The sequence below is a fragment of the Capricornis sumatraensis genome, chromosome 15 (assembly GCF_032405125.1).
Source record: "Capricornis sumatraensis isolate serow.1 chromosome 15, serow.2, whole genome shotgun sequence".
NCBI classification, from domain to species: Eukaryota; Metazoa; Chordata; class Mammalia; order Artiodactyla; family Bovidae; genus Capricornis; species Capricornis sumatraensis.
In genome coordinates, this window is record NC_091083.1 from 18,232,864 (window position 1) to 18,304,952 (window position 72,089).

At 38.7% G+C, this 72,089-nt stretch overlaps 1 non-coding gene across 1 annotated transcript; it reads left to right on the forward strand.

Annotated features, from left to right (window-relative positions):
* The first annotated feature begins 24,553 nt into the window (after positions 1-24,553).
* On the forward strand, positions 24,554-24,625 carry TRNAS-GGA (transfer RNA serine (anticodon GGA)). The gene has a single exon. It is a non-coding gene; the product is annotated as a tRNA-Ser (tRNA).
* The last annotated feature ends 47,464 nt before the right edge of the window (positions 24,626-72,089 follow it).

Here is a 72,089-nt window from a genome sequence, read left to right on the forward strand (position 1 = left end):
CAGTCTTATGGGAAAAGGGACAAGACCACTCTGGCTGGCTACTCCCTGATGGAAAGAGGTGACGAATATTCCTTAGAATCTTTAGTCATTCCTTTTTGATCTACAACTATTTGAACCCAGTTCCAACTATTTGAAACCTCTTAGCACTTCGCTGTCTAATTCATAACTAAACTTTGGGTTTTTATTTCACTTGCCAACACGTATACTAAATTCCTGTGCTTTTTATTTGGACAAAATTAAGCAAATCAGTTGACCCTTCTGAGGCTACAGTGAAATTACTTCAGTTGGATAGGCAGACCTGTTGTAGGCAAACCCATGTTCAGAGGTTAGTATAGTGCCCAAGGGTCTTTCCAAGTGGTGAAGAAACTGCCTGCCAATGCAGGAGACATAAGAGACGTGGGCACGATCCTTGGGTCAGGAAGATTCCCTGGAGAAGGAAATGGCAATCCACTCCAGTATTCTTGCCTGGAGAATCCCCTGGACAGAGGAACCTGGTAGGCTATAATCCATAGGATCACAAAGAGTTAGACAAGACTGAAGCAACTTAGCATGCACACACGCATGCATAGTGCCCAAAGATTTAATGCAATTTGGCATCCGCTAGGTCTTTTTGCATTTATACATTCTCCTGCCTGGGAAGACACCTGGAAATGGCCTTTACCATACAATGTTTTAAAGGGGCCTAATTGAATCCTGCTTCTGGGAGCCACTGATCTGTAGCCAGCCAACTGGCAAGGCCTTATCCCAAGTTAAATTAATCTCTTAATATTCAAAAGTGACATTCCTTTGAAGGTATGAGTCCTTCTAGGTGAATGTAGATGAATGTAATTTTAATGTGTTCATCCAAATCAGGGGATGATTTCCCTAATGGAGGGCTTTAACTGCTTCAGAAAGTTTCTGATCAGGTAGGATTTGTTTCCACTCATCCTGAAAATACTTTGGCCACCTGAATAGAAGAGTTGACTCACTGGAAAAGACCCTGATGCTGGGAAAGTTTGAGGGCAGGAGGAGAAGGAGACAACAGAAGATGAGATGGTTGGATGGCATCACCAACTCAATGGACATGAGTTTGAGCAAATTCTGGGAGATAGTGAAGGACAGGGAAACCTGGTGTGCTGCAGTCCACAGGGTCACAAAGAGTCGGCCATGACTGAGCAACGGAACAACAAAAACACCCTGGAAAAGTGTCCGCACAAACATTAGCAGGTTATCTGAAATCTCTTGCAGGTCAAGGCATTTGAATAAAGTCTGTTTTTCAGTCCTCAGTAGGGCACGTTCCTCTGTGGTGACACCCCATCTGGGGAGGTCTGATATGGTCTTTGGGTTATTCTTAAGACCTTGTGGGAAACAGCTGGGTCTTCTTTTCTGGGATTTGCATGAGAGCTATCTGAGGCTTAAAGCATGTTCTTGTGGGACTCTGTTATCAAGCTGTTCTGGTGTAAAATTTCAGGGGGAGATCTGTCAGAACTTAATCAGTTCACTCTCCACTGTCAATTTTACTCAGGGCTCTTGTCAGGAATTTGGCATCTCATGTCCAAGGGAGTCCCTGGACCTCCTCAAAGTGTTCCTCTTTCTGCCACATTAGAGGCTCTATTCTTCTGTCTCACAGGGCAACCCGTTTTCCAATCTTCCTCCTCCTTACAGTAAGCATGTTGTTCCTTTCCCAATGGTGACTTACCTGCTTTCAAGTTACTTGCCTTCCAGGAAGCCAATGCCAAATAAATGACACTTGGCTTTGCATCTTCTTTTTTCTGCTGTTGCTCCCTGTTGAATACTTTAAAAGCAACATCTACCAATTGAGAAAAGGTCATTCCAAATGTACTGTCTAACTCTTTGCAACTTTCTCCTGATATCTGAGGTACTTGGCCTGAAAGTCAGATTCACCATTTTAATATTGTCAGGAACCTTGAGATCTGCATTAGTATGATGTGTGTAAGCTTGATAAATCCTTTCCAAAAATTCAGAAAGTTCTTCATTTGTTTTGCTCGATTTCTTCAATACTGTTCAGACTTTCTTGCTTTGGTTTCCCTTTTCAAAGTTCTGCCAAGATGCACCAATAAAAAGTGCTCTAATAAGGCCCTTCTTCCCTCACTGGGGGATTAAATGGGGATTTAATCCCAACCTTTCCAATTAAACAAATCTGAGAAACCCAACCAGTGATTTGTTGGTAGAAGGGAACTTGCCTTGGCCCGAAAGAGGCTCCTGACCCAAACTGGGTGCCCTGTCTGGTTTCAAATTACAATATTAGAGAGCTAACAGAGGATTTTCTAATTGATCTCTGTAAGGAGGGGAAGTCCAGAACCCAGGGTCAAAAACTGAGGCAGAATAAGAACAGAAGGTGGTAGAGGGGGTGGACATACTGGCATAAGCCCAGAGAGTCTGGGGCAGCTTGCTCAGCCAGAGTTTTTAAGATTTGAAGCCACATATTCTCACTTTCATTCCCTTCCTTTTCTTATCTCCCTGATAGTAGTACAAATGCTTGCATAATAACATATTATCACTCTTCCTTGCTTCTTCACAAAATAGCTAGAGTATTCAAAAGCCACCGTAAAACCATACATAGCAGGGAATCATCAAATCATTGTAAGGATGCCTTTTTTTTTGGTATCAAGCAACTGGGATTACAATGCAATTGAACAGAAACTTGATTACTGTTGTAACAATTTAAGATAATTACTAAAATTATGACTGATATCATTTACAAGATTATGTCAGAATTTTAGGAGTTCCATATAATTTATAGACTGTGTATTAATGACATTTACCATATGATAGCATCTAAGTTTTATCACCACTTATTTGACAAAGCCTCCCATAAAATTCAATATGACAAATGAGCCCAGTTAGTTTAATAGTCCCCTCTGTGATGGAGAAAAACAAATAATTTGAGGGGTTTCAGGGACCCTTCAGAGCCACCTTGTTACTATAAAATAGTTTCTTCCTCTTACCAATGAGCTCATAGATGTAATCAGATCACTCATCCAAAATGTGTGGCAGAAGGCTTCCTTGAGGGCTGGTTGAAACATTCCCTGTTTTTAAATATGTAAATTCAGACAAACACACAAATGACACGTACAAATGCTAGCATCATTTGGTTCACAGTTCAGTTCAGTTCAGTCACATCTGACTCTTTGCGACCCCATGAATCGCAGCATGCCAGGCCTCCCTGTCCATCACCATCTCCCAGAGTTCACTCAGACTCACGTCCATCGAGTCCGTGATGCCATCCAGCCACAAGTTGAGTAGAAGTCCAATAACACTTTGCTCTCTCCAACAAGGTACCCTATTCAAATACTAAACAAATTGGCTTATTCTCAAGAAAAAGCTCCAAATGGAGAGGAAATAAAGTTTCCAGCTATACACACTAGAGCAATTTACCCTACTGGATGGTAGCTCCCAGTGGGGATTCTTTGCTCCAAATGGCAAGCTCTGGGGCAATGGGTACTGCTTCTGGGAAGTTTGAAGGGAAGGTCCTTGGGACAAATAGTCCTGGAAGCTGCTAGGGCTTTGTGTGAAAATTCCTCAACTGGGGCCTGTTGGCCATGAGCAGCAAGACTCCTTGATGGCTTCCCAAAACCTGTTACTGAGTCCAAGCTCACACAACTCGCCACATGACAGGCCAATAATCAAGTGAGGAATTGTTGGGGCAAGAAATAGTGACTTTATTTGGAAAGCCAGAAAACTGATAAAATAGTAGGCTTGGACCCCAAAGAACCATTGCTTGAGTTAGAATTCAGGCTTTTTTATACTAAAAGGGGTGGGACTAAAGTCAAAGTTTTCCTGTTTCCCATCAGCCCCTGAAGGAGAGGTGTTAATTGCTTCCTCCTTGTAGACATTCACCGATGGGCCTGGTCAGGATGTTTCCTGTGAGCTAAGCAAAGGTATTTTAACTTAATGCTCATTACCTGGGAGACAGGGTTCCCAGAGAAGGCCATAACTCGTAAGAGAATAAAAATATTCTTCCCTGTTGCATAATATTACCTGTTGTTGTTGTTTTTTTTTTTAAGATGTTCTTTAGTGAGGAAGGCATGGCAACCCACTCCAGTATTCTTGCCTGGAGAATTCGCATAGACAGAGGAGCCTGGCAGGCTACAGTCCATTGAGTCGCGGAGAGTCAGACGTGACTGAGCATCCAAGCACAAAGCAGGGTGAGTACGTCCCCTCTATTTCAGCTTACTGAGGGTTTTTACCATGAATAGGTGTTGGATTTTGTCAATTGCTTTTTCTGAATCTCTTGATATGATCATGCGATTTTGTATTCTTTATCCCATTGATGTGATGGGTTAGTATTATTGTTTAACTAGCCTTGCATACCTGGAATAAGACTCATTTTGTCATAATAAATATATGATGCTCCTTATACATGGTGTTAAATTCTATTTGCTAATTTTTTTAAAGGATTTTTGCATCTGTGTTCTTGACAGATGCTGGTCTGTAGTTTTCTTTTATTGCAATGTCTTTGCCTTGTTCTGGTTAGAGTGATGCTGATCTCATGGAATGAGTTAGGGAGTATTCCTTCTGCTTCTCTTTTCTGAAAATTGGCATAATTTCTTTCTTAAATCACTGGTAAAAATTTACTTGTGAACCCATCTAGGACTGATGATCTCTGTTTTGGAAGGTTATTACACTTATTGGTTTATTTTCTATCATTGCTATTGTACTATTCAGATTGTTTTCTTCTTGGGTGAGTTTTGATAGATTTTGTCTTTCAAAGAATTGATGCATTTCATCTAGGTCATCAAATCTGTGGACATTGAATTGTTCATAGTATTCTTTTATTACCCTTTTAAAAAGTGTCAGCAGTATCTGTACTGATATACCCTGTTTTATTTTTGATAGCATTAATTAATGTCCTTTCCCTTTTTCTCTTAAGTAGCTTGGCTAGAGGCTTATCAATTTTATTGATGTTTTTAATAAGCAATGTTTGTTTCCATTGATTTTTTTTCTATCAATTTCCTTGATTCCTACTCTATTATTTCTTTGCTTCTTGCTTTGGATTTTCTAGCGAAAAAAATTTCTCTTTTTCTAGTTTCATGAGGCAGAAACTTAGATTATTTGTAGATAATATGCTCTAATATACACATCCAAGACTATAAATTTCCCTCTTAGCACTACTTTTACTGCATCTCACAAATTTTGGCAAGTTGTGTTTTTGCTTTCAGTTACTGCAAAATATTTTTGAATTTCTATAAAAAATTTTTTCATTATATATCATTTAGAAGTGTGATATTTAATCTCCAAGAATGTGGGTGGTTTTCAGTTATCTTTCTACTCTTGATTTCTAGCTTGAGTTCAGAGTGCTCTGAGAACAAACATTGTATGATCTCTAATATTTTACATTTTTTATGGTGCATTTTATGGCTCAGAATGTGGTCTATCTTGGTGAATGTTCCATGTGACTTGAGAAGAATGTGCAGTCATACCGCAGAGATATTGCACATTTGGTTCTGGACCATCACAACAAAGCAAAAATTGCAGAAGCAGTAAAGCATGTTGCATATATTTTTTACTTCCCAATACATTTAAAAGTTATATTTATACTACACTGTAGTCTATTAAAAGACGCTTACTCCTTGGAAGAAAAGTTATGACCAACCGAGATAGTATATTCAAAAGCAGAGACATTATTTTGCCGCTTACGTCCATCTAGTCAAGGCTATGGTTTTTCCTGTGGTCATGTACGGATGTGAGAGTTGGACTGTGAAGAAGGCTGAGTGCCGAAGAATTGATGCTTTTGAAGTGTGGTGTTGGAGAAGACTCTTGAGAGTCCCTTGGACTGCAAGGAGATCCAACCAGTCCATTCTGAAGGAGATCAACCCTGGGATTTCTTTGGAGGAAATGATGCTGAAGCTGAAACTGCAGTACTTTGGCCACCTCATGCGAAGAGTTGACTCATTGGAAAAGACTCTGATGCTGGGAGGGATTGGGGGCAGGAGGAGAAGGGGACGACAGTGGATGAGATGGCTGGATGGCATCACGGACTCGATGGACGTGAGTCTGAGTGAACTCCGGGAGATGGTGATGGACAGGGAGGCCTGGCGTGCTGCGATTCATGGGGTCGCAAAGAGTCAGACACGACTGAGCGACTGAACTGAACTGAACTGTAGTCTATTAAGTATGCCATAGCATTTGATCTTAAAAAAACAATGTACATACCTTAATTAAAAATACTTATTGCTAAAAAATGCTAACCATCATCTGAGCCTTCAGAAAGTAATAATCTTTATCATAATGACATTAAAGAGGACTGATCACAGATCACCATAACAGATGTAATAATAATGAAGTTTGAAATTTTGTGAGAATTACCAAAATATGACATAGAGACATGAAATGAGAAAATGCCATTGGAAAAATGGTATCATTTTTCCAAATTATTCAACACAGAATTGCCAAAAACCTTTAATTTATAATAAATGTGAAATGCAGTAATATGAAATACAATAAAACAAAGTATGCCTGCGTGTTCTGCTGTTTGGGATGATGTAGTCTATTGATGTCAGTAATATCCAGTTGATTGGTGTTGGTGTTGAGTTCAGGTACATACTTGCTGATTCTGTGCCTGCTAGATCTGTCCATTTCTGAGAGAACTGTAGTGAATCTCCAAAATGATAGCTGATTTACCTATTTCTCTTTGCTAGTCTATCAGTTTTTGCCTTCTGCGCACATTTTATTTTGGGGCACATAGACACTAAGGATTGTTATGTCTTCCTTAAGTATTGACCCCTTTATCATGATATAATGCCCCTTTTAATCCTTGATAACTTTTCTTATCTTGAAGTCTACTGTCTAGTTAAAATAGCTACATGTGCTTTTAAAAATTAATATTATTGTGGTATGTTTTTATTCACTTATTTTTAATCAAATGTGTTTTTTTTAAAAAAAGCATATATTTGTATCTTGTTTATTGATTGACACGGACATATCTGTCTTTTAATTCATAAATTTGGGCCATTGACATTTAAAGTAACTATATATTGGTATTATTGGGTTAATGTGTATAATATTTGTTACTGCTTTCTACTGATTGCTCTTGTGTTTTGTTTCTAATTTGTCTTCCACTTTTTTCTGTCTTTTTGTTTTCAGTTGAGCCTTTCATATGATTTTACTTTCTCTCCTTAGTATATAAGTTTCACTTTTTTTTTTTCTTTTACTTTTTTCAAAGATTACATAAAAGTCTGTATAATACAGTTTTGGCCAATTCAGGTCTACTTTCAAATAACTCTACACCATGTCATGAGTCGTATGAGTACCTTATATTGACAAAATAATGAAAATTCTGCCCAATTGTCTTTTGTGTCATTACTGTCCCTCATTTTACTGTATAAATATAACATACATTTTATATTTCTGATGCTTGCTCTATCACTTCAGTTTGTCTTTTTTGCTTTTTGTGTGTCTTGTAACTTTTTATCAATAGTTGGATATGATGCACTGGGTAAAGGAACTGCTGTAAATAGGGCCTCGGTAATGCTGTGGTGACGTGTGGACGGAGGGGACGTGTTCTGCGGCTTATTGTTAGGTCTCAGTCTGTTAGTGAACCGATACTTCTGGACTACGGACTTTAGTGGGGTTTCTCAGAGATTTCTCTCCCTTCTTAGGTAGAACAGGATGACTAGAGTGGGGTAGAGTTGGCCATCTCTTTTCTCCCACATGAAAGGCTGGAGGGGGCTGGGCTTGGGTGCTTCCCTTCCCCCCAGGCTCATTGCTGCTGCTGCTGCTAAGTCGCTTCAATCGTGTCTGACTCTGTGCAACCCCATAGACGGCAGCCCACCAGGCTCCCCCGTCCCTGGGATTCTCCAGGCAAGAACACTGGAGTGGGTTGCCATTTCCTTCTCCAATGCATGAAAGTGAAAAGTGAAAGTGAAGTCGCTCAGTGGTGTCCGACTCTTAGCGACCCCATGGACTGCAGCCCACCAGGCTCCTCCGTCCATGGGATTTTCCAGGCTCATTAGGCTCCGATAATCACTCAGCAGGTAGGCTCTGGTTAACTAATTTCCCCTGACAGCAGGCCTTGTTGAGAAGGACACATTCTGTAATCCAAAGTTGTTCTTTTCTACCCACTCCCATAGAAGAATGAGGAAATTTTTGTCCAATATTTATTGTGAGAACCTGGTTAAGCTCCTAGAGGTAAATCTCACAGTATTTCAGGGGTGCCCCTATGACTGGGTCCTCCTGGATTATTTTTTAACTCTCAGACTTGTCCACACTAAACCTCCAGTAATTTTTCAGTTACCATTAAGGTTTTCCTACACTAGCCTGGTCCCCACAGTAGTTTTTGCTTATTAACCACTACTTGATAAGCCAAAATCACTTGTCTGTCTCTCTAATACTGGGAGCCATGGTTTGCCTGTACTCTTCCCCATCTAATGGATTCAAGAAGGGATGTTGATTTTTCAGCCAGTTCAGCTTTTTACTTGTTAGTGGGACACAATGGTGACTTTCAAGCTCCTTACTTGCAAAATTAGAAACTAGGCCATGTCTTTTCTTTGCTCCTTCCTTCTTCTAGAATGCAGATATGATGTCTTGATCATGAGTAGTTAACCAAGACCATGATACAAAAACCATATAGAAGATGGGGGTGATATAACAGATAGAAATAAACTTGGTTCCCAATGCCATGGAGGCCATTCTAGCCTGCATTTCCTGATTCCAGATTTCTAGAACATGAGAAAAAAAAAAAAACTTTATTTGCATTCAGCTACTGATTATCTCCAGGTTTTGCATCACTCAGAACTGAACCATATCTTAAATGTTACATCAATGAGGAAGAAAGTCTATATTTCAAATCTTGATTTCTAGGAGATGTTGCTGATATGAACATGATATATAAAGTTATCACAACTAGAATATGGCTTCAGGAGGAGAAAAAGACATCTTATGGTAATTTCTGAAGTCCTGGCAGGACTTTGAGGATTTTATTACTGTTTAGTTTACAGGGAAAATAAAATTCCTGCTGATATCATGATAGGGGAAGTTGGAAAGACTTCTTTTGAAGCTGTCTTCCAGATGCAGAAAGTGAATCACACTTCTCTGTTCATTAAACAAGTTGTATTAACTTCCTAAAAGACCAGAAAATTAATACAGAATGGAGGAAACTACCTCCCAGTGAAAAGACACTTAATTAATAGACATTTAAAAGTAACTTTCCTAGCTTTAGTTTTTTAATTTAGAGCTTTTCTGAACTGCCATTACACCATCTTAACAAGAATGTACAGAAAATCAATAAACTCAAAAGTTCAATGTAGTGTAGTATGATTAAACTTGAAAATATTGTGCAATATGGTATTATCATGAGTTAATCCTACCAGATTTTTTTCTTGTTACTAGAATCCCTTTTAATGCATCATAGTCCTCAGAAAGTGTACCTTTTATTTTAAAGTTAAGTCATTTCTGTAGAGTGAAGAGTGATCCCTTGAGAGTCCTTTTTTTTAAAGCAAAATGACTGTCAGGTAAAGTTTCTAGATAACCTCTGAAAATTCAGAACTCATCTACATTAAATTCTCAGTGTGCAAAATCAAGAATTAGTGAAAGCATAAAACAAAAATATGGTGGGGTTCTTTTCAGATTAGCAAACAGGTTATACAATGCTAGTGCAATTTTGAAGTATAGCAATGTGTACATTTCCCATTTCTTTGAAAAAAAAAAGAGAGATGATCTTAAATTTGGGGTGAAGGGTTTTTTTTTAATTTTGTGAATTTGGGAACTGTCAAATTTAACTGGCTTCTAATCATGTTCTGAGTTTTAACTCATGAATGACTCTTCAAATAACTGGACATACAAATATTCTCAGTTCTAAGCCATTTTCTTCTTGTTTCTCATTATGAACATAACCCCCTTATAAAATATTGAGAAAAATTTTAACTACTCTATTTAAAATGCTCAACTTTGTTTTTGCAAATTAGCCCAGCTGCTCATAGTCCATGGTATCTCAAGTGTATTCAGGGCTCCTCCATATTACGCCCCTGGGTATGAGGTGGGCAGAGAACATGGAGTTTCCTAGACTCACCTAGTAGGATGAATCAGGAACTAAATTAGCTGTTTTCCCCTTTTGGGACTGACAGCAGAGAAGCCAGGAGGGCAAAATACATAATGCATGGTAGACAGTTGCCTCAGGACATGGTCATCATTGGAGTCTTTAAGCCAGGCGAGCAGAAACATCTGGAAGCTCGGTTCTAGCAAAGGAAACCAGAAGATTAAGTGTGCTTAATACAAAGTGTGCAGCTCTTCAGAATCATGACCTTTGCTGGAAGCATTCAGAAGCATGACTCATGTGTTTGAGGCTGGGTTAGTTTTCCAGGGCCTGGAAAGTGGAAAGAACAGGAGAGCCAAGGTATAGGAGACAGGAGTGTTTAGGCAGCTCTCAGGCAGGTGGTCTGTAACCAGGACAAGGACAGTTCCTCCTTTGAACTCAAGTTGAAGAAATCTGCTCCAGAAACCCCAGTATCACAGTGGAGCTTCACTTTGGCTGGAAAGTAGAGAAGAACATATATGGAAACTGAATCATGAGATGTAGGAATAAATACAGATATTATTTAAAAACAATAAAATAATATAAAACAATATAAACAATGTAAAACAATAAATATAACTCAGGAAGTGGATTTAAAAACAATATAAAGAAAGAAAAGGTAGAAAAAGAGAAGGAAGAGGGCAGAGTCAGAGGAGAGAAAACAGAAGTAGAAGGAGAAATGTTGTATGATCTTCTATTCTGTGCAAGGAACTGTTGTAGGCATTTTACCTGTATTCACTCATTGAATCCCCACAGGCCCTTTCTAGCAGATTGAGCAGATGCCTCTGAAAAGATATATCAGGTCCTAACCCCCAGAACCTGTGAATGTTACCCTATTTGGGGGAAAAAAGGAAGGTTTTTGCAGATGTAATTAAGCATCTTACTATGAGGTCTTCCTGGATGATCCAGTGGGCCCTATGTCCAATGATTTGTGTCCTTTCAATAGACATACAGAGGAGGCGCTGTAACAGTGGAGACAGAGATTGGAGTGGAGTGATACAGACAGCCATCAAGGATGCCAGTAACCCCTAGAAATTGAAGGTATTAAGGAATAGAAGCTCCCTTAGAGTGTCTGGAGGAAGTTCTGACACCTGAATTTTAGCTTCTGGCCTTCAGAACTGTTAGCATAAGTTTCTGTTGTTTGACGCCACCAAGTCTACGGTGATTTCTTATAAAGTCATAGGAAAGCCAACACACCCATGAAGTAGAAGCCATCATTATTCACATTCTACAGATGAGGAAGCTAAGCCTCAAGAAGGTTGAGAGAGACATACAAGGTTGTCTTGTTATCAGTGGCAGGGCAAGGATTGAAATCCAAGCCTTCTACCTTCACAGTCCATACCCTCACCCCTACATAACATCATTGATTCAATTGCTTAGTATATAATTATATATGTATCAGGAGGCTGAAGTTGCTCTCCAGAAAGCTCAGATAATGGTGCAGGCTGCAACTTTTAAGTTACCAATGACTTTAGCTGTGTGTACTGGGGAGATAGGAGATGAGAAATGTAGGAGTGAACCCAACAGCTCCAATAATATAACATCCTTGCACTATGGGAGACCTGGATTCGATCCCTGGGTAGGGAAGATCCCCTGGAGAAAGGAATGGCAACCCACTCCAGTATTCTTGTCTGGAGAATTCCATGGACTGGTGGGCTACAGTCCATGGGATCACAAAGAGTAGGACATGACTGAGCGGCTAACACTTGTAAAAAAGGAGCTCTTATATTATCTGATTTGGCTAACATAGTCCACAAAGATTATACCAGTGAGCATGAATTTAGGAATGTAATATAAGGTTGCTGCTAAGTCACTTCAGTCGTGTGAGACCCCATAGACGGCAGCCCACCAGGCTCCCCCGTCCCTGGGATTCTCCAGGCAGGAACACTGGAGTGGGTTGCCATTTCCGTCTCCAATACATGAAAGTGAAAAGTGAAAGTGAAGTCGCTCAGTCGTGTCCAACTCTTCACGACCCCATGGACTGTGGCCTACCAGGCTCCTCTGTCCATGGGATTTTCCAGGCGAGAGTACTGGAGTGGGGTGCCATTGCCTTATAAGGTTAGAAAATGATAAAAAAAAAAAAAATAAAGCTATGAGAAAGTTTTTAAAATACCATAAAATAATGTAGTTACAGAGATTTATCATTTCCTTTGTCAAAAATAAAGTGTGTCTGAGCATCACTGAATTGACTCAGGAAGGGATGAAAATAATGTGTTATTTCATTTCCAAAATAGAAGTCAAATTTAGAAATGTGGCATTTCAGTAGAATCTGGACTTGTATTTATGTGACACTGAGAGCACAGACTTCTAGCTGTGTATCCAGTATTCAGGTGCTGTGGACAAAACTGCAGAGTGAGGTCGTGAAATTCACATGGAACTTAGACTTTATCCAGGGGTTCCCTGGCACCTTGAGATTTTTATTCCTCCTTTAATCTCTCCCCCAAGACGTCCTGAGCCATCTAACTTAATCCCTAATCTCTTGAAATTCTGAGGGTTGGGGAGTGGTTCCTGGTAAACACTTAACAATCAGACTTTCCTCAAAAATGTCCAGATTATAACATTTGCCAGTGTCTGTGATGTCCACATTCAGACCAGCTGTGGACACTGCAAAGGAGCTGTATTGTCCAGCTTCAGTGATATATTTGAGTGTTAGTAAGGTCTGTCTAGCCAAGGCTCTGGTTTTTCCAGTAGTCATGTATGAATGTGAGAGTTGGACTATAAAGAAAGCCAAGTGCAGAAGAATTGATGCTTTTGAACTGTGGTGTTGGAGAAGACTCTTGAGAGTCCCTTGGACTGCAAGGAGATCCAATCAGTCCATCCTAAAGGAAATCAGTCCTGGGTGTTCATTGGAAGGAGTGATGTTGAAGCTGAAACTCCAATATTTTGGCCACCTGATGTGAAGAGCTGACTCATTTGAAAAGATTCTGATGCTGGGAAAGATTGAGGGCAGAAGCAGAAAGGGACGACAGAGGATGAGATGGTTGGATGGCATCACCCACTTGATGGACATGAGTTTGGATAAACTCCAGGAGTTGGTGATGGACAGGGAGGCCTGGCATGCTGCAGTCACAAGAGTCGGACACGACTGAGTGACTGAACTGAACTGAACTGAATGTGAATGGCAACCCCAGACATGGTGCCATTCATCATATTAAAATATTATAAAATAAAAAATTAGCATCGTATGTCATTTCTATTGTCCTTACTGTTATATATAACTGAGTCTCTGTGGCATAAGTGATAACAATATCTCTGATGTCAGAGAGCATAAGTCTGGAGCAATTCTACACCAAATTAAGTAGCTGATCACTTATATTTCAGCCCAAATTCTTGTTTTCCATGATCTAATTTCAACTACACTCATCTTGTGTCACTGAGTGCAAGCGAGTGCATGTTGTCTTGTCCAACTCTTTTGTGACCTTATGGACTGTAGTCTGCCAGTCTCATATGTCCAGGGAATTTTCCAGGCAAAAATACTGGAATGGGTTGGCATTTCCTACTCCAGGGGAGCTTCCTGACCCAGGGATCAAACACTCGTCTCTGTGTCTCCTGTATTGGCAGGCATGTTCTTTACCAAGTCGCCTGAAAAGCCACATGTCATTGAGACAGTATTAGTTTTTTATAAAAATAAATTAGTAATTCTTAAGATGTGTGTGTACATTTCTGTAATCACAAAGACTATTACAAAATATAAGCATACTTCCGACTTCTGTGAAAATAATCCTGTCTTATTGTATTTCATATAACAGAAGAACACACTATATTAGACATGGCATAATAGGCATATTAGCTTGAAATCCATTTCAGGTAAAATTTCTATTTTACCAAGCTTGGTTGGATATCGAAATTGCTACAGGGTAGTCAAACATCATCAAAAGAAGAGTTTATTTCTAATGCATACACAGGGGAGACTATTGTTTATTGAGTCTTTTCTTGTTTGTTTACATAAAGCAGATGTTTAATGCACATTCTTTTTACAAACAATAACACCTCTCTACCTCTCTTTGGCTCTTTACACAAAGAGGAGCATATTGTGGACTTAAAAACTATGTACCCTAGGAGTAAAAATATATTTGTGCCTGTGTGGATTTAATTTTCTCACTTGTATTTGCGTGAGGTATGAGAGAGTCTTGATGAGATTTAATATGATCTAAAATGTGCTCTTGGTACGTCTACTTTTATAATGAGCCCATTATTTGAATTCATTCTTATAAAGCAGGCTTTTCACATTTGACCCTAGGTTGTGAGCTTTTTGAGGCCAGGAATACATACTATTTCCCTTTGTATCCAAGCACATCTAGACATTTAGTAGATGTTCTTAAATATGTGTTGAATAAGCAAGATTGCAATGAGTCTGACCTTGGGCCCAAATGTCAAAGTTATTTAGTAGAAAACTGAAATATCTGATAGGACTATAAGGTAAAAATCAAAGAACATTGGTAGAGGCAAGAAAAATAAGGGAACGTAGCAGTGAGCTTTGAATAGAAAATCTCGAAGCCAAAGTGGCACCAAGTGGAACAGATATTAGAAGATGCAACTCCCAGTTAGAGAAGTCATGTGAACCAGGAGGAGGCCGTAGGAGACGTTGAGACTTCTCCCTACCAGTTTCTTGAAGATTTGACCTTACTCCAGGGCTGGCTTCTCGTAATTCTGTTTCTCCTCAGACCTGCTAGTCACATTCTTACGTGCTCGGAGAATTTTATCCTCAGTCTTGTGGATCCCCGTGTCTCTGCCTCCCTCGTTTATGTCCTCTTACTCATATTTTCCTGACTCATAACACCCTAAGACCACAAACTCACACAAATGATTAGTCAAGTGAAAATGGAAGTATCAATGTAATCACTAGCCTGTGAAACAACAGATTCTCTTCCCATAGCTAGTACTTTTATTCAAAAGAAAAGATGGAAGGAGGAAGGAAAGAGGGAAATAAAGAAGAGAAATATGTTTATTTCCTCCTACTAAACAACAGTTCGGGTAAAAATGTAGATGTAAAGAATTTTTAGCAACTTATAGTGAGAACACTTAAAAGTTTAAATAAAGAAATGATGTAGGAAAAGAAAGCCTTCAGCTTGTTTTCTGCTCAATGACCAGAGATTTGTAAACACATTAATTAAACAGAATTTTCATTGTATCATATGACACGTCACCTCTTTAGAAGTCTGATATTATTGATTTTCCTTCAGACACAATTTTATTTTAAAATTCATTGGCAGTTAAATCATCAAGTCTAAATAAATTATCATGCATTCTTAAAAACAAGGGCAATTAAGCATAGCATTTTTAAATTCCCAAATACACTGCCCACCTTAAATGTTAGCAAACGTACTTTTTATCTTCAATTGCATAGTGCTGACTTTTTAAATTGCAATTATTATTGATTATGGGGTATATTCAGTCATTTTTAATTATGAGACTAAAATGATAGATCATGTCAGTTCTCTTGAAACTTCAATTAAATATCACCTTTCATCCACATTATTTAATTCATTCAATAAACATATATTGAAGTGTAGGTTCCTGGCAGTGAGCTCAGCATGAGAGTTACAGAGACAAATGGTGTGGTTCCTGCCTGGGATGAACCTACAGTCTAATGAGGAAAACAAACAAGCGAAAGGCAGAGGTCACAGCCTGGAGGAGTCACGGAACATTTCCTGGGAAGAGATGATGTTGGAACAGCCCCTTGTGTATGTAGAGGGGAGCAGTAGTGGTTCAAGCCCAGTGGCTAAGCTATCATGAAGAATCTTGCACATTCTGTTGTGAAGTTATAACCATTGGTCATGTTTCAAGAGAGAATTACTGTTTTACGCTTGCTCTTTAGAAAGATGACCGTGGTGCCATGATAGAGTACGGATTTGAGATGAGCAAAAACAGAGCCAAGTTTTGTATCATCTGCGTGAAAATCATGGGTTTCTGAATCAACTTAGCATTGCCTGTGCATTGCTTTATTTCAGACAGTCAGAGCTTTACAAGTTCAAGTGCAAAGTTATTGTATATTCTGAATGAAATACGGTATCTATTGATGAGATATTAACTACAACTGTATTCTGTGTTTAGAGTATGTTTCCCTATAGTTCATTCTACATGTAACTTCCGATCAACACAGGCTGCTTAATTAGCAGCTAGTTCAACTAGTAGAATTACTTTGCAATTCCACTTTGATAGTTATAACACTGTAATAAAATTTCCTACCTGGCCCATAGACATAACTGATAGTATCTGTCTCAACTTTCCACCCAATGAAAAAATTAATTGGCAAATGGCCATTCAACTTTCAGCTGACCACAGTGATGGGGACTTCACTATCTGATAAGATTTTATGGTTTGACAGCTCGATGTTCTAGACTGTCATACACCATTTAAATACTCAAAACTCAGCAGATTTCTTGGCCATTAACTCTTACAGCAAAGAAAAAATAATTGATAGTATTAAAGTGACAATAATTTATATTAACTTAGGAGACTTGCAGGAAATGCATATTCAATCTCTGGGATGGGAATATGCCCTGGAGAAGAAAATGGCAACTCACTCCAGTATTCTTGCCTGGGAAATCCCATGGACAGAGAAGCCTGGCGGGCTACAGTCCATGGGGTTGGAAAGAGTTGGACACTACTGAGGACACATGCACACACAGTTCCCTTTCCGTGTAGAATGAATTTTATAAGAGAGAACATAAGCCATATAAACAAAGGTTTTCCTGTTTTTCTCATTGAGAATGAAAAGGCCTCAGGTATTGCTCCCAGGTATTAAAACCAATAAGTACTCTCTCTCTACAGTATTTCAAGGGTGTGTACTTAAATCCCAATACTTCCAGCCTTTAACTGCTTATATCTTTGTCCCTAAACATTCAAATGTTCAGTTCAGTTCAGTCACTCAGTCATGTCTAACTCTTTGCGATCCCATGGACTCAAGCACGCCAGGCTTCCCTGTCCATCACCAACTCCCAGAGCTTGCTCAAACTCATGTTCATCAAGTTGGTGATGCCATCTTCTGGTGATGCCAACCATCTCATCCTCTGTCATCCCCTCCTCGTCCTGTCTTCAGTCTTTCCCAGCATCAGGGTCTTTTTCCAATGAGTCAGTTCTTCGTATCAGATTCAGCTTCAGCATCAGTCCTTCCAATGAATATTCAGGACTGATTTCCTTTAGGATTGACTGATTTGATCTCCTTGCTGTCCAACGGACTCTCAAGAGTCTTCTCCAACACCACAGTTCAAAAGCATCAATTCTTCGACGCTCATCTTTATGGTCCAACTCTCACATCCATACATGACTACTGGAAAAACCATAGGTTTGATTGGATAAACCTTTGTCAGCAAAGTAATTTCTCTGCTTTTTAATATGCTGTCTAGGTTGGTCATAGATTTTCTTCCAAGGAGCAAGCATCTTTTAATTTCATGGCTGCAGTCACCATCTGCAGTGATTTTGCAGCCCAAGAAAATAAAGTCTGTCACTGTTTCCATTTTTCCCCCACGTATTTGCCATCAAGTGATGGGACTGGATGCCATGATCTTTATTATTTGAATGTTGAGTTTTAAGCCTGCTTCACTCTCCTCTTTCACTCTCATCAAGAAGCTCTTTAGTTCCTCTTTGCTTTCTGCCGTAAGGATGGCATCATCTGCATATCTGAAGTTATTGATATTTCTCTGAGCAATCTTGATTCCAGCTTGTGCTTCATCCAGTCCAGCATTTCACATGATCTACTCTGCATATAAGGTAAATAAGCAAGGTGACAATATACAGCCTTGATGTACTCCTTTCCCAATTTGGAACCATTCTATTGTTCTATGTCTGTTTCTAACTCGTGCTTCCTGACTTGCATTCAGATTTCTCAGGAGTCAATAACTCAAATGTTATTTGCCACTATTATTCATGATAAACTGAATTGCCTCACCCCTAAATCTTTGTTCTCAGTTTGGTGGCATGATCCCTTTTGGATTGTTCTTTTTCAGTATTCAAATTTGCCATCCTTGGCATTATAATGTTTTCTAGTTTTAATTGACTCAACTCCTGGTTTTACATGGGAGACATAGGCCTTTTTCTGACCATGCTTATAAGCAGCCTATTACTGACTTTACAAACAGAGAAAATCCTTCATCCAGCAAGGATATTTAGAGCAACACAAGGAGAAGGACAGAAAAGGCACATCAGCTGATCAGCCTCATGGACCATGAGTAAAAGATGAGTGGTGATAGAGAGCCAGTCACTGTTTTCATTGAAATTTGTCCCCTTTCTCCTTAAATGAGCCAACTTTAGATTAGAATTATGTAGAAGAAAAAGCAGTATGTGTGGAAGATGATGTGTCTTCTCACACTAACTCCATGCCCTTCATCTTTCTTAGCTGGAACTTCAGTTTCAGAAATAAAGATCAAGCATGCAGCACCTTGCATCAAGTCCCACTGAGGCATGGGTGGCCCTGGAGCAGGTGGGTGTCTCGGGAGATCATTATCTGGCTAGAAGTAGGTAAAGAAGAATGTCTGTGGCAGAGATCTAAGGAACTCACAGAACTCAAAGCAAAGTGTTTGGATCTCTATTCGAAAAATTTTGACAAATGCCGCAAGGTGCAGAGGCAAGAATTACAAAGCTCCCATTTCTCAGCTTCTCCTTCTCCCCTGCAGAGCTCCCATTGATTTCAAAGACACACCAGGCTTGGATCAGCTCTGTGGGGCCTGGACCCAGGTGAGGAATGGACCAAAGACAGGAAGAAAGAAAGGCTGAATAGGGAAAAGGGAAAGTTCTGTGGATGAATTTTAGTACAAAAGAGTACCTTTTTCTTCTGACCCACATGAATGCTCACTCAGCTGATATAAGCCTCCATCATGTATTTGTAAAATATGTTTCTAATGGAAACTAAATTAAATATAAGATTCAGGTATACATGACTATGTACCAGATACAGAATAGATAAAATAGAAATGTTCTTTTTTCAGAAAAAAAACCTGAGCAAAACTTGAATAGCAGAAGTAAGTAAGTCACTAGAGAATGCCACCATAAATCCTAGTTGTTGTTTTTTTTTTCTTACCAATTAATCATTGATCACTGTTTTTCATCAGAGAGACCATCGTGAGAGATACTATTTTATTCAAATCAATTTAGAGACTGAGCAATGAAAGTTCAGAGAGTGAGAGATTTTTCTGGGAAAAAGGTATTCATATGAAGATTTTAGAAAATAGTTAATGTCTATTTCTTCTGTAGGTCTTGAATTTTAATATTTTACATTTAGGCTTTTTCTCCATGTGGCATTTATGCTTGTGAATGCTGTGGTATGATAATCTATTTTAAAGTATTTTAAAGTAACTTTATGTAGGTGACTATCCCAAATCTTTTATGAAATGACTCCATTTTCCCAGTATTAAGTTCCTATGTAAGCTCAGACCCATTTTCCCATCAGCAGTCATTTGTCTGTTTGTCCATGCCTACATGCATACCCAACTATCTTAATTGCTATGGCATTAAAATAAATGTTACATGATAGTAAAACACATACACTCACGCACCTCTCTCTTCACAATTGGTTGATATTTGTTTTGCCAAGTAAATTTAAACTCAGATGGTCAAATTCCACTAAAACTCAATAAGGATTTTACCTTAAATTACATTTAAATTATAGACTAATTTTGAGTGAGCTTACATCTACACAGTATTTAGTTTTCCTACCTGTTAATATGGGCTTCCCTGGCGGCTCAGATGGTAAAGAATCCACCTGCAATGCCAGAGACCTGGGTTCACTCCCTGGTTTGGGAAGACCCCTGGACAAGGGAAAAGCTACCCACTCTAGTATTCTGGCCTGGAGAATTCCATGGACAGAGCAGCCTGGGAGCCTACAGCCCATGGAGTCCCAAAGAATCGGACACAACTGAGTGACTTTCACTTTCACTCGTTAATATAGAATCAGAAGAGAATTTTCATAGATTCCAGACAACACATCTATTCACTGCTGATGTCTGCATCAGTTTACTCTTTGCGCTGCTGTCAATGAGCTATCCATGTCCCCATCTGAAGTCAGTCCTGATGATTTTTCACTCTTTGTCTCATCAAGCACATCCCTCTAGTCATTTTGTCCTACATCCCTACCAGATTATTCCCTCCAGTGTATACATACAACACTACTTCCACTATCTTAAGAAGTATCTTCTCTTGACCTCATTTCTCTCTCCACGTACCCCTTATTCCTACACCACAAAATTATTCAAAAGCACTCTTTACCTCAGTTTCTCTCCTTCTAACCTCCGTTAAATGCCTTTGAATCAAGATTTCTTCTTGTTGTTGTTTAGTCACTAAGTCATGTCTGACTCTTGTTACCCCATGAACTGTAGCTTGCCAGGCTCCTCTGTCTGCCAGATTTCCCAGGCAAGAATACTGGAATGGGTTGCCATATCCTTCTCCTGACCCAGAGATCCAACCTGCCTCTCCAGCATTGGCAGATGGATTCTTTACCTTCTGAGCTACCAGGGAAGCTCCAGGATTTCTTACCAATCCACCAAATCTGCTCTCATCTCATAACCAATGATATATTCAACGCTACATCCAATTGGAGCTCTATTTTCCTAGGAAACAGTCCAATTCACCTGATTTTCAAATCTATTGGCAAGTAATTATGTATCATGTAATCTTATAATCTTTTCAGTGTTCCCGATATCTATAGAGGAAGGTGTCATCTTTTATTTCCACCTTGTCCCTTCTGTTTTTTCCCCACAAATTATTAGTATTTTTTGTTGTTGTTGATTTCTTTTATCAGTTTTGCTTATTTCTTTTATCAGTTTCTACCCTTGCTTCAATATTTTTGTCTAAACTTTCTTTGGATTCATTTTTCTATTCTTTTCCTATCTTCTTGAGTTTGAAACTTAGATCTTTTTTCATCTTTCTTTTTTTCTGTAATGAAAATGTTTATGCCTCTAAAACCTTTACATGTGGCATTTTATCACTGTTAATTTCAAAATATTTTCTAATTTTCAGTGTTATTTTTTATGACTCATTATTTACTTAGACATGTGTCTTGCAGTTTCCAAACATAATTTTTGTTACCCTTTTGAACTTTACTTAATTGCATCAAGATCAGAAAATATGCTCTATCTTATTTAACTCCTTAAAATTTGTTGAGACTTGGTTTGTAACCCAGCATATGATCAGATCCCCTATATCTTTCATGTGAACTTGAAAGAAATGTATTATTATATTCTGCAGATTTTATGTACAGAACTCCATGTAGTCATAGATCAGGTTTGACAATTATGATATTCACATTTTCTGTATTCTTGCTTATTTTTGTCTACTTGTTCTGTCAATTACTGAGAGTTGTATTAAAATTTCCAATTGTGTCTGTGAATTTTTCTTTTTATCCTGGTAGTCCTGCCATGTTTTTTTTTCACATATTTAGAGTCTGTGTATTAGAGGCTTATAAATTTAAAATTATAGTTTTCTGGTAAATTAGGCTTTTTACCATTATGAACTAATCTTTTTATGCCTAATAATGCTTTTGCCTACAACTAGCCTCTTTTCAGAAGAATTAATCTAGTATGTCTTTCTCTAACCTTTTAATTCAACCTTTTTGTGTATTTTAGATTTGTCTCTGGTAAGGCATACGTAGTCAGATCTTATTTATTGCTGTTTTGTTTTTCAACCTAAAGAATCTTTGGTTTTCTTTAATTAAAGTACTCAATCCATTGCCATTTAATATAATTAATGATATTTTTGGATTTGTGCTTAGTTTTCTTTCCCTGAATACCTGTTCAGTATTTGCTCTTTAATTCTCCTTTTCTGCTTTCTTTTTAAGAACAATTTTTTTCCTATTTTTTCTGTTTATTAATGTCTACTAGATTGGAATTTTGCACTTTGTTTTCAAGGAACTTAACTTTTTCAGTTGGTTTAGTGTTATAGGTAGAGTCCTCAGATGACCTCAGTGACTTATACCTTTGGGTAACCCTCTCCCCTTCAGGGTGAGCAGAATTTATGACTATGATGGGACATCATTCACTTGACTATAGTACTTAGTATGGCAAAAGAGAGTTTGCAGATGTCATGAGAGTCCCTAGTCATTTGACTTTGAGTTGCTCAGAGGGTAGATTATCACAAAGGGAAGGGAGATGCTGATGTAATGAGGTGAGCCCTTAAAAGAGAAAAGAAGCAGGAACACAAAAAAGAACACGTGTTAATAGAAAAAGGATTTAAAAGGCAGATTACTGGCTGACTTCACAACAGCAACAATGAAAATCAGAAGTCAGTGGATTCCTGTCTTCAAAGGCCTGGGGTAAAAAACCCATCTAGAATTCCATACTAGATTTTTTTTTTTTATTTTTTTTTTTAATTTTAAAATCTTTAATTCTTACATGTGTTCCCAAACATGAACCCCCCTCCCACCTCCCTCCCCATAACATCCCTCTGGGTCATCCCCATGCACCAGCCCCAAGCATGCTGTATCCTGCATCAGACATAGACTGGTGATTCAATTCTTACATGATAGTATACATGTTAGAATGCCATTCTCCCAAATCATCCCACCCTCTCCCTCTCCCCCTGAGTCCAAAAGTCCGTTATACACATCTGTGTCTTTTTTCCTGTCTTGCATACAGGGTCATCATTGCCATCTTTCTAAATTCCATATATATGTGTTAGTATACTGTATTGGTGTTTTTCTTTCTGGCTTACTTCACTCTGTATAATCAGCTCCAGTTTCATCCATCTCATCAGAACTGATTCAAATGAATTCTTTTTAACGGCTGAGTAATACTCCATTGTGTATATGTACCACAGCTTTCTTATCCATTCATCTGCTGATGGACATCTAGGTTGTTTCCATGTCCTGGCTATTATAAACAGTGCTGCGATGAGAAAAGAAATTTTTCCAGGCAAGCAAAAACTGAGTTTATCACTAAATGAAGTCAGGAAAAAAATTATAAATACAGATTAGAAGTGATATGTTCCAGGTAAATAATATGAGATGTAAGAATATATAGCAAAGAAACATGATAAGAACAAAGAAATGATATTCCTTTCATGATAAGAACAAAGAAAATGATAAGTTTGCAAGTAACTCTGAATGAGCATTGGTGGTATAAACCATGAAAACCATATCTTATGGCACACTAGAAGTGTAGCAAAATAGATTCAAAATTTATTAAAATACATTTTACTATTAATTTAAAAATCTACAAATGAAATGTTAGGATTTATAAGTGAAATTCATGAGGTTATCAGATATGAGGACCGTATACAAAAAAATTTTTATATAGAAGCAAGCCAAATAATTTTTTGATTCAATTTATAGCAGCTACAAAAACATTAAATAAACATAAAACATGTGCAAAAATTCTCCACTAAAATTGGAAAACATTGCTGAGTACATTTCAAGAAAATCTAAATAAATACCTTCAGTACTATGTTTGTGGATTGGCAAACTAAATATCTCAAATTCTTCCCAAATTTATCTACAGATGTAATGGAATCCTGATCAGCACAAGAATATTTCTTTTATTTATCTTTCTTTCTTTTTTCTCATAATGTGAAAATTGATATAAGTGTATTCTAAAATTCACATGTAAGTGCAAAGAGCAAAGAATTTCAAAGATCTTGAAGAAGAAAGACAAATACGAAAGTGTTACGCTAATAGCTGCCAAAACTGATTTTTAAACTACAGAATTTAAATTACAGTGTATTACTGGGGCAAGGACACATACCTAGACACATGAAACAGAGTTCACAAGTTGAGGCAAATATATAGTTAATTAATTTGTGGCAAGTTGTCACCACAGTGTGATAAGGAAGGATAATCTTTACCATGAGGGTATGGATCAGTTGGATATTTCCCATCTGGGAAGAATATTATGATCCCTGCTTCCTACCATAAACAAAAAAAATCAGTTCCAGATAGATTATATATCCAAATGTGAAAGAGAAAAATATTACAGTTCTAGAAGAAAATATGGGACAATCTCTTCATCATCCTGAGGTTGACAAAGAGTTCTTAAACAAGACATAAAACATGAATCATGAAAGAGAAAACCTTGATAAAAAGGAATATATTAAAATTAATAGTTTCTGTTCTAAAGAAAACAATAAGTAAAATAGCAAACTATAGAATGAGTATGTGTGTGTGGGAGTGCGCTCAGTTGCTCAGTTGTGTCTGACTCTTTGTGACCCCATGAACTGTAGTCTGCCAGTATTCTCTGCCCGTGGAATTTTTCAGGCAACAATGCTGGAGCTGATTGCTATTTCCTACTCTAGGGGATATTCCTGACCCAGGGATCAAATCTGCATCTCTTGTTTCTTCTGCATTTACCATGAATGCACCTGTGAAGCCCCAGGTGGGTTCTTTATCCCTTGTGCCACTGGGGAAGGCCACAGAATGAATCAGGTACACTTTATCCTCATTGTTCATGGATTTCACATTTGTGTATTTGTTTAACACTAAAGAAGTGCAGAATAGTAGAAAACTTGAGTCACCCGAGGTGGGGATGTTCCCAGCTGAGGTCAAGCAAAGTGACACTGGCCTTCTTGTTTCAGTTCTTATGCTATAAATGAGAATCCTTTTTGCAGTATAGTACTGCTTCCCTGGTGGCTCAGAGGTTAAAGCATCTGCCTGGAATGCAGGAGACCCAGGTTCGATCCCTGGGTTGGGAAGATCCCCTGGAGAAGGAAATGGCAACCCACTCCAGTACTCTTGCCTGGAAAATTCCATGGATGGAGGAGCCTGGTAGGCTACAGTCCATGGGGTCGCAAACAGTTGGACAGAACTGAGCGACTTCACTTTCACTTCACTACAAAAGTACTTCATCAATTGTACTAATTATTTGAATTTTTGAGCTTTTGAAGGTTATTTCACTGTTTCAAATGGTGCCCAAGCATAGTGTTGAAGTGTTGTTATCAATATATCTAAACATGAGATATCTAAACATGAGAAGGCTGTTTTGTGCCTTTCAGAGAAAATATGACTGTCAGAGAAACTTCAGAGGCATGAGTTACGGGACTGTCAGCTGTGAGTTTAATGTTAATGAGTCAGTGGTGTATATCAGATGGGTGTCTTTTTTATTTTTTGAGTTGAAGAACAGTTAACTGACATGTTATATTAGTTTCAGGTGTACAACATAGTGATGCAATAGTCTTACAGATTATACTCCATTTAAAGTTATCATAAAATTACTGGCTGCATTCCCTGTGTTGTACATTGCATCCTTGTATCTTATTTATTTTATACCCAACACTTTGTGCCTCTTAATCCCCTTTCCCTATTTTTCTCTTACCTCTACCCCTATCCCCACTGGTAACCACTAGTTCAGTCTCTGTATCTGTTTTTTTTTTTTTTTTTATTAAATCATTTGTTTTATTTTTTAGATTCCACATATAAATGAAAGCGTACAATATTTGTCTTTCTCCTTAGCACTTGTTACTAAGCATAATACTCTCCAGGCTCATTTATGTTGTTGCAAATGGCAAAATTTTATTCTTTTACATGGCTGAGTAATATTCCATTGTATGTATACATATATATACGTATATATATACATATGTATATATACATACATATATACACATACACACACACATATATATACATATATACACATATATACACATATATATGCACATATATGTATACACACAATGGAATATTACTCAGCCATGTAAAAGAATAAATTTTGCCATTTGCAACAACATAAATGAGCCTGGAGAGTATTATGCTTAGTAACAAGTGCTAAAGAGAAAGACAAATATTGTATGCTTTCATTTATATGTGGAACCTAAAAAAGAAAACAAATCATTTAATATTGAAAAAAAAAAAAAAACAGATACAGAGACTGAACTAGTATTACCAGTGGGGATAGGAGTAGAGGTAAGAGAAAAATAGGGAAAGGGGATTAAGAGGCACAAAGTGTTGGGTATAAAATAAATAAGATACATATATCAGATTTCTTTATCCATCAAATCAGGTATTTTTAAATAGAAAATGCATAAAATAAGTTGATGTACTAATCAGTTGGAAAAAAAATGTGACCAGAGGCCTACAGGAAACTAACCCTGTATTTCTCCTAGGAGACGTGGTTCAGTGTTCACTAATTTAGTGTTCACAGTGATTTTATAGAACATAGTTATTACAACTAAGAAGAACTGACAGTACTTGCAATACATGTGCTTTATAAAGGACTCATGTACAGACTGTATAAAGAAATCTTATAAAACAATTAAAAAATGATAGGAACCCAGTATAAAATATGACCAAAGGACTATGATAATAAAGTCCTACAGAAGTTTCATGTAGGATACCCTAATAATCAATAAACTTACAGAATGGTAGACTGGGCTATGCATGCCTTCTCCCTGCTCTGTCCCTCAATTTTGCTCACAAAGATAATAGCCTAAATCTCCACAGTACAGTTATTTTTAAGTTATGTGATTTTAGTTTGGTAGACTCCTAATGCCAAAATATTGTGTTGCCACTCTAGTAGTTTCCTTTATAAGCAGTAGAAAATCATGTCTAATAAAATCTCAACTCACATGGCAAAAAAATAAATATATTACTTTAATCATCTAAAGTCAATCAAATAGCACATGGTTTGCAGACCTTAAAATTTTTGAAAGTAATATTTGCTGAGATTTATAATATATAGAGGTCTAACTGAGTGTCTCAGTATTTTCTCAGAAAACAAAGAAAATGATAAAGTTAACTTCTTGTGCAGAAGTCACATAAAGAAACAAAAAAACTAGAAGATTTTAAGATACAAAATTCTACCCAGTCAGTTTTTTCAGGATCTCTTTAAATCTGCTCTTAACTTTGCCACTACTGGGTCTTTGCTTATACATTTCCCTGTAGGGTTCTGCCCATTGCAATGTATGTTTAGTCATGTCTGACTCTTTGCAACCCTTTGGACTGTAACCAGCCAGACTCCTCTGTCCATCGGGTTTTCCAGGCAAGAATACTGGAGTGCATTGCCATTTCTTCCTTCAGGGGATCTTCCCAACCCAGGGCTCAAACCCATGTCTTCTGTGTCTCCTGCATTGAAGGCAGATTCTTTACCCACTGAGCCACGGGGGAAGCCTGCCCATTGCAATACTAACCACAGTTCACTGCCCAGCTAAAAATGTTCTCACTCTTTTTGAAGTCCTTATTTTTTCCTCTAGGAGTAATTCTCTCTGCTTCTGAGCTTCCACTGTACTTTTCAGACCTTTACCTCTTTCCTATCTGCTTGGCATTGCAGTTGTGTACGTGTATATTCTATGTTCCACCCTAGATTATAAATCCCATTTAGGGTAGAGACAATGCATACTACCAGTTTGGGTGCACACAGCACTGATCTCACACAGCAGCTTAAAAGCTTGAGATGCATCCAACAAATGCTTAATCATTTCAAGAAAATGTACTTGTTCTATAAAATAAGTTTTAATTGTCATTTTCTAAAGAATGAAAAATAAGAAGAAGGTAGGAAATGAGTAGGGCAAAAACAAACAAAAATCCAAACAGCAACATAGAATATAGTTGACAAAAATAGTTAAGGACAGTGAGTGACCAGGCAAACTCATTATACCTTTTTCTTCTATTTCCAGTCTTCCCATCTCTCCTGTGTTTCTGGTTTGCCTGTTTGGCTTCCAGTTTTCATTTTGTCTTCAAATGCTGAGTTCTGCTTTCTCCACTCCTCACCGCCCCAACCTGGTTTAGGCTGATGCATCACTGTGGCCGTGGCCTGACCTTTGAATATTTGTGTTTCCATCCTTCTCTCAGCCACAAAATTTACAACCGTGTTAGTTCCTTGAGTGCCCAACCATTGTGCCATGAGACAAGACATTTCTTGACTACCTTCATAGAGACATCCTTTTTAATTTTGATTGCCAGTTGCCTGAAAAAACAATTCAAGGTGTCATATTACCACTTCGTGTGTGTGTGTGTGTGTGTGCATGCGTGCGCACGCGTACATGTGCTCTGTTGTGTCTGACTTTGCAGCCCAATGGTCTGTAGCCCACCAGGCTCCTCTGTCTGGAATTTTCCAGACAAGAATTCTGGAGTGTGTTGCTATTTCCTATTCCAGGGGATCTTCCCAACCACCCAGGGATCAAACCCTCATCTCCTGCAGTTCCTGCATTGGCAGGTGGATTCTTTACTACTGCACCACCTGGGAAGCCCATAGGCTCTCTGAAATATTGTTGGGCATTCAGAGAAATTTGAATCAATTTTCTTATGTTTATCCCAACAGATTAATAGTCTTATGTTCAGCACATATTCTTGAAAGTGCTACATTTTGAACTGTATGGGTCACTGGTTTGCTGGAATAGAGAAAAAATAAATAAATACATAACACAGCACCTGGTAGAATGCCTGAAGCAGAGGATGATTAATGTTAGTGGATGATGATATTTAAAGCAATGTGTTTCTTTTTCCTGAATCTTGAGGAAACATGCCATCCCAACGCTCTGGAGACAGCTGTTTTTCTCACGGCGACAGCTGTAGTGATGGTACCCTGTGGGCAGCATCAGATCATGTTGTGGACTCTGGGTTTCCCCGGAGACACTAGTTAGAGTCTTCTCTACAAGCAAAGGACACATCAAAGGAAATGACAAAATAGAGAGAGCAAATAATTTAATGGAGCCATCCAAATTGTTTTAAGTCCAACCTCAGAAAAAATTCACCCTTACCTAAACTGTGTCATATGCTGATAAACTACACATCTGATTAAAGATTCATCATCATTAGCACCATAATTACAACCATCATCAAAGAGCTGGAATGAATAGATGCCAGGGCCAGGTGGTAAGCTCGGGGGACACACAGAGGAAGAGACACACGCCAGCCTTCTTCCTGGAGCTCTAGAATCGACACTTCTGATGGCCTCCTGGGCAGTTGCCTCAAATTATCCCAGGAGCAGGAACATGCAGAACTTCAAAAGTCCCAAGCAAGCGTCTTGTTTCCCTTTCCATAAAGCTCTCTACCTTCTGTTTCATCCTTTTCCTTGTGATCAGCACCAGCATTCACTAAGGTAGACACTTAGGAATGATTCAGATGTCTGAGCACCCCCATCCGCCTCATTCATCAAGTTCTTTAGCTTATGGCACTAAGATGGTTCTGTACACCCAATTACTGCCTCCTTCAACATTTCATATTGTTTTCTGCAAGTATGTACTGTCTTAACCTATTCAGGCTGCTATAAATAAACTACTGTAGACTGAGTGGCTTAAATAACAAACATTTCTTACAGTTCCTGAGCTGGGAAGCTTAAGACCAAGGTGCTAGCAGTTTCTGTGTCTGATGAAGACCCACCTCCTGGTTCACAGACATATTCTTGCTATATTGTCATCTGGTAGAAGGGGCAAGAGAGCTTCCCTGAGGTCATCATCAGCCAGTAACATTAATAATCTTCTGCTTCAGGCATTCTACCAGGGGCTGTATTATGTATTTATTTTTCTCTCTATTCCAGCAAACCAGTGACCCACACAGTGCAAATTATAGCACTTTCAAGAATACGTTTATTGACCTAATCACATGTCTCTTTTTATAAAGTCATCAATCCTGTTCATGAGGCCCCCACCTCCTAATAGCACCTAATCCTCCTGGGGGTTAAGATTTCAACATACAAATTTGCGGGGACATAAAATTTCACTCTGCAGCGTACACCTTTAATTCATCCTCCTCCAATCCATTCTCTACAGTTTATCAAAAACTAATAATTTCTGTTGCTAGCCTATATAAACCACTGTTTAACTTCCTTTGGCCTTAGGATAACATCCAAGCTATTTTTTATATATTTATTTTACATTGGAGTATAATTGATTAACAACTTTATGTTGGTTTCAAGTGTACAATACAGTGATTCAGTTATACATATACATGTATCTATTCTTTTTCAAATCCTTTTCCCAATTAGGTTGTTATAGAATATTGAGCAGAGTTCCCTGTGCTATTCTGTTGGTCCTTGTTGGTGATCCATTTTATATATAATATAGCAGTCTGGACATGTCAATCTCAGATTCCCTAACTATCCCTCCCCACAGCCATTTCCCCCTGGTAACCATAAGTTCATTCTCTAAGTCTGTGAGTCTGTCTCTATCTTGTAAACAAGTTCGTTGTATCGTGGTTTCAGTTTCCTCATATAAGTGATATCATATGATATTTCTCCTTTTTTGTCTGACTTACTTCAGTCAGTATGACCATCCCTAGGTACATCCATGTTGCTGCAAACGGCATTGTTTCACTCTTATCAATGGCTGAATAATATTCCATTGTATACATGTACCACGTCTTCTTTATCCATTCCTCGGTCAGTGGACATTTAGGCTGCTTCTGTGTCTTGGCTGTTGTAAACACTGATGCAATTAATATTAGGGTGCATGCATCCTTTCGGACTATGTTTTCCCTGAGTTTATGCCCAGGAGTGAGACTGCAGGATCGGGAGGTAGCTCTGTTTTTAGTTTCTTAAGGAGCCTCCATGCTGCTCTCCATAGTGGCAGCACCACATAGCATTCCCATCAGCAGTGTAGGAGGGTTCCCTTCTCCCCACACCCTCATTAGTTGGGGGTGGATTAGTTCTTTGTGGATTTGTTGATGATAGCCTTTTTGACTAGGGTGAAGTGATATCTCATTGTAGTTTTGATGTGCATTTCTCTGATAATTAGTGATGTTGAACATCTTTTCATATGCCTCTTGGCCATCTGTATTTCTTTGAAGAAATATCTGTTTAGGTCTTCTGCCCATTTTTTGATTGGATTGTTTGTTTTGATGATATTAAGCCACATGAGCCGTTTGTAAATTTTGGAGACAAATCCTTTGTCGGTCACATCATTTGCAAATATTTTCTCCCATTCTGTGAGTTGTCCTTTCATTTTGTTTATGGTTTCCTTTGCTGTGCACATCTTTCGCATAGTACAGGAAACCTTTAATCATCTGAGACCAAGTATCATCTGCTGATCTCCACTAATTTAAACGTTATGCTCTTTTGGTGCTAAACTACTTTCATTGCCCCAAATGTTACATGCTCTAGTCCTTTGCACATGCATCCCTTCTGCCAAAAACACATTTTTCCTTATGTTTCCCTTGCCTGAGGAATATCAGCTCATCTCTGAACCCATCACAGTTGTCACATCTCAGAGGACCACTTCCTGACATCTCTTCTTCAGTCCTGTGCCTTCCTGCCCTCTACCCATGACTTGGCCACACTCTGTGCTTGCACTTACCCCCCTCTACTCGGGTTATGTGCCAGCAGCCTCCTCATCTATACACTAAACTGTTTACCAGAGTATTTCTCACCAGCATCTCAAATAGTCCCTGATGTGTACTAGGTACAGAATAGATATTTTAAACTGAATGGGATTGGATTGAGCAGAATTACAATCTAGATGTTAAGGGAGAGCAGACAAATAAAAAAAATTCAAACGCCAAGTGCAAGATGAGGGCTGAGAGCTGTTCAGAAGAGAGAGTGATTATTCCAGGCTGGAGAGATGCGGATGAGGCAGCGCATTATTTTACGGGTACATATGTTCATTTCAGTCTCTCAGAGATGCAGTAAATGTGGAAGTGGTTGATTCAGAAGTATTGGGATAGTATCAGGCATGCTTCTGGTACATAATGTATTCCTTAAAACACTTGGAAAGTCAAAGAGTAGAGGTGTCCATGGATGCTTCTGTTGTTCAGTCGCTCAGTCATGTCCGACTCTTTGCAACCCCATGACTATGGCCACCAGGCTCCTCTGTCCATGGGATTCTCCAGGCAAGAACACTGGAGTAGGTTGCCATTCCCTTCTCCAGGGGATCTTCCTGACCCAGGGATCAAACCCGCATCTCCTGCATTGGCAGGTGGGTTCTTTACCACAGTGCCACCAGGGAAGTAAACACTGATAGAGGAGGGAAAGGTAGACAACTAGATATTCTCACAATAATTTCTCTTCTGTTGCAATAACCATGACTCCATCTCCACCGTGGGCCACAGTCTTGCTCAGGATAAACACAAGCAAACTCCCCTGGGGGGCACAGAGTTGCCTAGTCAGTGGTCATGTAGATCTCTAAAGAGCAATACAGGGTAAGATATGAGTATCATATAATATTAATGCACACGTGTATTATTCTATATACATGTATAGTCCTCGGAGTTCAGGCTGCTATAGCAAAGTGCCATAGACTGGGTAACTTATAAACAATGCAGACACATATCTCACATCTCTGGAGGCTGGAGGTCAGGCATCTGGGAGCCAGCCCCAGCAGGTCTGCTGAGGACCTACTTCTGAGTTACAGACAGTTGTCTTCTCATTGTGCCTTTACAGGGCAGAAAGAGGGTGAAGGAGAGTCTTTCATAAGGACACTAATCCATTCATGAGAGCTCCAACCTCATGATGTAATCACCTCCCAAAGATCCCCACCTCCTAATACCACCACCTTTGGAGTTAGAATTTCAACATAAAAATTTGGGGGGATGCAATCAGTCCATAGACTTCCTGGTGGCTCAGACTGTAAAGAATCTGCCTGCAAAGCAGGAGACCCAGATTCAGTCCCTGGGTTGAAAAGAGCCCCTGGCGAAGGGAATGGCAACCCACTCCAGTATTCTTGCCTAGGAAATTCCATGGACAGAAGAGCCTGATTGATTACAGTCCAAAGGGTTGCAGAGAGTCAGATTCAACTGAGCAACTAACACTTTCACTTTTCTTTTACAATCAGTGCATAAAAGAGTGATTCATATTTTTTAGCTAAAGAAGCTATATTTAGTTTATTACCTTCTACCAAGTATTAGAAGGAGCTCATACAGGGTTAGGTTTTCTAAGAAAGGTACCCTCTGCTTAGGTCTGTGGAAGGATGTGCCTAAATGCTCCTCCTCTCCACCAAGACCCTTTCTCCCTCCACCCCTCAGGTGTCTGCTTTATGGACTTGAGATCTCCTTTGTGCTCTCCAGGTTTCACTGCAGCAAGCCCAGGGCTCATTAACTCCTTAGCTGACCTAGGGAGCCAGTGTACACCTCAGGAAAGCCAGTGATGTATTTCTCCAGAGACAGCACAGCCTGGTCTCACTTGAGACAAGTCTATCCCTCCTGTTAGCATGACACTAGCTTCTTCAAAACAGAAAGTACAGCAGCATAATGCTAAGAAGTATTGATTCTTTTCTGGGCCTGCTTTACTTCAAAGAACCACCACGTACTTCTCAGTAGCTTTTCCCTTGACATCGGGACTGGGGGTATGAGCTCTGATGAGATTATTTTTATTCCGTATATGACTCACTCACATCCCCATCCATCTCCAGTTGAAGGGGAGTGTCTAGATCAGTTCCCCGCATTGATTTAGCACAGAAATATACTATTAAAAATATGTCTAAAGGATATATGGAGGCAGTGACTATATTTGAGATTGCATGCATGAGTCATATAATGATTAGCATTTTCATCTTGTTCAAAAGGCATGTAAGACTAGGAATTTTAGCTAAGGCTCCTACCTGGTGTAGAATGTTATATTCCCATAGTCATGAATATGTGGACAGGTTAATTTAAATGAATCAAAATGGAGAGTCTGTAAGGTGAGATATGTCCAGTGCCCAAGGGGAAAAGTGACCTGAAGATCAGGACATGAGGAACACTATTGTCATTTAGTCATTAATGTCATTTAAAAGTTAAGAAACTTAACTCTTAGATAACTACACTATGAATAAGAGGATAATCTAATAGGAAGAATTGTATTAAGACTATTTTCTTTGGAGGACTAAATGCATAGTAAGGAAGGGTTATTTAGTTAGTTAGCAGCACACAAACCACTGCCTTGCTAAGAAAATGGTGCTTTTTCAAAGTACTCTGTAAATGTTTTCTCATCTTTAAAGTATCACTTTGAGGAAGCAAGAACATGAATTTTATTTATTTTCTCCAAGTTTGAAAAAAAAAAAAAAGATCCTCCAATGTTGAATATTTTGAATTGCAGATATTGCACAGAACTCATGGTTATAAAAGTTGACCTTTGTATCATAGGGGACAAAATTATTTTACCGTAGAATCTTGACAAAATCTAGCCACTCTCAGATATATTCCATGAAATTCTTCAGCTGTTTTACCGCCAATTGGTCCAATGTCAACATTGATTTCCAGTTATTTAGTGTTGGATATTTTAAAAGTTACCTTTATCTAAGAGCAAATAAATACACAGGTAAATAAGGAGATTAGAACTTTTTAAGCTGCTTCCCTAACTCTTCATTCATTCATTGGTTCACTGAATGTCTTTAAAGTTCCAGGTCTATATCCGAGCAACAAGAGAAGGCTAAAGGGTAAAAAAGGAAGAAAAAAGGAAAGAAGAAAGACACTATTTCTGTTCACAAGGCTCCTGCAATGTAGTAGAGAGAATTAGAGGGGAAAATAAAGAGTTAAAATGAGGCAGGATGTCACACATCTTATGTGAAATGTGCACACAGACTGCTATGGGGTTAAGCGAATGGGTCATTCATATCCAGTTGGTGACACTGAAGAAGACAATGGAGAGTGTCATATTTAAATCTGATCTCAAAAAGTGGCCTGAGGTACATTGGAAAATGTAGATCACAGAATGGTCTGAAAAAAAAACATGTTAAGGAAAGGTATAGCGTAATTCCATATATCATCAGAGGGTCCACACACCCATCCCATAAAATTCTGTACATAGTTCTTCTGTGGAAAGGTCCCCAGTTTTCATCAAAATCTTATAAAGGGTTCACATTTTAAAAATGCTTAGGAGCCCACTGGTTATATCATGTTATGGGAATAGCAAGAAATTCAAGATAATATGCAATACACATTTTATCTTATAAACAACAAACCAAAAAGGAAGCAGTTTAATTCACTTCATTTTTAAATCAAGGAAATGGGACTCAGAGAGGTGACGGGTCTTGATAGAAGTTAGAATGAATTTTAGAAGCACTCCTTAAATATATGTGAAGAGTAGGCTGTATTTACTAGACAGATGAGAGTCATTGAATTGCTTTTGGACACGGGACACATATGGAAGATATGTAGAGCAGAGACTGTTGTTACTGGAGAGGGCAGAGTCCAAATTCCACAAGGCCAACTGAAAAGGTTATCACTGTGGCTCAAATCATAACTATAGATAGTTGAAAATAGAGTGGTAGCAGAGGGAATTAAAAGGAGGTGATAGAATCAAAAAGCTTAATAAAGGTGAAATCCATAAACTTTGGAATGGAGCAGGTATAAATGGTAAAGAAGAGGTGGATGTCTAATCTGACTCAGAATTTGCTCTTTTGAACTGGGAGATGCTGTTGAAATTCAACACACAACATGCAGGGAGAGCAAGTTTCAGGAGGTAGGTGATACATGTTTGGAATATGAATGGTTTGATTAATGAAATAAATTATGCCAATGTCCTAACAAAACTTATGGCTGTACAGTTAGTGTTCAAAAGAGAATTGGCATTAGCCTAACAACAATTTCATGGTAAGAGCAGACATCCATTTATTGGCCTGATATTGACTTCCTACTAAGACATATACATCATGTGAAAGTAATAACAGTACAGTTCATTGAGTCTGTTTTGTGGCCATTACATGGAAGAGTAAGTGTAGAAAAAGTCAGAATAATTCTTATCCTGCCCATTTGTGTGTTCATGCATGTTAAGTCACTTCAGTCATGTCCAACTCTTTTGTGACCCCGTGGACCGCACCCTGCCAGGCTCCTCTGTCCCTGGGATTCTCCAGCCAAGTATACTAAAATGGGTTGCCATGCCCTCTCCAGAGGATTTCCCAACTCAGGGATTGTATGTGCATCTCCTGCGTTGCAGGAGGATTCTTTACTGCTGACCCACTGGAGAAGCCCTATCCTGCCCAAAGGTTTATGAATATTTATTACCATAGTTGCATCAATCCCCATCACTTATAAAAATGATGCTATTGTTATTCAGTCACTCAGTCATATCTGACTTTTTGTTATTCTCTGGACTGCAGTTCGCCAGGCCTCCCTTTCCCTCACAGTCTCCTGGAGCTTGGCCTAGTTCATGTCCATTGCATTAATGATGCCATATAGCCTTCTTTTGCTTCTGCCCTCAATCTTTCCCAGCATCAGGGACTTTTCCAGTGAGTCAGCTTTTCGCATCAGGTGTCCAAAATACGGGAGGTTCAGCATCAGTCCTTCTGATAAGCATTCCTTCCAGTGAGCATGCTGGGGTGGTTTGTCATTCCCTCCTCCAGTGGACCGTATTTTGTCAGAAGTCTCCACTATGATCTGTCTGTCTTGGGTGGCCCTACATGGCATGACTCATAGCTTCATTGAGTTATGCAAGTACCTTTGCCATGACAAGGCAGTGATTCATGAAGGGGGAAAATGATGCTACTGACTCAATTTAGTAAGTACTGAATGACATATATAGGAATGATATGTGACTGGCTGTTATAGGGACTTTTAAAGGTGAGGGAGGGGTTGCAAAAAAAAAAAAAAAGAACATTGTCCTGAACGTAAGTAACTGATAGTTTGGTTAGACATGTCAGGAAAAACACAATCACTGGTTTCCCATTGACACCGCATTTTTATCTAAACCTAAAGTGCTTGAGGGCTTCCCTGATGGCTCAGCAGGTAAAGAATCTGTCTGCCAATGAAGGAGTTGCAAGAGATGCAGGTTCTACCCCTCAGTCTGGAAGATCCCTAGAGGAGGAAATGGCAACCCTCTCCAGTATTCTTGGAAAATTCTATTAACAGAGGAGCCTGGTGGGCTACAGTCCATGGAGTCACAGAGAGTTGGACACCGCAGAGCACATGTGCAAAGTGCTAGAAGCCTCCTAAGATATGCATATGCCTTTTGCTTTTTTCTTGCAAATAGTTTTACTCTGGTAGAATTTGTAGATGGATAAGGATCAGTTAAAAAGTCAAAAAACAAACCTTGTCACTATAGAATAGGAAGAAACACTTGCGAACTTAAACACTTACCTCCATCAAGTTGATGGTAGCCTTTGGATGCCAGAGTCAAAAAATCATGTTTCAAACTTCTGGGCATATCTTCAGAGTTTAAACAGTAATCCACTGTGAACTGTTCTAGCCTCTGATTATTGTAGGTCTGAATCTGCCAAACACAGAAAGCCTGACAAGTTCTCTCTACCTTAAACTCTAATTTCTGTTCTATGTGTAAGGCACACTGCTTCAATATTCTTGAGTTTCTACTTCGTATGCTTCAATATTCTTGAATTTTCACTTTGGTTTGTCTCTCTCAGACATGTGTAACTTCCTGTCCTGTTGGCAATACAAGTTTTACTTTTCTTTCAGTTAGACTTTTGTTAAGGCCAGAGTGAAAATAAATGATTCACAGTGAAAAGACAAAGCCAGGACGCGTGCCAGTTACTGAGGGCTCTCCTCCCACCATGCCTGTCGTCCTCCTTCAAGCTGCTGGCTTCTCTGAAGAGGTTCCAGCCTTTGTTTGAGACCCTAGAGCTCTGGACCAGCAGCTGGCATATGTCATAATTAGTTTAGAGTTGGACGGTTCTGTGAGTGTTGAGAAATAATGAGATTTGCCAGAAAAATTATTAGCAGCACATCTTAAAGATTTAGATCAAGGTTTGCCTCTCCTTATTCTCAAGTGTTAAATATGTGAATGGCGTGGCTTGCCATAAAAAGAGAATACTCTTCCTGCCAGTGTGAATGGCCCAGAAATAGACAACTGGAAGTAAGAGCATCTGAGCTGTGAACATATGTGGTGCCATTACCAGCAAGTGGAATTGGATGGAAAGCGAAAAGGACCAATCCCTGATAGCTGAAATGAGAACAGCAGGCCATCTCTCAGGGGCCTCTGTGGCTTCAGAAGTCAGTCATTCCTAAAGCTGTGTAGATCACCCCCTACATTTAAATACCCCCATCTTCTTGAGGTTTTCCAGTGAAGTTGTAGATTGTGAAGGCTTTCCTTCATAGGATCTATAAGATCTAATAGAAAGAGCTTGGCCCATCTGAAGGCAGTGGAATATGACTGGTAAAAAACAGTGTTCTGAAGTGAGAGGAATTGAACTTGAATCAAACTTCACTTGTTCCCTACTATCTATATGACCTCTTTTTGGAGTAAGTTAACTTACAATGTTGTGTTAATTTCAGGTGTGTAGTAAAAGGAATCATATATATATATAATTTAATATATGTATTAATATACGATAATATATGTATATTTATATATATAATTATATATATGTATATTTTCAGATTCCTGTCTCATGTAGGTTATTACAGAATAGTGAGTAGAGTTCTCTGTGCTACACAGTAGGTCCTTGTTAGTTATCTATTTTGTATATAGTAGTGTATGTATGGGAGTAGGCAATGGCACCCCACTCCAGTACTCTTGCCTGGAAAATCCCATGGACGGAAGAGTAGACTGCAGTCCATGGGGTCACTACAAGTCAGACACGACTGAGCAACTTCACTTTCTCTTTTCACTTTTATGCATTGAAGGAGGAAATGGCAACCCACTCCAATATTCTTACCTGGAGAATCCCAGGGACGGGGGAGCCTGGTGGGCTGCTGTCTACGGGGTCACGCAGAGTAGGACATGACTGAAGCGACACAGCAGCAGCAGCAGCAGCAGTGTGTGTATGTTAATCCCAATCTCCTTAATTTATCAGTTCTCACCACGTTTATCCTTTGATTTCAGTTCAGTTCAGTTGCTCAGTGGTGCCCAGCTCTTTGTGACCCCATGTACTGCAGCACCAGGCTTCCCTGCCCATCACCAACTCCTGGAGTTTGCTCAAACTCATGTCCATTGAGTCACTGATGCCATCCAACCATTTCATCCTCTATCATCCCCTTCTCCTGCCTTCAATCTTTCCCAGCATCATGGTCTTTGCCAATGAGTCAGTTCTTCACATCAGGTGACCAAAATATTGGAGTTTCAACTTCAGCATCAGTCCTTCCAATGAACATTAAGGACTGATTTCCTTTAGGATGGACTGGTTGGATCTCCTTGCAGTCCAAGGGACTCTCAAGAGTCTTCTCCAACACCATGGTTCAAAAGCATCAATTCTTTGATGCTCAGCCTTCTTTATGGTCTAACTCTCACATCCATACATGACTACTGGAAAAACCATAGCTTTGACTAGACAGACCTTTGTCAGCTTTTTAATATGCTGTCTAGTTTGCCATAGCTTTTCTTCAAAGGAGCAAGCCTCTTTTAATTTCATGGCTGCAGTCACCATCTGCAATGATTTTGGAGCCCAAGAAAATAAAGTTTCTCACTGTTTCCATTGTTTCCCCATCTATTTGTCATGAAGTGATGAGACTGAATCCCATGATCTTTGTTTTTTGAAAGTTGAGTTTTAAGCCAGCTTTTTCACTCTCCTCTTTCACTTTCATCAGAGGCTCTTCAGTTCCTCTTTACTTTCTGCCATAAAGGTGGTGCCATCTGCATATCTCAGGTTATTGATATTTCTCCTGGCAATCTTGATTCCAGCTTCTGCTTCATCCAGCCTGGCATTTCGCATGATGTTCCCAACAATTTGGCATTTCCCATGGTCTTCCCAACCCAGGGATTGAACCCAGGTCTCCCATACTGCAGACAGATTCTTTACCAGCTGAGCCACAAGGGAACCCCCAAAATACTGGAGTGAGTAGCCTATCCCTTCTCCAGTGGATCTTCCCGACCCAGAAATCGAACTGGAGTCTCCTGCACTGCAGGCAGACTCTTTACCAACTGAGCTATGAGGGAAGCCCATCTTTTGGTTTATCCATGGTTTTCCTTTGGTTACCATAAGTTTGATTTCAAAATTTGTGAATCTGTTTCTGTTTTGTGAAAAAGTTCACTGTGCCATTTTTTTTAGATTTCACATATAAGTAATATCATATGATATTTGTCCTTTCTCTTTCTGACTTCACATACTATAATTATCTCTAGACATATCCATGTTGCTGCAAATGGCATTATTTTATTCCTTTTTTATGGCTGATTAAAATTCCGCTGTATACATGTACCACCCCTTCTTTATGCATTTCTCTGCCAATGGACACTTAGGTTGCTCCCATGTCTTGGCTATTGTAAACAGTGCTTCAGTGAACATTGGGGTGCATGTATCTTTTTTGAATTATGGTTTTATCCAGATACATGCCCAGAAGAGTTGTGTGATTTAAGCATTACCTAATGGAGTAGTTTAAGCCATGTTGTACTTAGCTACAAGGTAAGAGTAAAGATCAGTCCTGCTTTATAAATATTTGTCATGATTAAATGATAATATATTTGAATTGCTGAGCAGAGTGCCTGGCCCTTTGTAAGCACTCAGTAATGTTGCTATTCTTGTTATGATATATCCTGTGTTTTTTATAGGGTGTTCAGCCATCTCTCCATGAAATGTTTCCCCTAGTGGCTCAGCTCAATAAGCTCTTCACACATTGATGAATCTTCCTTCTTCAAGAACCTACTCTTGTGTGTCCATCCTATCATCCTCTGGCCCTCCTCTCACTCCTTCCTGAATCCTGCTACCATGACTGTGGGACATGGGATTTGTAATAAACCTATGGGCTCACCTTTTTCTCTGTTTCCAAGAGTCAGTTATGTTTTTCTTGGAGCAATGTCTCCTGTATCTCATCCAACATCACCTTCTCAAGAAGAGTCATATGCATTCATGTTTTCCATTACCAACAGGAATGATTCTATTCTGTCACCTTCCTTCTTTATTAAGTTAAAACTGGCTAAAGAAATGTAGTTACTTTAAGAAATATAATTAGAAGAGGAAACCTACAAAGACAGTGCATTGGAACATATTTTTTTTTAATGTAAGGGCATAATTTATTATTTAGACTTACAGGGGGGAAAATCCCATTTTACTGATTCCAACTTTTAAATGGGGGCATGATCAAGTCAATTTCTAGGTCCCTAGGTGGGTCATTATCCAGAAAGTTGGATCACGAAAATTACAGTTCATTAATCTGTTTACAAATATGGATTTCATGTTAAGCATATATTTTGGTAGAAGAAATCATGTATATGTACATATTACATGAGGTAAAAAGAATTAATCTTGTGGCTTAGATAAAGTGCTATGGAAGCTCAGAGGAGAAAAAGTAAATTTCCCACTGAAGAATCAGGGTAAGTTTCTCAGCTAGAGAAGGAGCTGAATTTTGAAAGATTTGGGTATGTGATTGTGGCTTTCATGTTTGAGGAATACACTGCAGAAGAGAGGCATAGGCAGTCAGTATGTTTGCTTGTAGTTAACTGTTAGGCTCCGTTGTATCCTGTCATGTGATATCTATTTTCTTCTTTGTACCCCAAATATTACTAAATCAACTGATGATGGCCAAAACATTTGGCTGCCTTCTTTGGTCTATAACAGATGTCAACAAGCTTTTTCTCTAAAAAGCCAGATAGTAAACATTTCCATCTTTGTAAGCCACAGGGTCTCTGTTGCAACTACTCAGTTCTGCTGATAGCATGAGAGCAAGCCTAGACAACATGTAAACAGTGTGCATGGCTGTGTTCAGATAAAGCTCTGTTTACAAGAGCAAGCGAAAAGTCTTGGCCTATGGGTGGGCGGAAATTTTCCAGTCTCTGATCCATAGCCTCACTGATGTACCAGTCCAAAGAAAACATTTCTGTGCCCTGATGTTCAGAGGAATGGTACTTTAACAGGTAAGGAATCAGCATTCCTCCTGGGCTATGCAGCCAGCTGTCAAGGGCAATAAGGGGTCTGGGGATGGTCTTATTCTGCTTGCAAGTGATAGGTTAACCTGACACTGTTTCAAAAACATTGGCATAAGACACGAGATTCCTGGACCAGAAACAAAGGAAACCATTATAACAGCAAAGTTAGAGCATCAGCATTTCTTGTGTCAGTTCCCGGTGCCCTAATTCCCATGGGGCAGTGCAAAAAGAGCCAGACAACAACTGCACACATGGTGCTTTGCATTATAGCAGAAAACCCTGAGTTCAGAGAACTCAAACCTTTTATAGCAGGCAATAAGTCTGCTTGACCTGTATTATACTAGACAGTAAATGTGCCTGCCCTTTCTCTGGAGAGAAACTTTGTCTCTATCTCCCATGGCTGTTCACCCACCATACAGCCATCCATGAACAGACAGATATTCCAGAACAAAGACAGATAGTGCTTCTAGCTGAAAGATGAGCAGAAATGCCAGAGATTCAAGAATTGTCTGCCAGCCAAGCCTCCTAAACCATCCCCATGTTCTTGCAGTTCTGGAATGCTTTGAAAGAAGCACAAAGTTAAAGCAAATGCACGTAAATGTCTACAGAATTTACCAAAACATGTATAAAAAGAATCTAGGAAATGGGAAGAAGCACTGTGTACCTTTTTTAACACAAAATCCCAGCTAATCAATAAAGATGGACATCAGCCCTCTTTCAGTGCCATCTCTGGCATATATTTCTTTAAAGAAGATTACCTGAAGATCAAATGACTTCAATGCCACTTATTTATACTACAGGTTTTAGAAAGTTTTTACATGTGTAAACATGGTCCTTGGAAGAAAAACTATGACAATCTAGACAGCATATTAAAAAGCAGAGACATCACTTTGCTGACAAAGGGCCCATATAGTCAAAACTATGGTTTTTCCAATAGTCATGTATGGATGTGAGAATTGGACCATAAAGAAGGTTGAGCACCAAAGAACTGATGCTTCCAAATTGTGGTGCTGGAGAAGACCCTTTGAGAGTCCTTTGAACTACCAGAAGATCAACCCAGTCAATCCTAAAGGAAATAAATCCTGAATATTCATTGGAAGGACTGATGCTAAAGCTGAAACTCCAATACTTTGGCCACCGGGTGTGAAGAGCCAACTCATTGCAAAACACCCTGATGCTGGGAAAGACTGAGGGCAGAAGGACTAGGAGCGACAGAGGATGAAACAGCTGGATGGTATCACTGACTCAATGGATATGAGTTTGAGCAAACTCTGGGAGACACTGAAGGACAGGGAAGCCTGGTATGCTACAATCCATGGGGTCGCAAAGAGTCAGAGATGACTTAGCAACTAAGTGTGTATACACAAACGTGAATACATGTTTACATGTGCCTGCACATTTATGGAAGAGTACCCTTTGTTTGCTATTCAAAGTTACAAGGAAAAGGGAAAAAACTGAGGTTTACCTGAACATAAGGTGAGAGGCTTCAAGCTTCAAGAAAACTGACCAAAATTGCAAATATATTTATGAGTCACCCTCTCAGCAGTTTAAAATTAATCTCTATGTGTGTTCAGTCACTCAGTCGTGTCCAAGTCTTTGTGGCCCCCCATGGACTATAGCCTTCCAGGCTCCTCTGCCCAAGGAATTTTCCAGGCAAGAATATTCAAGTTCGGTACCATTTCCTCCTCCAGGGAATCTTCCTGACCCAGGGACTGAACTCACATCTCTTGCATCTCCTACTTTGGCAGGAATATTCTTTACCACTAGCACCACCATGGAAGCCCCGCAAGTGATCTAGAATCATTTTGTTATTACTTTTGACTCTGTTCCACAATCTGTATATTTCATCACTGTGGCTCCTTGATTTTGACACTGAAACTTGACCTCCCTCAACTATTTTACTCATTCCTCTCATTTGGCAACCACCTGTTTTATCTTTGTATCTATGTCTCTGTTTCTGCTTCATTTTGTTTATTAATTTTTTGATTTCTTAGATTCCACATATAAGCAAAATTATACAATATGTCTTTCTCTGTCTGACTTGTTTCACTTTAGCATAACATACTCCAGGTCAATCTGTGATGCTGCAGATGCCATGAAGTCACCCTTTTTTATAGCTGGTGACTGCAGCCATGAAATTTAAAGACACTCCTTGAAAGGAAAATTATAACCAACCTAGATAGCATATTCAAAAGCAGAGACATTACTTTGCCGACTAAGTTCAGTGTAGTCAAGGCTATGGTTTTTCCTGTGGTCATGTATGGATGTGAGAGTTGGACTGTGAAGAAGTCTGAGCGCCGAAGAATTGATGCTTTTGAACTGTGGTGTTGGAGAAGACTCTTGAGAGTCCCTTGGACTGCAAGGAGATCCAACCAGTCCATTCTGAAGGAGATCAACCCTGAGATTTCTTTGGAAGGACTGATGCTAAAGCTGAAACTCCAGTACTTTGGCCATCTCACACGAAGAGTTGACTCATTGGAAAAGACTCTGATGCTGGGAGGGATTGGGGGCAGGAGAAGAAGGGGACAACAGAGGATGAGATGGCTGGATGGCATCACTGACTCGATAGACGTCAATCTGAGTAAACTCTGGGAGTTGGTGATGGACAGGGAGGCCTGGCGTGCTGCGATTCATGGGGTCGCAAAGAGTCGGACACGACCGAGTGACTGAACTGAACTGAGCTGGATATTCTACATACCACATCTTGTTTATCCATTCATCTCTCAGTGGGCACTTAATTTGCGTCCATATCTTGGCTATTGTGAATAATGCCACAGTGAGCATAGGGGTAAATATGTCTTTTTGAATTAGTATTTTTGTTTTCTTTGGGAAAATATCCTAAAAGTGGAATTACTGCATTTGGTAGTGCTGCTTCTAATTTTATAGGATCATTCTTACTGTTTTCCATAGTTGCTGCACCAGTTTACAATCTCACCAACAGTGCATGAGAGCTATTTTTCCTCTACATCCTCTCCAACACTTGTTATTTGTTCTCTTTTTGATGATATCCATTCTGACAGGTTTGAGTTGGTATCTCATTGTGGTTTTTGAGTTTCTCGTATAATTAGTGATGTAGAGCATTTTTTCATGTGTCCATTGCCATCTATATGTTTTCTTCCAATAAATGTCTATTCAGACCCTCTGTTCATTTCTTCAATCAAGTTGTTTTTTATATTTAGCTGTATGAATTCTTTGTGCATTTTGGATATTAGCCCCATATCTGATATATTGTTTGAAAATATCTCCTCCCATTTAGTAGTTCGCCTTTTCATTTTGTTGATAGCTTCCTCTGTTGTGCTTAGTTAACGGGACAATGTGTTTATTTTTGCTTTTCTTTCCCTTGCCTGAAGAGACTTATCCAAAAACATATTGCTAGGACCAATGTCAGCAGTGTACTGCCTATGCTTTCTTCTAGGAGTTTTAGGGTTTCAGGTGTTCAAGTCTTTAATCCATTTTATCTTTGTTTATGGTGTAAGAAATTAGTCCAGTTTTATTCTTTTGCATTTACCTGTCCAATTTTCCAAGCACCATTCATTGAAGACATTCTCTTTTCCCTATTGTATAGTCTTGCCTCCTTTGTCACTGTAATTATATAATTATGTTAATTATGAGAAATGACCTATGCTGTTCCCAATATACAATATTTGGAAATAGAATTTACTGTCCATAAAACTGTTTGACCAAAACCAATAGACCAAATTAAAACAAAGCCCATATTTTAAATGTTGTGTTTTCAAATAAAATATCTCATGTAGCTATTACTGAATTAATCTAGTAGCAAAGAGACATAAAAACAAAGAAAAAATAATTATTTTCTCAATGAAATACGTCCAACTGTCCAGATAATGGTGGCTCTTTTCAGTTTGACATGGTAAAATACTAGTGACTGGTATAGCATGAATTCCTTGTAGAGCCACCTTGGTTCTTCTCCAGGGTCTCCTTTGGAGTTGCACTTGATTTTATTATCAGTTTCCACTCAGATCCATGGGGAAATGAGACAATTCTGCTTCTGTTTCTTGGCCAGGAGTTGCTTGAGCCTGAACATCTTATGAGAGGACATGGCGAAGAAGGGGGCAAACCACACGTGCCATGATGGCAGACAAAAGGCGGGGTTGATCATTTTTTAACTGACAGCTATAAATTTTTGAAGCGAAATGCCCAAGTCATTTTACTGAAATGAAAGACGTGCTAACTTGGCTCTTGCAGTCACTTTTTAAGCCTTTATGTATTGCTACAACAGGAGCGCAGGTTCAATGGAGGAAGCAGGATGTAGGATCATCAGTCTTTGTAGAGGCAGTGTGTGATTGATATCAGGGCACATATGTTACACACATGTGTGAGCAGAATGCATAAACACAAGGACAACCTGGTCAGGGCAAGCAGGATGTTAATGGTAAGAGCTGAGAGCAAGACACCTTGTGCTGCACAGCTCCCTCCCAAGAACACATCTGTGCCTCTCTGAACAACTGAATATGAGAAGAAAGATGTACATGGGCAAACAGCAAACAGATGTAGGTACATGTGTGTTTTCACTTCAAAGACTTTTTCCTTCTTTTTACCCATTGGCCTGTCTGGAATCATGTTAGCTAGAACTGGATCATTTTTAGCTTGGACTTCTGGAACTAAAGATGGCCGATTCATCTGACAGGTAATGAATTATGTTCTTTCTTGAGTATAGACATCTTTCAGTTGTGTCCCTGTTTGTAGATGTGGACTCAAGATTCCTGGGAAATGCTGTTGATACCGCTCTCTCATGTCTCATGGAAATGGGAGAGATGGTTTGGCAGTGAGAAGACAAAGCTGTGGCAGGCATCAGATTTCACGTTTTATTTTTGCCATGCTTGTACTTTGTTTCACTCTCAGTAGCAGCATGATGTCAGTCACATTTCAATCAGATGAAAACCTGAATTTTTCATATTAATTAAAGTTCGATGGATTCTTTATAAAGAATACATGAAAAGATCAGCAGTGGTGGGGTAGGGGAAAGTCACATGGGGTGGATTTTCTGCAGATTAACTTTAGCTAACTTGAACTTCCCCCTGGGTTTTCTGGATGGATTCCAAATATAGGAAGAAACTGACAATGTGACTTTATCCTGCATGATTTTCTTCCCTGGTGAAGAAGACCACAAAGGAAGAGGGAGAAGAAATGCTTTAAATGAGTAGGGATATAGACAGATTCATGTGCATGAGTGTTTGTGTGTGTATGTGTGTGTATGTACTGTTGTTCTCCCCTGAAATAATACAAAATTGTGCAGGAAAAAATAGAGTAATAAAGCTTCTCTGTGTGCATGCGTCTCTAGCAGCATACGACAGGCAGCATATTAAGGCCTGTGCCCCTCAAATTCCCTATTCCAGTTATAACAGGTGCCCAGGAAGACATCTGAAAATTCAGATAGAGTGGACTTGCCCTAGTCCCTAGATTATTACCGTGTAACTAGTCAAATGCATCTGAGTTCAATTTTTTTTAATCTTCTAACTCAGCGGCCCCCAACCTTTTTGACACCAGGGACCTGTTTTGGGGAAGAAAATTTCTCCATAAACCAGGGGAGCAGGTGATAGTTTCAGGATGATTCACGTGTGTTACATCTGTTGTGCACTTTATTTCTATTATTATTACATCAGCCCCACTTCAGATCATCAAACATTAGATCCCTGAGGTTGAGGATCCCTGTTCTAATTTATAAATGCAGATTTGTGTTGGGAGGAGCTGCGTGCAGCTTGCTTTGTTGTTGCAGGAGGGTTTTCTCGAGTTGTGGCTTGCAGGAGGGTTTTCTCGAGTTGTGGCATGGTGGGGGTTACTCTTTAGTTGCAGTGTGTGGGCTGCTCATTGTAGTGGCTTCTCTTGTTGCAGAGCACAGGCTCTAGAGCTCATAGGCTCAGTCGTTGTGGTTCATGGGCTTAGTAACCCCACAGCATGTGGGATCTAGGACCAGGGATCCAACTGGTGTCCCCTGCACTGCAGATTCTTAACCACAGGGCCACTAGGGAAGCCCCAGAATGCAGATTTTTGAAGTATCATTTGACAAAGACATAGATAAGAAAAAAAATCAACACTGTGGAGACATGTATAGTCTAAGTGAAGTCACTCAGTCGTGTCTGACTCTTTGCAACTCCGTGGACTGCAGCCTATCAGACTCCTCTGTCCATGGGATTTTCCAGGCAAGAGTACTAGAGTGGGTTGCTATTTCCTTCTCCAGAGGATCTTCCCCATCCAGGGATTGAACCTGGGTCTCCCGACTCCTCTGTCCATGGGATTTTCCAGGCAAGAGTACTAGAGTGGGTTGCTATTTCCTTCTCCAGAGGATCTTCCCCATCCAGGGATCGAACCTGGGTCTCCCGCATTGTAGGCAGATGCTTTACTGTCTGAGCCACCAGGGAAGTCCTTCACGTATAGTCTAACTAAAACTAAATTCAAACTTAAAGTCATAAACATCACTCTAATGGAACTGCCTGTTACACATTCTGAAGGTTCATAAAATCTGTCCCGAGTAAGAGAGATAGTCTTTGTCCTTATTCTGATCACCTCAGGATCAGTCAACCTCCTGTCAGCTGTCTTCTTCCCATAGGATTTCTGAAAAGATCCTGACTAAAGGAAGTTCACAGACACACTCAGATTCCTAATGTCTGGGGCTTCCCACTTTAACAGTTACTGCTGTTGCAATTACTGCTATGTTAATACTATTAGTCTGCCTGCTCTATCTATCTGTCTCTTCATATCTGTCTCTAATTAGGAAAACTTATGTTACTCTTTTCGTCTTTCACACTTCCCTTTTGGGGCACTGCATCCATCTGTGATAGTACCCATTTCCCACATGGAATTAATGTTTCACGTGATCCCGTTGAAACCTTTCTCAAGATTTCACTTGTTTGATCAGTTGCCCTGGCCAAAGTGGAGTTTAAGATATTCACTCCTGAGGACCCAATATATCTCTTGACAGTGATTCTCCAGTTATGGGACATGAAGTGGTAGGGGTAGGGGAAAGTCACTTGGGGTGGTTTTTCTGCAGATTAACTGTGGGCTGACTTGAACTTCACCCTGGGTTTTCTGGATGGGTTCAAAATGTAGTAAGAGATTGACAAACAATGTGACTTATCCTGCATGATTCTTTTTTTTTTTTTTTTTTTGAGTGAAGTGGTAATAGTGCACAAAGTATGACAGAATTTACTTAGCCAGTATTGAGGCATTAACAAAAATTGCATAAATGTACTTTATACTGATCATTCTTTAAAAAGCAAAAACAGGTTTCTCTCATGGTAGGACTGACTCTGTTATAGTGACTGGGTGATAGAAGACCTGTGAAAGTTAGCAACCACGGCTCTGGTCACCAAGCAATGCAGTTTCTCTAGATCCACCCTCCTTCGTTACTATGACCATAACATCATGATTGTATCTCTGCTGCCATATACCAGGTGGAATAATTTACCCCTTCCTTATGTTTTTCATAAGAATGAATAACTTCCAAGGACAATGCCTCTGTGAAGTGCCTGCCCCCTGGAAACCACATACATTTATCTCTGACGCTTCTTGCTTTCTATTTTAATGCCCCAGCCCTTCCAGCAGTGGGGCAAAGGGTAAAATGGCCATGTGAATATGCATTTGAAGAGCTCTCATAATACCATAAAATTGCATTTTAAATACTTTATCTTTTTCATGCCTCTTCATTGTTATAACACATTACTGACTTACAATAAGGCAACTATTGGTTATGTTTAATGTAGCATGCTGATACCTACAAGATCTTTAAGTTGTTGGTGAGAAAAGCCTTTTTATAAATGAAATGAAACATGATATCATATTATATGAGTCAGAGAAACCAAAAAGAAAGAAAGGGAAAGTGCAGTAAAGTAGGAATGAAGGTTGGTAGGGATTATGAGGATGAAATGAATAGTCCAAATATTTTACAATCATGCAAATTAGTTGGGATTACTTTAAAGAAGTCCCATAAACAATCACCTGATAAAAAATTTTATGCATTAAATGAATAGAGAAAATAAACATTTTATGATACTTGATCACTGGTATATATTATTTGGGAAATAATATGCAAGCCTATTTATTCTCTCCTTCTCTTGGTTGCATCTACCTTTTGTTCACTACCCTCTTGGTTAGAATTTAGTGAAGCAAGCAAGTAAATATCATAACTAAACCAACTGATACATTCTGTGGAGATGTCAAATGCTGAACTTCACAATATACATTTCTAATGTAAAAATAAATTATTTTGAGTGCTTGCTCCTTGCTTGTCATTGTTGCAGACTGGCAAACTCTTAGTGAGCAAAATAAGGGTTAAGTCTCCAATGAATAATAAAATTAAAATGTGCAGAATGGATATTTAAAATGAATGCATGAGCCTTTAAAATTTATGATGATTTGTTTGTACTGATTTGTAATATGAAATGGAAAATTTGTCTCCAAAATTGTTTTAGAATGCTTGATGATAAGTTTGAATAAAGCCAGCCATCACGAATCTGCTAAACTCACTATGAATCACAACAGGACACCAAGGCCTTCTTTGACTTTAATAGTGAAAGACATGACTCAAATGTTTTATTTGATAATAATTGAAAACCTTGGTATTGAGCAAATTTATTTTCTACCATGAGACTATTTTTTTATGGAATGAATGCAATACATTTTCTAATCCATCATTCAAAGGCTATTTTCATTCATCAATTTAGAATGTACTTTCTTTTTAAACAGCTTTTTTTTTTTTTTTTGGTAAGGAAAAGGAAAGAATAGAAAAGTCTTCTTTAAAATTGCATGTGTGGTTTTTCTACCTTCTGATTGACCAAATGAAAATATGATGTTTTTTATATCTTTCATTTTTTGAGAGGGGAAAAATGCTATGTAGTTCTATCATATTTCTTTCCTAGTATATACACTGAATGTTATGTCCCCTCAAAATTCATATGTTGAAACACTAACCCCCAAGATGATGCTATTAGGAGATGGTCCTCCAGGAGGTGACCAGATCTTGAGGGTGGAGCTGTCATGAATGGGATTAATGCCCTTATGTGAGACACCATGGGCTTCCTTTGTAGGTAGGGAATCTGAGGATGAAATGAGTAGTATAAATTTTTTACAATCATGCAAATTAGTTGAGATTAATTTAAAGAAGTCCCATAAACAATCACCTGATAAAAAATTTGGTAAAGTTGGTAAAGAGTGCTGGAGTACAGGAGACCCATGTTCAATTCCTGGGTGAGGAAGATCCTCTGGAGAAGGAAATGACAACCCACTCCAGTATTCTTGCCTAGGAAATCTCATGGGCAGAGGGCCCTAGTGGTGTACCATCCAAGGGGTCGCAAAGAGTTGGATAGGATTCAAAGACGAAACCACCACCACCACAAGACCCCACAGAGCTCCCCTCCTCTTTCACCATGTGAGGGCACAGGGGAAAGACACTGTCTCTGAACCAGGAGAGACCACATCTGCTGGGGCATTGATCTTGGACTTCTAGTCTCCAAAACTGTGAAAAGTAATTGGCTGTTGTTTAAGCCGCTCAGTGTGTGGTATTCTGTTATGGCAGCTGGAATGGGCTAAGATACTTGCTTATTAGCAGGGATGGGGGAGCCTAGAGGGCTGCCATCTACGGGGTCGCACACAACTGAAGCAACTTAGCAGCAGCAGCAGTAATAGAAAGTCAAGACAGATAATAAATCAAAGAATTCAACCCTGCTGACAGAGGATGTTTTTAGAAGGAAAGCAAGTATTTGGGTGACTTTCAGCAAATCTCTACAGGAAATCAGAAGATAGGAGCCTTTTGATGAAGCCTTCTTTAGTAGTACCACTTTAAAAAGGAGAGGCTCCATCTCTCTATGTCCTCTGCTCTCCGAGTGATAGATACACATGGAAAGATGATCACTCATAATGCAAATCACTGATTTGATGGAAATATTTGGGGAAGGAGAAAAAAAGTTTCTTCTATTTTCACTGAAGGAGTAATGCTCTTGGATATTAAGAATGGAATGAATCAATTCACTTATGAAAACTTTTGTGGGAAGCAAAGAGAATTCCTATTCTGGTTAAAGATAACAATGACTAATAATTGAAACTGTTTATTTATTGCCTACTGTGTATCTAGTGTTTTGTGTCCTTTAATTCTACAACCACATTTCATGTCAAATTTTACTACCATCATATATATTGCAGATGAGCAAAATAAGATTTGAAGAGGTTAAATGATATACCCAAAGATAAATAAATAGTAGTTTCTTAAGACTGAGTTCCAACACAAAGCTTCATCTTAAAAGTAGAAACCATTCATTGCCTTGTACTACCACCTGGATGAAAGAGATCCTGAGTTAACACATCTGAGTAAGATCATGTTCCCTTAAAAGGGATCTACAACTTAAAATAAGGTGAATTTAATGGAAGAAAAAAAAAGAAACATTTAATAAAGGCATAAGCAATCACTAAAGCTTTATTTTAAGCTCATTTCTCACAACATTCTTACATTTCATTCTGAATTTTGTTGTGAGATTTTCTGGGATACAAAAAGAAAACTATAACAAAACTTTTGGGTAAAAGTAACTCATAAGAATTGTAAGATTCTTTTAAGAAAGTTTGACATTAGTTTATATTAAAACAGAAAAAAATATATATCAAATGCATACCAATCTCTTATCCAATGAAATACCCAAAGCCCAGTTTAGAGATGAAAATATTTTTCATGATTCACTCTCCAGAATCCAAATATATGGAAAATATGTACTATTTAGATAACAGGTAAATTACGAAAATTGTCATCATTTGAACAACCATTCCTAAAGAAAGAATGGCAGAATGTGAAGAGGAGCTAAAAAACCTCTTGATGAAAGTGAAAGAGGAGAGTGAAAAAGTTGGCTTAAAGCTCAATATTCAGAAAACAAAGATCATAGCATCTGGTCCCATCACTTCATGGGAAATAGATGGGGAAACAACGGAAACAGTGTCAGAATTTATTTTGGGGGGCTCCAAAATCACTGCAGATGGTGACTGCAGCTATGAAATTAAAAGATGCTTACTCCTTGGAAGAAAAGTTATGACCAACCTAGACAGCATATTAAAAAGCAGAGATATTACTTTGCCAACTAAGGTCCATCTAGTCAAGGCTATAGTTTTTCCAGTGGTCGTGTATGGATGTGAGAGTTGGACTGTGAAGAAAGCTGAGCACTGAAGAATTGATGTTTTTGAACTGTGGTGTTGGAGAAGACTCTTGAGAGTCCCTTGGACTGCAAAGAGGTCCAACCATTCCATTCTAAAGGAGATCAGCCCTGGGTGTTCTTTGGAAGGAATGATACTAAAGCTGAAACTCCAGTACTTTGGCCACCTCATGCAAAGAGTTGACTCATTGGAAATGACTCTGATGCTGGGAGGGATTGGGGGCAGGAGGAGAAGGGGACGACCGAGGATGAGATGGCTGGATGGCATCACTGACTCAATGGACGTGAGTCTGAGTGAACTCTGGGAGCTGGTGATGGACAGGGAGGCCTGGCGTGCTGCGATTCATGGGGTGACAAAGAGCCGGACCCGACTGAGCAACTGAACTGAACTGAAAAAAAAAAAAAACCTCCAGATGATTGAAATTTTATTTTTAATCTGAATTCTTCTGCCACAATTAATATTTGAGTCAAGCCTCCCTCATGTTGACTGGGAAAAAGCTAATTTTTTCCCTCATACATAAACATTAATATTTAATTTGCAAGTAATAAGGCTTGCTTATGCAAAAAAGGGTGGGGTTAATTTTTGAAATTGTTTGATAGCTCATGGAATTTGAGAAGAGAAATATATCTGAACCAATGAAAAACCAGAATCACAAATGCTATCAGAACTCGGTTTTTATCTTACCATTTCTGTTCCTCTCTATTCTTCCTTCTATCCATTTCTCTCCATCCCTCCCTTTCCCTCTCTGCCCCTCCCTTCTTCCATCTTTCTCTCTCTCCCTGTCTTTCTCTTTCCCTCCCTCCCCTAAAAAGAATGCTACTTTTCATTTTCTAGTTCATATGACAAACTTATGATGACCTCTAACACCCAAGCTGTTTTTCGTAAAGACACCATCTGGGTTCTACATCCACCTACCTCCTGGAAGAACTGAGCTTGAGCCAGCATGAGTCAGACACCCTCTTCAGAACCAGTCAACTGTGTCTATGTGTGCACAGTGTTATGTGTACAAAGGGACCACATTGGTACTTACATGGATAGAGATTATAAATCCAAAAATTGAGGCATTGACCTCTGAGAATAAAATCCATAAATGTCACTATTCTATAACTTAAGTAGCCTTTTCAGTGCCATTTGAGGATAATTATCACATTAGCTTATCCTTCTACTCTTCTAGACCTTAAGATATATAGTCCAGTGTTTCTTGACTCACCACAAATCAGCCATCATTTTAAGATGAACACTGCTTGATTCAATTGCTTTCTGACTCTGGACTTATGAAGCATTCCAACTGTACTTGGCATGAGTTATTTGTACACTTAGGGAAGCTGCCAAAATAGTCAGAGTGTCTTTGGCAGAAGGATTAAAAAAAACAGATGGTCCCATCAAATGGATCACGTTCATGGGCATTAAATTAGATTCAGAGAGAAAAAAAAATTATATCTGCTGGGGGAATGTTTAAAGGGTTAAGTAGTTCAGTTATCATAAGCTCAGACATAAAGCTTTGAGAAACTGACTGTAAATTTGAGGATATAGGCCAGATTCCAGATATTAAAATGGTAACAGGAAAGGATGCTTCATGATCTGAAACTCTACAATAGAGTTCCTAGGGGCTAGGAAGTGCTTGATAGTTCACACTGGCCAACAGAGTCAGACATGACCAGAGTCAGTGTGTAAAGCACATCAGTGTGAATGACAACTGGACAGGAGAGCAGGATGCTGAGCTGAATGAATCACAAGCTGGAATCAAGATTGCAGGGAGAAATATAAATAACTTCAGATATGCAGATGAAGCTAATCTAGTGGCAGAAAATGAAGAATTGATGAGCCTCTTGATGAGGGTGAAAGAAGAGAGTGAAGAAGCAGGCTTAAAACTCAACATTAAAAAAACTAAGATTATGGCATCCAGTCCCATCTCTTCATGGAAAATACAAGGGGAAAAAGTGGAAACAGTGACAGATTTTATGTTCTAGGGCTCCCACGTCACTGTGGAGGGTGACTGGAACCATGAAATTAAGATTCTTGCTCCTTGAAAGGAAAGCTTATGACAAACCTAAACAGTGTATTAGAAAACAGAGACATCACCTTGCTGACAAAGGTCATATAGTCAAAGCTATATTTTTTCCAAAAGCAGAGACATTACTTTGCCGACTAAGGTCTGTCTAGTCAAGGCTATGGTTTTTTCTGTGGTCATGTATGGATGTGAGAGTTGGACTGTGAGGAAGGCTGAGCACCGAAGAATTGATGCTTTTAAACTGTGGTGTTGGAGAAGACTCTTGAGGGTCCCTTGGACTGCAAGGAGATCCAACCAGTCCATTCTAAAGATCAGCCCTGGGATTTCTTTGGAAGGAATGATGCTAAAGCTGAAGCTCCAGTACTTTGGCCACCTCGTGCGAAGAGTTGATTCATTGGAAATGACTCTGATGCTGGGAAGGATTGGGGGCAGGAGAAGAAGGGGACGACCAAGGATGAGATGGCTGGATGGTATCACGGACTCGATGGATGTGAGTCTGAGTGAACTCCGGGAGTTGGTGATGGACAGGGAGGCCTGGCATGCAGCGATTCATGGGGTCGCAAAGAGTCGAACACGACTGAGCAACTGAACTGAACTGATGTACAGATGTGAGAGTTGGACCATACAGAAGGCTGAGTGCTAAAGAGTTAATGCTTTTGAATTGTGGTGCTAGAGAAGATGCTTAAGAGTCCTATGGACTGCAAGGAGATCAAATCAATCAACCCTAAAGGAAATCAACCCAGACTATTCATTGGAAGGACTGATGCTGAAGCTGAAGCTCCAATACTTTGGTCACCTGATGGAAAGAGCCAACTCATTGGAAAAGACCCTGAAGCTGGGAAAAGTTGAGGGCAGGAGGAAAAGAGGGCAACAAAGGATGAGATGGTTGGATGGCATCACTGACTTAATGGACATGAATCTAAGCATACTCCAGAAGATAGTGAAGGACAGAGGAGCCTGGCATACTGCAGCCCGTGGGGTCACAAAGAGGTGGACATGACTTAGTGACCTAACAACAATGACAGCAAAAGATGTGTAAGCAATATGAGAGGCTTCCATCAAACTCTTCAGTAATTTTAGAGCATAAAGAAAACATGAAGGTCATTCCATCTAAGCTCTTCATTTTGCGATGAAGGAAACCAAAGTCAGAAAAGGAGGCATTCAAAAGGGAAAAGGAAGCATTCTCTTATTGTCAAGGAGAATTATCAAACAGGTACTTTGAGTTAGTAATCAAAAAGGGTAAAAAATCTGCTGAGGAAGACATTTTCATAAAAGTTCATCCAGGACTGCTTTATCTGATAACCACTTTCCTTCTGGCATGCCTTTGTATTTTAGTAATGAGTGTAATGGGAGAAATACAAGTCATAAATGGAGGACTACTACCATCAAGCTTGGGACAGGACTCAGCCAAAAATCCAGTTTGTGGTTTAATGAAAGTTGGTAAAAGTTCATGTGTGGGTGGTCACTTAACAAAGACACATAGTGACCTGAGCTCTAAAGGACAGCTCTAAACACAAGCCTTCTAAGATTAATTGATATATTAGGTGGGGCAAAGATAGCTGTCAACATCCATTCTTTTCCTTCATAGCACAGAGTCACTCTGGAAAGAAACTGCCCAGCCAGGAATTGGCATTTCCCCTTCATTATGGCCAGAAATGAGAACAGAAGTGATGTGTGTGCCTCCAGTCTAAAGGGGTTAAGAAATGGTATGCTTTCTCTGTACTTTTCCCCCCTGGCTACTGGTTGGAAGCAGAGGACTCTACAAGCCTGAAGACTGATATAGCTCCAAGTGGGAAAGAGGTCTCTATATCACAGCGCAGAAGAAAGTTTTCCAGAGTCCAGAAACATCCACATTCCATTGCTACTTGAGTGAGAAATAAACCTCAGTAGAACTGAGCTACTGAAAATTTGTTATTCATTAAAGCAGCTAAAATTCTCCCAATTAATACAGTAGACTATTTCCTTATATAGATGCCATGTTGGTTATGTCTGAAAATGTGTGATAATAGGTCATGTTCCTAAAGGGATATGTTTGAATGAAGAAAGTCTATTAGAAATGCAGAATGCACAGGAATTTCCAGCCTGAGCATCTTAGTTACACCAGCATTTCTTTAGAGCTTCAGAGCAGATCTGTCTCTTTGTATAATAGAAGATAAAGTTTTATGCTGAAATAATAGCTTATAATTTGATGCCATGGCTTGATTCAAAGAATATAATTTGAGTGAAAATTTCCAAAGAACTATTGGGAATTACATAAGCTGCAATTTCTAACACAGTTCTTTAAGTTATCTCTGTTAGGGCCAAAACAGCCTAATCTGTTTGTGTCAACAAGAAAATCTCAAAGAAGATGACCTAGGCACTTAAATATCCCAACAGATAGAACACAGCCTCAAGGGGTATTAAGAAAGTAAAAGGCACATGGAATATTGTAACAGGACAGAACCCTAACAATCACCTGGCCTAATTTCTTCATTTTAAGTGGATAAGTGAAGTCGCTCAGTCGTGTCCGACTCTTTGCGACCCCATGGACTGTAGCCTACCAGGCTCCTCCCTCCATGGGATTCTCCAGGCAAGAGTACTGGAGTGGGTTGCCATTTCCTTCTCCAGGGGATCTTCATTAGTTTCTTCATTTTACATAAGAGAAAACTGTCTTTAGTTTTTATATCACTCAGCTAATAAATTATTTAAGACCTCTGAGACCTTTGACTTTTTCTAGAAAACTAGTTTCCACTAAAAAACATTATATCCAACATGAATTTATCACAAACCCATATTTTCTTTTACTTTTCTCTTATCTCCTTCACATCTCAAACTGGTTTCCTGTGCTGATCTGTGAAAGGGACTTGACTTAAAACTTACCCAACACTGAGATCTTTTCTAAGGATTTAAGCTTTAATAGTAATGTTTACTTCTTAAAGTCTTCAAAGCCATGAGTAGGCAGTATAACTTTCCTTTTGGCTATATATACCTATGAAAAATGTAAAAGCATGACCTTAGTATCCACTTCATAACCAGGAAAAAAATGTAATGGTAACAGAAGAATGTGTTAGAAACTTCTGCCAGTTCCTTCTAATACACACTCTATGAGAAATGGGGTGATTTGCACAAAAGAATTTTCCAGTGGGGCAGTTGGCACTGACACCCAGATCCTTGATTCTATGTCCTATACTTAAAGCTTAAAAGACAAGCTATTTGAGTTCTAACCATTTCATTCAACAAGTTTTTGTTAAACAGAATGGATCTGACGATTGATAATATCACCTTTTGCATTGAAGGCTCCAAATTAGTTGTAGTAGAAAAAATATTCAGTTTTATTTAACTTCTCAAGTGAAAGATAACAAGTTCTTAACAACATGCTCCCATGGAGAAGTAACAGAAATCAGAGTTGTGCTTTCTTCCTCCTGATTGCTTTTCTAATCATTTTTTTTTTAAGTCTTAAGCAAAGATAACTGCAGTGCTAATGCATTAAAACCAGGAGGATTTTTGTTTTTCAGGGGAAGAAAATCTGTAGTGAATTTTACGCCCGATAATTTTATTGTGTAGACACTGTGTGATATCCCTTAAGGCATGACCACATGCATGGCAGAAATAAATTACTCCATTGGCAAAACACTGGAAAAGAATGAAGATTTATAATCCCAGTTATTGATCGCTAAAATGGTAGGCGTGTCATTCTCTGTCAAGAGAAATTGTTAAAGAGGAGAGAAGCTGACAAAAGAGAAAAGAAACTCTCAGTAATGGGAGCCACAAAAGATGTAACCAGGTCTTCTTCCTCTATACAAAGAAAGAAATCATATCAAAGCAAAAGAAATAATTAACTTATATTACCTATCAGGGAGGCCAAATAACCCAAGAAAAAATAAGCCCTTTAGACATCTAGCTTAGGGAAGATAAAATCACATTACACCAAACACATATACAGCTCTTTGTGTGCATATGTGTGATTATGCAGAGTGTCTCTTAAATAGACTAAAAAATGGCTAGATAATAACATCCACTAATGCTCTCATCACAAAAATCATCCTTCAGGCTTACACATATGGAAATAATGTTCTTAACTTTAAATAACAAGATGAGAGGTCAATGAAAAAGAATTTTAAAACAACATGAAACAATAATCCAAATCAAAATAATTGTGAATCACCCAAAGAACTCTGATTATTTTATAAATTCTGTTTCTAAAACTTTTTAAATGTGTATACAAATTTTGAAACTTTTATTTAAAATACTGAATGTTATTTTTACTTATATAATGGGAAAGATACAGTAAGATAAAAGTGTAGCACTGGTCGTTACACCGTTCAGTCTTCAGTAGTATCTCTCTTTTTGTTTCTTTGGGTTAAATTCCTGGGAATTCAACCACAGAGCAATTGGGTATGTATACCTTTAACTCATAGTAGATTTTAGACTGTACATTTCTTTTCTTCTAATGTCCATGCCAGACTTTATCCTCCTCCATTTTCAAAACACTTTGTGTAAAAACGGGTATTATTCACTTGATGATTCACCAGTGTATCTGGGTTTGGACTTTGCAGAAAGATATAGTATTATAAATCTAGTTATTTTAATAAATAAATAGTTTTCAGGTGTTCTGGGTTTTTTTGGTGACAGATAAATACAAGCTTTCAAGGAATGTATAAATTTTTACCTGATTTCTTACTGATCTGCAGTTTTAGATAATGTTCCCTTATTCTTACAGGATCTGGACAGTATGTAGCAATACTTCCTCTTCTACTCCTGATGCTGGTCATTTGTTTCTATTTTTTCTTTTTTTTTAATTTTACTTTATTTTACTTTACAATACTGTATTGGTTTTGCCATACATCAACATGAATTCACCACGGGTGTACACGTGTTCCCAATCCTGAACCGCCTATCTTTTAAAATTTATTAATGCTTGATTTTTGGCCCAGGATACTATATAGCTGTGACTGCTTCATGTGCACTTGAAAAAAAACAAGTGCATTCTTCAGTTACTGGGTATAATGTTCTGAGGACAGATCATCTGTATCCTTATAGATTTTTGTGTCTGCTTGTTCAAACTATTTCTGTAGGAAGAGTCAAAATCTTCAACTTTATCTTTGAATTTGGTCTCTTTCTCTCTTTAGTTCTGTCTGTTTTGCTTCATTTGGGGAAAATTCTGTTATTAAGTACATACATGTTTAAAATTATGTTTTCCTGTTGAGATTATCCTTTATCAGTATAAAATTCCCCCTTCTATATTTTCTATTACTTCTTATCTGAAAATCTTAGTTTTATATGTGTTTAACTTGTCATATATTTTCATATTTTCAGTGGTTTTCATAAACTTAACATTTATATCATATACCTCTGTATCATTTTACTTCAAACCTAATTGTCTTATGTTTTAAAGTGAATCTCATAGATTGCATTTTGTTGGTTCTTTTTATACAACCTGATAACCTCTGTTTTTTAATTGGAATGTTTGATTCATTTACATTTAATGTATTCACTGATATTGTTGTTCAGTCACTAGGTCGTGTCTGACTCTTTGCAACCCCATGAACTACAGCACAAAGGCTTCTCTGTCCTTCACTATCTCCATGGGTTTGCTCGAACTCATGTCTATTGAGTCAGTGATGCCATCCAATCATCTCATCCTCTGTCGCCCCCTTCTCCCCTTGCCCTCAATCTTTCCCAGCATCAGGGTCTTTTCCAACAAGTCAGCTCTTCACATCAGGTGACCAAAGTTAGTGATATATTTGGAATTAATTCTACCATATTTCTATTTGCCTTCTATTTGTTTCATTTATTGTTGTCCTATTCTTTTCTCTTTTCTTGCCTTCTTTTGGGTAAAACAGACCCACACACACACATATGAGGCCTATTCTAATATCTAGAGAATATGCAAGAAAGCTGGTTAATATGTGTAATCAGTTGTAATAAGACTAGATGAATGTCTTTTTTAAAAGAGTGTTAATTTTTTTTATAGTAGCAAGTTAATTAACTGACATCTCTAACTTGATTTTGTTGAAGTTCAGTTATGGGTTTTGTAAGGAATATTGCAGTAACTTTTGGATATGATGTTACTTCTAAAGTGTAACCACACTAGTATATTAGCTGAATGCCCCGGGTATTAACAGTGTCCTTGCATTATGATTGGATCAGAACACCAGCCTCTCCTAAAACTGTACAGTCTCTTGTTTCCTCTTTCAACCTTGTAGCAGTCACTCTCTGCTAGACAACGTGGAATTTCTCCCTCACTTTAAGCCAGGAAGACATACTCAGGAGTCCCACTCCCCTTTGCCTCCTCCCTTCTGGCAACCTATCCTGCAAATCTGAGCTGCTTGCACAGCCTTGAAATGTGTTCTCAGCCTTCTCGTGTCAATGAGACTAAGATGTTCTGCTTTAGCTCTACTTTTCTTTGCTGCATTTAGGAATCTCTTCCTAGGTTGGGAGCTGGGTGAATATGCTGCTAATGTCTCATGTTTCCCTTTTCTCAGGGATGACCATCTTGAGCTTTCTATGGTTTAATATCTGGGCATGATTGTTTCTTATATTTTACCCAGTTTTATAGTTATTCATGACAGAAAGGTAAGTCCAATAGTTAGTTCTTTCACAGTAGCTAGAAACTGAATGCTTTAAAAAACACCCCCAACCTTTTTTCTCTTCCTTATGTATCATGTAGATTTCTTTTTATTCAGTTTCTAGATGTTTCCTGAAGTTGTTGCTTTATGTTTCTCATCATGAATTAATGGGAAATTTTCATTAATTACTCCTCCAAATATCACTCCTCATTTGTTCTCTTTATTCTTACCTTCTGATACATTTGTTTAAATTCCCTGCTCTCATCCAATATTTCAGCCAATCTAGGTTGCATGCTAGGTGAGGGGTACCAATACTTTCATTCCTGAGGGATCTGGGATTTTGTTGCCTTACTGTCATCTTTGCTATGGTTATTGCAATTATCTGTTTACTCTATTGTAGACATAGAAGTATGTATTTATGAGATTTGTAACCAACAATATAACACTTGGTGTATAATGTTTATAAACTAAAAGAAATAAATAACAGAGAGCATATACTTTTCCTGTCAGAAAAACAACCAGAAATGCACAGCAGATGGTATATAATATGCACAATTTTATAGTAACCAAAATGAAACAGACAAAAATTTATAAATAACCCAAAAACCTATCAACTGAACAGTGAAAAAATAATTTATGTTGAATTAACAATGGGATAGTCCACATAAGTAACTCTTCATTATCTGCAGCTACAACATTGACATGCTTACTAGAAATCTAACATTTAGTGAAACAACAAATTTCAGAAGAACAAGTACAGCATGATATCATTTATATAAAAGTAAAAACTAAGAAGAAATAACATTATATTTTAAGAAAGACAGGATGGAAGTGTCCATAAGACAACAACCTCATATTGAGAAAAATGTGAAGAACCAGATGCATTCTAAAAATAGAATATTTATACACACCATAGGCATGTAGATGCAATAAGGATTCAGTCAGTTCAGTTCAGTCACTCAGTCTGACTCTTTGCAACCCCATGAATCTCCACACGCCAGGCCTCCCTGTCCATCACCAACTCCCGGAGTTCACTCAGACTCATGTCCATCGAGTAGTGATGCCATCCAGCCATCTCATCCTCTGTCGTCCCCTTCTCCTCTTGCTCCCAATCCCTCCCAGCATCAGGGTCTTTTCCAATGAGTCAACTCTTCACATGAGGTGGCCAAAGTACTGGAGTTTCAGCTTCAGCATCAGTCCTTCCAATGAACACCCGGGACTGGTCTCCTTTAGGATGGACTGGTTGGATCTCCTTGCAGTCCAAGGGACTCTCAAGAGTCTTCTCCAAAACCATGGTTCAAAAGCATCAATTCTTCAGCACTCAGCTTTCTTCACAGTCCGACTCTCACATCCATATATGACCACTGGAAAAATCATAGCCTTGACTAGATGGACCTTTGTTGGCAAAGTAATGTCTCTGCTTTTTAATATGCTGTCTAGGTTGGTCATAACTTTCCTTCCAAGGAGTAAGCGTAAGTAATGCTGATTCCTCATAGGTGGTTTTCTATACTGGGCATGTAAATACTCAGAATCTGATCTTGGTCCAGACAGAACACTGCTCCCGAGAAGGGGGAAATATACAGATTTTTCTTTTTGAGGGCTGTGCTTTCTTTTACGTCTCTATAGTTTTGAGCATATTTGTTCAAATGTTTACTATAGTGATTACTCTCTTTTTAAATAAATTTTGACAGTTTTGAAGCTATTAGTTGATATTTTTAGTTTATCTATTAATATGTCTATTAACATTAACATTTTCCTCATTAATGCATTTAAATGTGATAAGATTATTTAAAGATTTTGAAATGGAATCCTTTATTTTACAGAGGAGATTTGGTATACAGCTCAAGCAAAGCATTGTAGATCTTCCTTTGGTTCTAAACTGTCACATTTTGATTGAAATTGCTTTGCATTTATAGATTAATTTGAGTAAAATTGGCTCTCTATAATGTTATGTCATTAAGACATTCATATCCCATGTTATTCCAGTAATATTATTTCAGTAATATTCAATAGAAGGTAATAATTTTGTCCAAGAAGATCTTGCAGAGTGTGATAGTATTAGTTGCTCAGTTATGTCTGACTCTTTGCAACACTGTGGACTGTAGTCTGCCAGGCTCCTCTGTCCATGGAATTCTTGAGGCAAAAATACTGGAGTGGGTAGCCATCCTCTTCTCCAGAGGATCTTCCTGACCCAAAGATCAAACCCAGCCCCCTGCATTTACCATCTGAGCCACCAGGTAAGCCCAAGATCTTACCTATCTTTTGTGAACTCTATCTTTCAAGAATTCAGTTTTGTTCCAGGTATATGGAGAGTTGTGTTTCCCACTAAATTTTTATTGCTTAAGTATAGAGATATTCTTGAATTTTGTGAATTTATTTTGTATCAGTAACCTAAATGATCTACTGGTGATTATAACCATTTACATGAAAAGCCTCTTGAATTTTCTATACACATAAATATGTCATCGGAAAAAAGAAATGACTAACTATTAAGTTTGTCTCTTCCTTCTCAAAATAAATATTGCTTATTTATTTCCCTCTTGTCTAATTGTACTGGCTAGACTCTGCAAGAAAATATTGAAAAACAAGGATAATAGAAATCATACTTGTCTTACTCCTGATTCTAATGCAAATACATTAAATACAAGGTGTGTGCATTAAAAGCAATATTACAGGTAAATGACATTAACTATGTTAATCAATTTAAGTCTGAATTTTGCAATAAGGAGTTCATAATCTGAGCCACAGTCAGCTCCGAGTCTTGTTTTTGCTGACTGTATAGAGTTTCTCCTTCAGCTGCAAATAATATAATTAATCTGATTTTGGTATTAACCATCTGGTGATGTCCATGTGCAGAGTCGTCTCTTGTATTGCTGGAAGAGGGTGTTTGCTATGACCAGTGCATTCTCTTGGCAAAACTCGATTAGCCTTTGCCCTGCTTCATTTTGTACTTCAAAGCCAAACATGCCAGTTACTCCAGTATCTCTTGACTTCCTCCTTTGGCATTCCAATCCCGTATGATGAAAAGGACATCATTTTTTTATTGGTGTTAGTTCTAGAAGGTCTTGTAGATCTTCATAGAACTGTTCCACTTCAGCTTCTTCAGCATTAGTATTTGGGGCATAGACTTGGATTACTGTGATACTGAATGGTTTGTCTTGGAAACAAACAGAGATCATTCTGTCACTTTTGAGATTGCACTGAAGTACTGCATTTTAGACTCTTTTCTTGACTATGAGGGCTACTCCATTTCTTCTAAGGGATTCTTGTCCACAGTAGTAAACGTAATGGTCATCTGTGTTAAATTCACTCATTCTGATCCATTTTAGTTCACTGATTCCTAAAATGTCAACGTTTACTCTTGCCATCTCCTGCTTGACCGCTTCCAATTTACCTTGATTCATGGACTTAACAGTCCAGGTTCTGATGCAATATTTTTCTTTACAGCCTTGAACTTAACTTCCATCACCAGACACATCCACAGCTGGCGGTTGTTTTTGCTTTGGCTCTGTCTCTTCATCCTTTCTGCGGTCATTTCTCCACTCCTCTCCAGTAGCATATTGGGCACCTACCAACCTGGGGAGTTCCTCTTTCTGTATCCTATCATTTGGCCTTTTCATACTGTTCATGGGGTTCTCAAGGCAAGAATACTGAAGTGGTTTGCCATTGTCTTCTCCAGTGGAGTATGTTTTGTCAGAACTCTCCACTATGACCCATCCATCTTCGGTGGCCCTTCATCACATGGCTCGTAACTTCATTGAGTTAGACAAAGCTGTGGTCCACATGATCAGTTTGGTTACTTTCGTGTGATTGTGGTTTTCAAAAGGCAAAATGTTTGCCTGAGGAGGCCTTACAAATACCTGAGAAATGAAGAGAAGTGAAAGGCAAAGGAGAAAAGGAAAGATATACCCATTTGAATGGAGAGTTCCAAAAAATAGCAAGGAGAGATAAGAAAGCCTTCCTAAGCGACTGATGCAAAGAAATAGAGGAAAACAGTAGAATGGGAAAGACTAGAGATCTTTTCAAGAAAATTAAAGGTACCAAGGGATTATTTCATGCAAAGCTGGGCAAAATAAAGGACAGAAATGGTATGGACCTAATAAAAGCAGAGGATATTAAGAAGAGGTGGCAAAATACAAAGAAGAACTATACAAAAAAGATTTTAATGAGCCAGATAACCATGATGGTATGTTCACTCACCTAGAACCAGACATCTTAGACTGTGAAGTCCAGTGGGCCTCAAGAAGCATCAGTACAGACAAAGCAAGTGGAGGTGATAAAATATTAACTGTGCTGTTTCAAATCCTAAAAGATGATGCTGTTGAAGTGCTACACTCAAAATGTCATCAAATTTGGAAGTCTCAGCAGTGTCCACAGGACTGAAAAGGATCAGTATTCATTCAAATCCCAAAGAAAGGCAATGCCAAAGGATATTCAAACTACCACACATTTGCACTCATCTTACATGCTAGCAAAGTAACGCTCAAAACTTCTCTACACAGAGCTTCAACAGTGTGTGAAACGAAATCTCTCAGATATGCAAGTTGGATTTAGAAAAGGCAGAGGAACCAGAGATCAAATTTTCAACATCTGTTGGATAATTTAAAAAGCAAGAGAATTCCAGAAAAACTTCTACTTATGCTTTATTGACTAGGTCAAAGCCTTTGACTGTGTGCATCATAACAAACTATGGAAAATTTTTAGAGATGGGAATAGTGGACCACCCAACCTGCCTCCTGAGAAATGTGTATGCAGGTCAAGAAGCAACAGTTAGAACCAGACATGGAACAATGGACTGTTTCCAAATTGGGAAAGGAGTACATCAAGGCTGTATATTTCAGCCTCCTTACTTAACTTATATGCAAAATACATCATGCAAAACGCCAGGCTGGATGAAGCACAAGCTGGAATCAAGATTGCCAGGAGAAATGTCAGTAACTTCAGATATGCAGATGATACCATCCTTGTGGCAGAAATTTAAGGGAAACTAAAGAGCCTCTTGATGAAAATGAAAGAGGAGAGTGAAAAAGCTGGCTTAAAACTCAACATTCAAAAAATGAAGATTATGGCATCCGGTCCCATCACTTCATGGCAAATAGATGGAGAAACAATGGAAACAGTAACAGACTTTATTTTCTTGGGCTCCATAATCACTTCATAAGGTGACTGCAGCCATGAAATTAAGAGATGCTTGCTCGTTGGAAGAAAGTGATGACCAACCTAGACGGCATGTTAAAAAGGAGAGACATAACTTTGCCATCAAAGGTCTGTCTATTTCAAACTATGGCTTTTCCAGTAGTCATATATGAATGTGAGAGTTGGACCATAAAGAAAGCTGAGTGCTGAAGAACTGATGCTTTTGAACTGTGGTTTTGGAGAAGACTCTTGAGAGTCCCTTGGACTGCAAGAAGATCAAACCTGTCCATCCTAAAGGAAATTAGTCCTGAATATTCATTGGTAGGATGCTGTATTGAAACTCCAATACTTTGGCCACCTGATGTGAAGAACTAAGTCATTGGAAAAGCCCCTGATGCTGGGAATGATTGAAGATAGGAAGGCAAGTGGACAACAAAGGATGAGATAATTGGATGGCATCACCAACTCAATGGACATGAGTTTGAGCAGGCTCTGGGAGTTGGTGATGGACAGGGAAGTCTGGCATGCTGCAGTCCATGGGGTTGCAAAGAGTCAGACACGACCGAGTGACTGAATAACAAGAACATCTTAAGCAAGGGTTATTCTCTGAACAGTTGTTAAGAATTTGTGAAGATTTCTCTCTTCTAGGTACTGTGATTAAAATTTTTATTTCATTTGAAAAAAGTTGTCCACTTCTTTGTTCCTCGTGATTGTGGCAATTTCATTGATTCCCATTTCTCTAGTCCCTTCTTAGTTTCTTCAGGATGCTACACAGATGTCACTTCCCCTTGGAAGCCATTTTCTCATAGGTTTCAGCTGGAGCTCACTATTTTTTTGTTTTACTCTCTACTTTATTTCTCTCATCCTTATACTCATCCCTCAGGACAGCAATTGTCTTTCAACTAGTCTTCATCCCCAACAGTCTACACATAAATATTGTCTTGTTCCTCACTGAATCTTTAGTGACCAGGTCAAAACTGGGTGTAAAGTAAGTGCTTATGTGTGTGGTTAGTCATTCAATCATGTTCAACTCTTTACCGCTCTTTGGACTGTAATCTGCCAGACTCCTCTGTCCATGGGATTTTTCAGGCAAGAATACTGGAGTGGGTTGCTATTTCCTCTTCCAGGGACTGAACCTGCATCTCTTATGTCCCCTATATTGCAGGTGGGCTCTTTACCCACTGAGCTATCTGGAAATTTCCTAAAGTAAGGTGCTTGATATTTGCTTTATTGATGAGTTAATTCCTTACTATACTTTCCTAAGTTGTTTTCAGGGCCAAGGTAGAGCACTGGATTATTTTTCAGCTAAAAATTATAATCACTTTGAGCTTTGATATAAGAAGTTTGTCTTTTTTGTAGGCAAAGGCAGGCCCACTGTACATAAAATATAAATGTTTGTGTTGAGAAAGCTGTTTCATACACCATGCTGGGACCTCTCTCTGAAAACCTATGAGAGAAATGCCCATCTAATTTCCCATCTCAAAGACCTGTATTTCCCCTAAACAACTGGTTTGTTTTTATCTCACATAGGATGACACATGAAGCTGACTGTGTTTTCTGTTTCACATTGTTTGGAAAACTTAGAATCAAATTGCAGCTTACTTCTACCAAGGGTATAGAACATTATAGTATCTTTTTTCACTTAATTCCTGATTTTTTTCTGTACTGTTATTTTTTTCCTCTCCTCTATATCATTAAATTTTATTTTTTAATGATCAAAGTATGTTTTCCCTTAAAGTACCTTACATCCTTTTTCAACAAAGCAAGGTAAAACTTTATCAGGGTAATAATACTACTGAAGACATTCTCACCATTTTAGCCAGTTTTAAGTACTGCTAGTAGACATATCTTTCAGGAATACATGGATAAATATGACTTGCTCCTGCATAAAATACTATCAGTGACTTCCTATTGGTTCTAAGGTGAAACACAAAACTCTTAGCAAGTTGCACATGGATTATCATGCCAACATTTTTCAGTGCACTCTTGACACATCATTTAAGTGCATCATGTCTGCAGTTGACAGAACCATTTGGAAAATAAAATGTACAAATAAATGTACTTGGCAATACACTGGCTATTCTTCCCACCAAGATTATAGAGTAAAACATTTTCTTTTCACAATAGTGAGCAGAGGGATAGTTAGCTTTATTTTGTTTGTTTATTTTATTTTTTGTTCTTTCCCCCCAATAATATATATTGGACTATACTTGGCAAAAAACAGAAATTCCAGATAGTATATGTGATAGCACAAAAAATGAAGAAGGAACAAAAGACCATAAATATCAATTGTTCAACTGTTATCTATATAAATAATAAAATCTCAACATCCTGCACCCTATGGAGCAAAATAAACAAAATTAATTGTATAAATTAATGCAAAATCCAGGAAAACATGTACCTGTTATCACCAAGTTTGAATTGGCTTTTAATTAAATGAAAGTGTTAAATTATTACAGAAAAAAAAGACTAAAGAATATTTTCAGGATTCAAATCTATTTTCCCACTGTATAATTCTTTTTATTTTTCTCCCTACAACTTAAACATGAGAATTATGTCAATTCTGATAAATACAGCAAATCATGATTTGAGGAAAAAAAAATAATTCTGCCCTATTGGAGAAGAGTGGAGAAATAACTCCAGAAAGAAAGAGATGGAGCCAAAGTGAAAACAACACCCAGTTGTGGATACGACTGGTGATGGAAGTAAAGTCCAATGCTGTAAAGAGCAATATTGCATCAGAACCTGGAATGTTAAGTCCATGAATCAAGGTAAATTGGAAGTGGTCAAGCAGGAGATGGCAAGAGTAAACATTGACATTTTAGGAATCAGTGAACTAAAATGGACCGGAATGGGTGAATTTAATTCAGGTGACCATTATGTTTACTACTGTGGACAAGAATCCCTTAGAAGAAATGGAGTAGCCCTCATAGCCAACAAAAGAGTCCAAAATGCAGTACCTCAGTGCAATCTCAAAAATGACAGAATTATCTCTGTTCATTCATTATCACAGTAATCCAAGTCTATGCCCCAACTACTAATGCCAAAGAAGCTGAAGTCAAACAGTTCTACAAGACCTTCTAGAAATAACACCAAAAAAAGTGATGTATTTTCATCATAGGGGACTGGAATGCAAAACTAGGAAGTCAAGACATACCTAGAGTAACAGGCAAGTCTGGCCTTGGAATACAAAATGAAGCAGGTCAAAGGCTAATAGAGTTTTGCCAAGAGAATGCACTGATCATAGCAAACACCCTCTTCCAACAATACAAGAGACAACTCTACATATGGATATCACCAGATGGTCAATACCAAAATCAGATTGATTGTATTCTTTGCAGTAGAAGAAGGAGAAGCTTTATACAGTTAGCAAAAACAAGACTGGGAGAGCTGACTGTGGCTCAGATTATGAACTCCTTATTGCAAAATTAAGACTTAAGATGAAGAAAGTAGGGAAAACCATTAGACCATTCACATGTTACCTAAATCAAATCCCTTATGATTCTACAGTGGAAGTGACAAATAGATTCAAGGAATTAGATCTGATAGAGTGCCTGAAGAACTATGGACAGGGGTTTGTGACATTGTACAGGATGGTAATCAAAACCGTCCCAAGAAAATAAATGCAAAAAGGCAAAATGATTGTCTGAGGAGGCCTTACAAATAGCTGAGAAACGAGAAATTATTTAAAGATATACCCATCTGAATGCAGAGTTCCAAAGAATAGCAAGGGAAGATTTTAAGAAAGCTTTCCTAAGGGATCAATGCAAAGAAATTGAAGAAAAGAGTAGAATGGGAAAGATTATAGATCTCTTCAAGAAAGTTAAAGATACCAATGGAATATTTCATGCAAAGATGAGCACAATAAAGGACAGAAGTGGTATGGACCTAGCAGAAGCAGAAGATATTAACAGGAAGTGGCAAAATACACAGAAGAACTACACAAAAAAATTTAATGAGCCAGATAACCACGATTGGCTCTACCTAGAGCCAGACAATCTGGAGTGCAAAGGCAAGTGGGCCTTAGGAAGCATCACTACGAACAAAGCAAGTGGAGGTGATGGAATTCCAACTGAGCTAGTTCAAATTCTGAAAAAGAAGATGTTGTGAAAGTGCTGCACTCAAAATGTCATCAAATTTGGAAAACTCAGCAGTGTCCACAGGACTGAAAACGGTCAATATTCATACCAATTCATTCTAAAGAAAGGCAAAGCAATGCCAAAGAATGTTCAAGCTACCACACAATTTCATTCATCTCACATGGTAGCAAGGTAATGCTCAAAATTCTCCCAAACGAGGCTTCAACAGGATATGAACCAAGAACTCCCAGATGTGCAAGTTGGATTTAGAAAGGGCAGAAAAAACCAGAGATCAAATTTCCAACATCCATTGGATCATAGAAAAAAACAAGAAAATTCCAGAAAAATATCTACTTCTGCTTCAGTGACTTCACTAAAGCCTTTGACTGTGTGGATCATGACAAACTGGAAAATTCTTAAAGAGATAGGAGTGACAGACCACCTGACCTGCCTCCTGAGAAATCTGTATGCAAATCAATAAGCAACAGTTAGACCCAGACATGGAACAGTGGACTGCTTCCAAATTAGGAAAGGAGTACATCAAGGCTGTTTATTGTCACCTTGCTTATTTAACTTACATGCAGAGTACATCATGCCAAATGCCAGGCACAAGATGAAGCACAAGCTGGAATCAAGATTGCTGGGAGAAATATCAATAACCTCAAATACGCAGGTGACACCACCCTTATGGCAGAAAGCAGAGAGGCACTAAAAAGCCTCCTGATTAAATTGAAAAGGAGAGTGAAAAATCTGGCTTAAAACTCAACATTCAAAAAATGAAGATCATGGCATCCAGCCCCATCATTTCATGGCAAATAGATGGGGAAACATGGAAACAGGGACAGACTTTATTTTCTTGGGCCCCAAAATCACTGCATATGGTGACAGCAGCCATGAAATTAAAAGATGCTCCTTGGAAGGAAGTGATGACCAACCCAGACAGCATATTAAAAAGCAGAAACATTACTTTGTCTATAACGTCCATCTATTCAAAGCTATGTTTTTTCCAGTAGTCATGTATGGATGTCAGTTGGACCATAAAGACAGCTAAGAACTGAAGAATTGATTCTTTTGAACTATGGTGTTGGAGAAGACTTTTGAGAGCCCGTTGGACTCTAATACTTTGGCCACCTGATGCGAAGAGCTGACTCACTTGAAAAGACCCTGATGTTGGGAAAGATTGAAGGCGGGAGGAGAAGGGGACAACAGAAGGTAAGATGGTTGGAATGCATCACTGACTCAATGAATATGAGTTTGGGTAAACTCTGGGAGTTGGTGATGGACAGGGAGGCCTGGCATGATGCAGTCCATGGGGTCGCAAAGAGTCAGACACGACTGAGCGACTGGACTGAACTGAACTGGACTGCAAGATCAAATCAGTCACTCCTAAAGGAAATCAACCCTGAATATTCATTGGCAGGACTGAAGCTGAAGCTCCAATACTCTGGTCACCTGATGCAAAGAACTGACTCATTAGAAAAGACCCTGATGCTGGGACAGATTGAAGGCAGGAGGAGAAGAGGGCAATAGAGGATGAGATCCTTGGATGGCATCACCGATTTGATGGGCATGCGTTTGAGTAGGCTCCAGGAGTTGGTGATGGACAGACAAGCCTGGCGTGCTGCAGTCCTTGGGGTCACA